At 42.7% G+C, this 71219-nt stretch overlaps 2 protein-coding genes and 2 non-coding genes across 7 annotated transcripts in view; 2 read left to right on the forward strand and 2 right to left on the reverse strand.

Annotated features, from left to right (window-relative positions):
- The first annotated feature begins 6669 nt into the window (after window positions 1–6669).
- On the forward strand, window positions 6670–6743 carry trnat-agu. Its single transcript has one exon. It is a non-coding gene; the product is annotated as a tRNA-Thr (tRNA).
- Window positions 6744–7615: 872 nt separating this feature from the next.
- Window positions 7616–7697, reverse strand: trnas-uga. Its single transcript has one exon. It is a non-coding gene; the product is annotated as a tRNA-Ser (tRNA).
- Window positions 7698–18450: 10753 nt separating this feature from the next.
- On the forward strand, window positions 18451–59344 carry LOC101162078 (zonadhesin). 3 transcript variants are annotated; one of them, XM_023966188.1, is made up of 89 exons: window positions 18451–18543; window positions 21445–21470; window positions 21663–21809; window positions 21918–22183; window positions 22307–22391; window positions 22467–22619; window positions 22814–22978; window positions 23057–23154; window positions 23450–23528; window positions 23627–23725; window positions 23819–24012; window positions 24117–24258; window positions 24379–24623; window positions 24749–24897; window positions 25099–25227; window positions 25389–25521; window positions 25616–25757; window positions 26078–26274; window positions 26475–26613; window positions 26885–27001; window positions 27478–27602; window positions 27851–27996; window positions 28083–28226; window positions 28323–28430; window positions 28552–28721; window positions 28862–29064; window positions 29503–29647; window positions 29746–30330; window positions 30408–30601; window positions 30706–30847; window positions 30971–31215; window positions 31333–31481; window positions 31683–31811; window positions 31972–32104; window positions 32199–32340; window positions 33298–33494; window positions 33696–33834; window positions 34624–34740; window positions 35772–35896; window positions 36193–36338; window positions 36427–36570; window positions 36667–36774; window positions 36896–37065; window positions 37183–37385; window positions 38474–38618; window positions 38936–39028; window positions 39105–39298; window positions 39401–39542; window positions 39667–39911; window positions 40030–40178; window positions 40377–40505; window positions 40667–40799; window positions 40894–41035; window positions 41353–41549; window positions 41750–41888; window positions 43724–43840; window positions 44036–44160; window positions 44455–44600; window positions 44689–44832; window positions 44929–45036; window positions 45158–45327; window positions 45445–45647; window positions 46057–46201; window positions 46291–46538; window positions 46698–46875; window positions 46984–47092; window positions 47329–47423; window positions 47533–47709; window positions 49107–49315; window positions 49395–49539; window positions 49616–49713; window positions 49854–50000; window positions 50079–50243; window positions 50337–50464; window positions 51719–51990; window positions 52065–52273; window positions 52927–53071; window positions 53174–53421; window positions 53500–53629; window positions 53701–53902; window positions 54017–54178; window positions 54254–54384; window positions 54473–54675; window positions 54760–54895; window positions 56727–56858; window positions 56949–57086; window positions 58517–58610; window positions 58688–58740; window positions 58817–59344. In XM_023966188.1, the coding sequence occupies exons 1-89, from the start codon at window positions 18473–18475 to the stop codon at window positions 58930–58932; spliced, it is 13821 nt and encodes a 4606-aa protein (XP_023821956.1). In that variant the 5' UTR covers window positions 18451–18472; the 3' UTR covers window positions 58933–59344. The 3 variants fall into 3 exon arrangements, with proteins under 3 accessions (XP_023821956.1, XP_023821957.1, XP_023821958.1); XM_023966189.1 differs by lacking the exons at window positions 30971–31215; window positions 31333–31481; window positions 31683–31811; ... (13 more) ...; window positions 39105–39298; window positions 39401–39542; XM_023966190.1 differs by lacking the exons at window positions 26475–26613; window positions 26885–27001; window positions 27478–27602; ... (13 more) ...; window positions 32199–32340; window positions 33298–33494.
- A 5521-nt stretch (window positions 59345–64865) lies between these two features.
- The window catches only part of LOC101162323 (galactose-3-O-sulfotransferase 2), a 21152-nt gene continuing 14798 nt past the window's right edge, over window positions 64866–71219 (reverse strand). The window contains exons 4-5 of one of the 2 annotated variants that reach the window (XR_002875275.1): window positions 66938–71219; window positions 64866–66904 (exon numbers count right to left, since the gene is read on the reverse strand). The exon at window positions 66938–71219 is cut by the window's right edge and continues 157 nt beyond it. Coding sequence is in view for 1 of the 2 variants with exons in the window: in XM_011487726.3 (XP_011486028.1) it covers window positions 70294–71219 (926 nt within the window). In the remaining variant the exon portion in view is untranslated. The other variant, XM_011487726.3, reaches the window with a different exon arrangement.

Below are 71219 nucleotides of genomic sequence, written 5' to 3' on the forward strand. Positions count from 1 at the left end.
GTGCGAGCAAAAGTGAAATTCCACTTTTATAGACGCTGTTAAAAATCTTCCATTCATAAAGCCAGCAGCCCAGTAGCCTTTCAACAATTCTTAAGTAGTTAGGAGGCAATTGAAATCCCCTTGGAGGAGTTTAAATTTATAGCTGAGACTAAAAGTAATTCTTTTGGAAAATTCAAGACGGCAGCCTCTTTCTGAGGTCGAAGGTCAGTGAAACTTTGGCTGAGGACTTAAGCTGGTGGCGTGTGTGAAACTTTGTGAAAGTCGTTCGAACAAGTTTTCTTTTCCTACGGCATCAAGCCGTAGGTCTTGATGCCCTCTCAAAATGATTTTAAAGCTTCCTTTGGATATCCTGACACGTATGGTTCTAGAAAATGATTAAAAGATATTTAACGGAAACCTACTACAACTCATACTCACTATTTTGAAGAATAGTTTTTTGAAATGTTGTGCAAGTTCTTGTAGTTGTGCGTTTTTCCTCATGAAGTTCCAGCAAAACACAGTTTTGCGACTTCTTCTAAGACACTTCCAACACCCTCCTAAATTTTCTTTACAGTTGCAGCAAAGTAAAACCCATAAAAAAGTTTAAAGAAGCATTGCAATTTACCTGAACATCTGCAACCCTCATTTTTAATTCTCCTTTATATTTGCTGCCCGGTTTGGTTGGGATCAGTGTTTTGTGGTCTGATGAAAATTGAAAGTAACTGGAGCCAGATCAGTTCACCAAATATCTGAATTTGCCTCACAGAATGTGGTCGTTTGACAGAATATGGTCGTTTGACTGACTGGTTCTGGACCGCCATCGCTGAGTGTGTTCCAGAAACTGTCAGGCTTGTTTCTTCAGGTTTCTGTGATTTCATTGCCCATTGAAGCAATGATGACCACATAGCTAACAAAAACAACACCCAACACAAAGCTGAGGGCGTTCGCTCATTGATCCAGCTTCAGCTAAAATGTGGCTGTTAGACAGACGGCCTCACATCCAGTTACATAATTTCTTCAGACAGATGAGTTCATCATCGGCTGAAAGACCATAAGATATCCAAGTGGTTGTGTTTGCACAAATGCTCATATCACTACATCTCCACTACAGTGTTTGACAATAAAAGATGTTTTGTGTTTGTTCTTTTGTGCAGCATAATCAAATAATCCCACTTTAACCATTTTTTTTTCATGCACACGCCTTGCGGTTTGTCCAGATGTGCAGACCCGAGTCATGACCTCATTTTGTTTTTATGGAAAGACGAGACGAGTTTTCCAAACATATCAAAGCTGTTTAGTCTTTTTGATATTTGACTTGTTGAGTAAGATTTTTCTCAGAATTGTATAATTTATAATACATGTCAAGTCTGGCCTTGGACTTGAGTCATTTGTTTTAAAGATGACTTCTGATGTGAGCTTTTGTGTTGTGATGAAAGTGAATTCAAAGCTAACTTGCTTCCAAAAGTTTGTTATTTCCCAACAATAACACAAAGAGGCTTGGGCTTCCATCTGTTTGTGTTCAAATGTCTCGTATCCATGGAAAACAGAATTTCATGTGTTAAAAACACGACTGCCGGGAGCACTACACGATCACCGCAGCTTTGCTGTTTTGGTGAGGCTTCTTTATTACTGTAACACAGTGTGCAGCAGCTCTAAGCATCAGCGTATCTGTTATAGCCCTTCTGTGGATTCGTTTTGGGTGCAAAACAGCCAAATTTGGCTGCAGATTACATCATTCCTCTGATGTGGGCCAGAGAGAATGGGTTGATTACCTAATTTTCTGTCTGTTTTTAAATGGGCTTCCCAAAGCTGCAAGAAGGTCCCATGAGGCTAGACCAGGGACCTTGTTTTCAGATCAGCAGAGTTTCGATATGATCTCAAGGCCTGTTGAGACAGACACCACAGGACCGACAGCAGGAACACAATGTGCCGCAAACACTGATGCACAGAGTTACCGCTCACTGTGACAGACATGGCAAACATGTATAGAGAAGTAGAAACGGAACCCATTCCCGTAGTGGACGCAGCTGACTCAACAGAAAAAAAACAAGATAGAGAAGACAAGACTCAACCTGAGGATGAATAAATCCTGGTTCTAACCACAGACCATACTCCAAGAACTTGCTCAATAACGATTTACCAAAAATCTCAGTTTTTTTCAGAGGTTGTGTCTTTAAAACGATAAACCAAAGCATCTCTGATCAACAGGAAAAGCATTTGAATTTCCAGACAGTTTTACTGAACAGATCAATTAAATCCCTTTTGGAGAGCAAAAACTGTTCATCCGTCCTAGAAGGTGTTTTTGTCATAAATGAATTACATGTTCAGGCAATAACAGCAATAGCCGTAAAAGCAGTAATGACCTTTCGTGAACTTCCTTTTACAGTTCACCTGTAAGTGACTTCCCCCAAAAGATGCTGTGGTAATCCTTTTTATACAAGATAGAATTGAATAAGTATATTAATGACTAAATTACCGTTCAAAAAATCAAATGAGGTTAAAATTTAGTTATACTTAGTTGGCCAAACATTAAGGGCTACAGTGTTGGAATGGATTGAGTTTTAAAATCTGAGAATTATGCGATGGTTCCGTGTGAAAGCCGTGCGGTAAAAAAATGAAGGCCCATTCAAAAAACATCGATCGTACAATTGCTTTGGTGCAGATACTTGAATGTACGACTTTTATTTATATAGCACATCATCAATGTACCAAAGTACTTTACACTAAAAAGGAGAGATAAAAAGAGAAAATTTAAAATTTCAATGGTGTAATTTGCCCCCTCTTCCTGGTCCATGTCAAAAAGTCTGCAGTAAAATTCTACAAAAACTTGTAGTTTATGGTGTGTATTTTAACACCCTGGATTTGGGTGTTAAAAAATAAAATCTGGATTTAACCCTACTTAACCATTCTTTTCATATTAGATATACCTATTTCTGAGACTTCTATGTCAAGGCATGATCCAAACTTTCTTTAAAACCCATTGTATGTAACTTGGTCCCATGTTGTTGTGCCCTGTAGTTCATCATCATTCCACAAGGGGCACTAGAGGGGCTTTTCCTCCTCATTTCAAAATGGCTGCTTCCATGAAATCTCAAAATAACTTTTGGCGGGAAATGTTTAAGTTGAGTATGACTCTTCTACTGTTATTCTTTTTTTTATTACTACTGGATGTATTGAAAGAATGCAACTATTTATGATACAGTTAAAAATGTTGAATCGAATCTGAGACGGTTAAACACTCATGTCAATATTTTTGCATCTTAAACAACATTCTTGTGAGCAAAACTTACCACATCACCCAATGGATTTTTAAATGAATATGGTAATATTATTTTGTGGATATCATCAAAGGGTTTAAAAAATTTAATTTACTTCTATTTTTGTCAATTCTTTGATGAAGTGGGCTTCACAGGGTTAAGAAAAGTCATTTTAAATCATGTCTGCCCTGGAGAGAAAGGCCCTGACTCAGACAACATGTTTTTCATTAACGGAGCCTGGAACGGGTATTTTGGTTATGCTACGTGACTTGTACTTACTCACACAGAGAAAACGCTCTCTTGAGAACAGACATTTTATGAGAGCAGGCTGAACCATGGCATCCTGAAGTTACTGTCAAATTCCTAAAATATCAAAGGCTGTCAGGAAACTGCTTTTTTCTTAACCTTAAATGGTGATCAAGTTGGATTCAGCTGATAAGAGCTCAGTTTTGTCCCTGTTATTCTTGTCTGTGTGACCTGGTTGTTTGTTTAAAGCCCCCTCACAAAAGAAGATGACTTAACATTGGTATTTACATCCCCAAGCATGTGACAAGTTTCCAAAGAAGGCAGTAAAGAGAAACATTTGGTAGCCCACTCCCTTTATCATCCACAGACACAATGTTTGCTTTTCCTCGTGACACACAGGAGCCTGGAAACGGCCCTTACTGCAGGGCTTCTGTTAGCGCCTCATCAATAGCTGACTGTGGACATTGACAAAGACAGACCAAAGGGGGGGTCACATGACACACTCATTTCCACTGGTCTAATTGAAGCCTGTTTTTATTTGTTTCAGAACAAACCAAATCCTGGCCTCTGTAAAAATGTTCAAATAGACAAATCAAACAAGTCTGGATTGTTGGACAGTGAAGTAAGTGGAGACTGGTGAAGTCCTTGATGGGTTACATAAGACATTGCATTTGGCTCCAGTTAATTCCAATTTTCAAGAGCCTCAATCAGGAAACCAAAGTTCTGACGCTAGTCAAAGACATCAAGTCTGAGAGCATTTACGACAGGACACAACAGAATCTGTTGGTCTTTACTGTCTGTTGGTTTCTCTTGTACACAGCTTTGATTTGGGACTTACCCGCTTATCTGTGCAAACATCTATAAATATCATTAAAATAAGACAGTGATAGACAATAGGTGTGTCAGAACAGATGTCCTGTCAGTTTCTGTTGTCCATTTCCTAAATCCGTTAAATCCTTTTCTGGCCCACATGGATGTTGGAGCCTATCCTAGTCACTATTGGACAGAGGCGTTGTTCACCCTAGACGGTCTACAGTCAATTCACATTTTAAAAATAACTTATAGTTGTTGAGTTTTTATGTAATGAAGGTATGTTGTGGTTTTGTTGGTGGTCGAGGGGAGCTAGTCCAAAAGCAATTTTTAAAATTCTATCACTACAATAAAAATTACAACAATGTTTAGCAAGGTAAAGTTTTTGCGTCACGTCCGGTATTAAGGCTATTCCCTTCCCGTTAGCAGGTGCTCGCTTTCATTAATTTTTTCTCCATCTTCTGCCGTCGTGTTTTGCACTGGCTGCTTAACGGAAAGGGAATTCCCGACATGAACATGAGCATTCTTCACCTCCTCCATGTCTGTTTGCTAATACAGTACCATTACGCCATGTATAGTGATCTCAGTCATACTGATTTAGTTATGTTCTTGTGAAAGTGTTACACAAGTCATTTTACTTTATACATCAAAATGTCTGTCATTCCAGCCACTGTTACATGAAAAGAATCATTCTCAGAGTTGTGATCAGAATCAGAATTCATTTATTGTCATATGCACAGCTTTTACACCAACATACAGAAATTACTTCCAGTACAACCTATACAAGATCAGACATACAACAGATACACATATACAGTTCAGAGTTGACTGAGGCTGCAGCAATAAATGCGCTACCTTACTAGGATGGGTGTAGATGGGTTACCAATGGGGAGGGTCTGGGTCATTGGTGACAAAAAAAAGTCGTATCTCAACACTGTTTGTCACGATGTGTAGATACAAGAAAAAAAAAAACTACACCGTTTAAACACAGAAGCACATATTCACACGACACACAGTACACGAGGGAGGTAGTGAGGGGGGGCCCTCTGCGATACACTCCGAGCGCAGCCATGGAGCGGTCGGGGGGGGGGGGGGGGGGGGGGGGCCTGAGAAGCAGCATCAACCTTCAACACAACAGCTGTTTTCACACTCTGGAAGCGAATATCTTGTTTTGTTGGAGCCAAGGACAGGAGTCCTCAGCTCAGAGGTGGGGGTGGGGATCAGAGTGGATCGCAGCTTTAAAAACATATTGATTTTAACTATAAGTACCAAAGGAAACTGTGTGATGGGATAAGCAGGAGTACCATCTTGGGCTTGGTGCAAATCACTTTCCATTTCAACCCAACAGTACAAAACGGGAACATAGCATTCATACCAAACAGTGACAAAGAGTGAATGTTGTTTGAGAGAGGAGCAGGCAGGAAGACTGCTATTTGGGATAAGTAACAGGAAGTTACTCATGGAAAAAGGGTCGAATATCCTCTATTTTGGGAGGAATGATCAATGGTGGAAAGTTTCTAAAACTTGAAGTGAATGAAAGTGACAGTGCGGCGCCAGGAGATCTAACTGTAACCACAGAACCTGGAAAATATGGGAAAACACTTTCACACTGATCATATGAGGAAACATCAGTGAGTCACAGTTAAAATAACAGCACGTACAGTTTTAAAACCTTCTAGACAAATAAACTAATACCGTCTGATAAAAGACGCTGGTAACGTTACACTGAGATAGAACGGTTTGGTTTTAGAATTACGGCTGAAATTTTGCTTTTGACTTCCACTCAGAACCTTTCCCAATCTACTCATCACAAAATTAAAAGCCTGATGTTTTGAGATGTACTGTAGCATGTAACCCAATGCAATGTTAGTTAACAGGCTAAATGTAACACGGTCATGTGTGTACTTTAAACAAAGATCTTGTTCCTTTTGTTACATTATTAAGATCACTCCAGAATGTGTAATTATAGATACCTTAAAAATATGTCTGTATGATCCCGAATGAATTCATATTTGCAGGATTCTTCTCTAGTGCCATAACTATCAGGAGCTAACTTGTCACTGGATGGGGACGTCTCATGGTAGATGATTTGGAGACAAAGCAGATTGAGGTGGTTTGGACGTGTTGAGAGGAGGAACACTGATGATTGGGGAAAAGGTGTTTAGGTAGGTACTGGGAAAGATGGCTTCAGGGAGACTTAAGAGAAGGGCCATGGATGTAGTGCAGGAGGACATGAGGGTAATTGGTGTGAGTGAAGAGAACCCAGTATAGGATTAGATGGAGTGGGAATCCTCTTTCCTATAAATCCCTTAGAAAGAATCATATAGTGGTGCTGTAAGTGATATATTATGTAATATTGACCATTATCTTCCCACATGGCGCCGTGGCTTAGTTGGTTAAAGCGCCTGTCTAGTAAACAGGAGATCCTGGGTTCGAATCCCAGCGGTGCCTTTTCTGTCTAGCCGTGATTTCATCTGAACTGTCCGATGTCTTATTTTTTGTCCAGAAAAAAACATTTGGAAATTCACTTTAACTAGAAAAAGGATTATTTAATTTATCACTTTAGATTAAACTGGCCCTTCTGTGTTGTTCGTACGTATAATTGACTAATCTAGTCATTTTACATATTCAGCAAAAAAAAAAAAAAACATGCCTCTGTGACTTGCATTACAAGAAATTACAGTGATGAATAAAAATATATTACAAAAAAGTTATGTCAGGTTTAATTTTTTTTTTACAGTTAAAAAACGAAAACATGGTGACATGCCAGAAGACTAGGAAACTATTATTTTCAGTGTAATAGCAGTTTTCCTCTGTCACTAATATAAAAAAACATTATTAGTTATTTAGTTATATTACATTATTTACTTATTAAGGTTGAAAGCAATCTTTAAAAAAGAAGAAAATTCCGTTATAAATACAAGGCAAGTCTTTTATGGCAGATGACGTGACTCTTTCAATTAGACCAAAAGTTCAGTAGCTTCAACCATTTCTTCACTCGTAGATAGTTGAATTCCCTTACAATCCGAGACATGCATGCATGTAGTGCATGTAGAAATCGTTGTTCAGGCTTTTTAACAGCATAACAGCATACAGTACAGAGCGACACCCGCTGTTCCTGCATCGTAACTGCATTACCAAGAGCCTTTATTTTGAAGGCTAAACACTGAGCATACCGGATATGAACAAAGCCGTTGTTTGTTTTTTTTGAAGGGGGGTCGAGAGTTCGCCTACTCATACAAAAACATTACGTAGATATAAGATAACAGAATGGAAAAATGCAAATATCAACGATTATTCTTAAAAAGATCACTAAAGACATACGCTGCGAGCAGGGTTCGAACCTGCGCGGGAAGATCCCATTGGATTTCAAGTCCAACGCCTTAACCACTCGGCCATCGCAGCACACACTTATAGACTGAGGCATTAATATTGTTATCCAAACACAACTGGACAGCACGGGTTCTGATAGGTGGAAGTCGAAAACGTTTTAAGAGTACACTTATACTTCTATGCTGAAACATCTGTGATTTTATCTTTAAATAATTTGAACTAAAGTATTTAAGAAATGCAGTTCTTTTCGGTATTAATGTGGAATATTTAGTTAAACGTTGCTTTACCAAAAGACACAAACAAAAGACATAACTCAAATTCACGACCGCGGTCAAGTGAGCCGACATCTGCGGAAGCGCGGTCACGCCAGCCGTCACTGACTTTTAGCATGCGCGTTTACATCATAGTTTACGGTACACACACCCAGCGAGCTGGAAAGACGGCATAAAGCGCTGATATCACCCATGTCACTGTTATACCCATTATAGAAATTACATGTACACACACCCAGCGAGCTGGAAAGACGGCATAAAGCGCTGATATCACCCATGTCACTGTTATACCCATTATAGAAATTACATGTACTGTACTCTGAAATAAATGAGAGTTATTGCATGCCCTGTATCGTTATTTGATGTACAAATGTATTCATTTGGATTGCATGTCTGTTCATTCCATAATAAACTACCAGAAATAACGTGTTTTGTCTGAAATATAATAATCAGACAGATTCTAAAAGTGAGATTCAACACTGACAAGAGTGTTTTGTGGGTTGTTGAGCATGACATGGAATGGAATCAAGCAGAAATGAAGAAACTCCAAGTAAAATCACATCTGGTCCTGTCAACTCTTTCTAAAGTTGCTTCATTTAAGGTGACACAAAACTTTCACTGGATTATTGTTGGTAATGATGTTCATGATCAGCACAGCAAGTTTGAAGAAGAATGACTGCAGAATATTAGAGATATTAAAGTTATAGTTCTCCTAAGCATCCTGCCTTTATAGTTAAATTAAAACATTTGAACCATCCAAAATACTCCTTCATCAAAAGGTGACGCAAAATTTTCACTGGAATATTGTTGGTATTGATGTTCATGACCATCACAGCAAGTTTGAAGAAATTTGGTTGTAGAAAAATACAGATATTGACATTGTATACCAATTCTGGCCTCCTCATTCATAGTCGGAGTATAACATGTTTATAAACCTCCATATTAGGTAAATACAGGCTGTCCGTTGGTCTGGACAAATTACGACACTACCATAGAAGAAGATATTATGCGGTCCGTTGTAAACAAACAGAGCTGCGACATAGAGCGAGATCATCTTCTAAACGTGCTTTGATTATTGTTATGATTATTATTAAGTGCATTTGCGGCCGAACGGACTGCAGTCCGAACCACGCACTGTAACAAAGCACCTTCCCTGTCTGCCAAGACGAAGCAGCGAGACTGCAGCTGCTCTGCTCAGAGACACGGTTCACTCGTGCGGAGCAGCAGGTTCATTCTAACAGCCACAGATCTTTTTACAAAGTGGGTTGTCGCAAAATCTAAATGAACACTACAAAGAACAATGTCAGACACAATGTATGAAAGAAGAGAACTTGACTGTGGTTGCAGCCTACAGGCCGAACAGCAGTTTGTAGTACCTGACCTTATTGGTGTCTGTCGAAGGGGTACTGGAAAGTCCCCCGTTTGGGGGACTTCATTGTCCCACAAGCAGCTGATGAGTACTGACAGTGTATGCAGGCTGCGGCTTGGGCTTTTGTGGAGGAAAAAACTCGGCCTTGGGAGGAGTTTGGGAAGCCCATGGAGTAGGACTATCAGATAGCCTTGAAGAGATTCTGGCAAGCCATCTGGAGCCTCATGAAGGGAAAGCAGTCTTCTTACTGTTTTCAGTTCAGGTGGGAAGCTGTTGACTTCCACTGGGGACTTGGGCAGCCAAATGAGGGAATCCGGTCATTTGTTGCATTTTCGGTCACTGTTGATGAAAGCACTGACTGCATTGAGGTGTTGAACTGACCGTCACAGCGGACACAGCAACAGCTGATGACATAGTCAGCTCTCTAGTTTCTGTGCCAGACAATGTTGAAGTGAAGTGGTCGCGTGATGTCAGTCTGGTCACCGATGGCGTCGCATCAAAGGTCAGGAAGAAGGCAGGTGTTGCCACAAAATTCAGGCAGAAACCAGGAAAAGATTCTTGGACATTTCATAGTGTTTTTCACACTATGAAAGGCAGGTGTAGGCAGGTGTTTCATGTTTTTCGGTAGCCCCTCTTGAGTTTATCATCGGGATTGCTTCAGTGACAGATGTAAAATATTCAGTCAGTATAAAATTGAATAGACCTTTTTTTAAGTGAAATTAATTTGATTTAATATCCATTGGCCTCTGTGAATGGATGTGTAAATAATAAATGTAAACCAATGTTGGTTGAGGCATGTTTTCCAAATGAGTAAAAAAACAAGAGCAAAGCTGTCATTTTGCCTTTATGTTACTGGTCCGCCCACTTGAATGTGGCCCCCGAATCAAAATGAGTTTGACACCCCTGCTGTAGAGACTACGTCTCTCGGCTGGCCTGTAAACGCCTCAGGTCCACCAGAGGAGATGGAGGAAGTGGCCAGGGAGAGGTAAGTCTGGACATCTTTGCTTAGACAGCTGCCCCACGACCCAGTCCTAGATGAGTGGAAGAAGATGGATGGATAACTTCATTGTTAGAAATATACCATCATACCAGAAGTGTCACTTTGATTAAAATATTGTACTCAAGTTTTTTTATGTTTGTGGACAGCTAAGGAAAAATATAACATTTATTGCCACATTTTAACACTAATTTAAAATGGATTTACTTTGTAACTAATTACTTTTAAGATGCAGTAACTGAGTCACTAACTCAAATACTTTTTGGGCAATGTAACAAGTAAATGTAAGCTTTAAATTCAACTTGATATTAAATTCTTAGTTCATTTTTTGGTGTGAATTGCTCTTAGTCTGGCCCATCAGTTTGCATTAGGAGACCAAGAAAGGGGCCATTAGTGTGGAATTTCTTTTGGGCATGGTCTTGCACGATACCAGCCCGGGCAGAACGAGTCTCACCAAAGTTATGCTTGGGGAAAACCAGAGCTGTGGGATGTTATGGTGCTGAAGTATTCAAGGCTACATCTACAGCATCAGCAGCAGCTACTGCAGGGCTGGGAGCAACTGGGACAGCAAACACAAAAATTATAATAGATCCCCTTCCTCAGACCAACACACAGCCCCCCACCCCTTTCCCACCTCCCACCCCCTAACTGATGGAGATAGACAATGGGAAATAGGGAAATAGGCTAAGCACGAAAACAAAATGTTGGTTGTTGGAAACGCTAATATTTGGGACCTCCTTCTCTGTGAAAAGCTGCATAACCGGCCAAATGCAGCATTACAGGCGGGGACCAGCCTCACCACAGCGAAGTGGCGAACAGCAGCCGACACGGATGGAGAGGAAGCACCGGAAATAAAAATGAGAATCAAAGAGTAAACATGCCAATAAAAGCAATAAATAAAGAATAAAACATTGAAATAAGGAATAATGAAATAAATGGTTAATAAACCTACAGTTTAAATTCATATTACAAGATAAAATTGATAAATAAATACTGAACGAAATTTAAAATAAAACAATAATGTCAAAAGTAGTAAAATGAGCTAAAAGCCCAGTTAAAAAGATGGGTCTTGAGCCTTTTCTTAAAAGCAACTATGCTCTCTGCGGCTCTCAGACAGTTAAGAGAAGTCAAGTCAGACAATGGATTATACTAAAACCAGAATTAGGAAGCTAACGGGGAGCTATCAAAAACTAAATAGGGACTCCTAACCTAAGAAAACACCAAGAAAGGCATTGACACCCAACACGGGTATTATGATGGGCCTGTTTTCATCTGCATCATGGACATGATGGTGTCACAGAGAAGTTGTGGGTACTGGTGGTTTGCAGAGAGAAGATGTTCAGCTCCTTCTTCAGATGAAAGTGATAAACTCTGAGCTCCTGCTGTACACACCTCAAGCACTTCTGCATAGTTTAATTAAAAATCTAAATTAGTGTGCGAGTCATTGATGAGCACATTTTATGTGGAATACAGCAGACATTTGCCATTAAACCCAACCACACCTTCGAAAGCTTCCAGAAATGAGAGGATGCATCATGAAGGTCAGTACAAAGGTCCACACTCTGGAGAAACTCCTTCAGTATCTTTATAAGGGGAGGACACGCCCAGTAACACATAACAAACTCATGTTGATGATGGGATCTTTTATGATACAAAGCTGCTCAACACGTCAGGTCAACTGAGTTTAATGCTTATCTGTTATCTTCGTTTAACAAGATGCTTCAGAGGGGAAAAAAGGAACACTTTGTTTCGTACAGCAATTGCCCTATTCTTGACCAAAATAAGTGCTGACTTCACTGAAATGCCTTAGAGAGGACTTTTTCCAGCCCCATGCAGCCTGTCCCATTTAATTCCCAAATGCTCTGAAGGTCTTCATGACGAAGAGGTTCTCCGCCCAGCAGTACCTCCAGCTGTTTTCTCAAGACAAACCCTTTTGGCACTTTTATGAGCTATCAAAACCTCTAAGAGCCCGTAAATCCAGAAAGGCTGAGCCCAAAGTTTCCTTAATGAGGTGCATGATGACTGAAGGTCACTCTTTTTACTTGCATTGACTGTGCGTTCTGATCAAGGCCGTGACAGCCCACTATCCACCCCGGAGCTGTCATTGTTTTCCTGCCCAGCACAGCTGATTTACCTTATGGAAGAGAGATAAAGAAGGCTGTCGACTTGCCCTGTGTTGATGACCCCTTTATTCTTTTTTTATGCACTTTAAATAACTGTCTCCTACAGTTAATGCACAAAACAGGGGTTGGAAACATAAGTGTTGAATCGGTTGTGATGTTTTAAACAACACATATTTGGTGTGTGACAGCTGTTTTTGCTGCTGTGGTCTCGATAGTTTTACCAAATAAAACAACCAAAGTCAAAACTGAAAAACTTTAGCCACTTGGTCATCCTCCATTACATTGAAGGATAAAGTATCCAACTTTCTTGCCAGAAAGACTTAGTTACTGTATGGGAAAACCTTTATTATGAGCACAGATGGTTGTTGTGGTTGAGGAGCAGGTTTCTGCACACATCAGGAGGAATTTTGGTTCAACCTTGCGATGCAGGACAGAGCGCTTTAAGAACCTATTTGTCCCTTCAGCTATCAGGCTGTTTAACGAATCTGCCTAATATGAACTGCTATTTTATTTTGTGAACTTTTATTTTATTGTTATTTATTGTGTGTTTGGCTGCTGGACACCTGAATTTCTCCCTTGGCAGATTAATAAAGTTTTCATCCATCTATCTATCTATCTATCTATCTATCTATCTATCTATCTATCTATCTATCTATCTATCTATCTATCTATCTATCTATCTATCTATCTATCTATCTATCTATCTATCTATCTATCTATCTATCTATCTATCTATCTATCAATCTATCTATCTATCTGTCTGTCTGTCTGTCTGTCTGTCTGTCTGTCTGTCTGTCTGTCTGTCTGTCTGTCTGTCTGTCTGTCTGTCTGTCTGTCTGTCTGTCTGTCTGTCTGTCTATCTACTATCTATCTATCTATCTTCTTTACAAATGACTTCTTTACAAATCATTCAGATTTGGTGGCTGCGGCTTGGCATCTGTGAGCCTCGGCTCTCTCCATAGGTTTTCTACAGGATTGAGGTCCAGAGACTGGCTGGACCCCTCCATGACCTTTATCTGCTTTTCCTTCAGCCATTACTTGGTTGTCTTGGCTGAACGTTTGGGATCAATATCCTGTTGGAAGACTCCTCCATGGCCCGTTTTACATGTAAGCCTCCTGGTGGAGGAAAAGAGGTTCTCACTCGGGATCTCCACAGTGAAGAAGCCCTGTGCAGAGGAACACCCACAAAGCCTAATGTTGATCATGTAGCTCAAAAGGTGAAAGTGCAGACCTGATCTAATGACTCAGCTTTCACATGTAAGTAACGCTATGCGTGTTGCAGTGAAAGTGTGTGCATAGAATGGGGCAATCATAGAGATGTTGATGTTTTCCAGGTTACCATGGAGACCTGCTGTCATTTTAGGTTGTAAAGAAAATACCTGAAACCATTTTTTTCCTGAAGATTGTCATATGTCCACCACCACCAGTCCATGAAATACAGAGTTTAGAAGTACAGAGAAAGTATAATAGGTTTACTATGTTTTTGTACAAACTAAACAGTGAGTGGCCTAAAGAGAATGGTTTACTGTTGGTGATTCTTTTAGTTTGATGAAAACTAAGCAATAAAAACAGTTTCAGGTCATTGTATGTGACAAAATCTTAGTTTCTGGTGAATTATTCCCAGCCATGTGGTAAACCTTTGCTTATTTCTGCCAGTAAAGTTACTGTGAACTTGGTAGCTTCCTTCCCCACCTCTCTGCGCTGTGCACTGTATGTGACTCAGAAGAGGAACTGCTGAGATAAAGCTAAAGCTAGGGACACATAATAATTTGTCACCAGCTATATTTCCATTCCTTCAAAGAACACTGCAGGTCCAAAATAGAAAATAAGGATTGATGGGTACTGCAGTTGTTCTTTGCTGGTTCGCTCACCCACTGATTGAGATCTGTAGAAGTCAAAGTGACCATTGGAGGTGATGGTCAGTGACATGTGCTGAGAGTGAGTAGAAACCAATAAGCTACAGTTGCTCCATTCACCAACCTGATAGACCCAACAGAACTGTTTGCCTGTCTCACTGATAAAGTTGGGTGGGTTGGACCCTGTTCCTGTGCAGGTTTCATAAATGGACCAAGCCCTCACAGAAAGCAAAATTGCCCTGCGTGCAACTGCATGGATCATTTAAACCCCCAATAAAGCAATCAAAAAAGATGGCCCACCACTAAAACAATTAATACAAAATCACAAAAACAATGAAACACTTCTGGCCTGTTGGGAAATGAATTCCCACAATAGCATATTTGTTTATCAAAAAAAATAACAAAAAAGTAGAAAAAAAAGTTAATGAATGTTTGAAATAGCTCCAACAGTGAAACAGTACCAACTATCAAAAACTGTTGATTAGAAGTTGCCTTCTCTGCATCCTTTTCACTCACAACAACCGCTCTCAGCCCCTCTTCTCTACATCCATGCTGCCGCTGACCTTCATTTCTTTTCAGAGCAAACCTCGAACCTCTCTAGACGTTCCTCCAATTTCTCCCAGCTCTCACTACAGGTCACAATGGCATCTGCAAACATCAGATTCCTATCTGACATCACCTGTCAGTCTGTCCATCACCAAAACAAACAAGATGGGGCTGAAAGCTGATGCTTGGTGCAGTCCCTCCTCCACCTTGAGCTCCTAAATCCCACCAACAGGTAGGGATGTAACTATTCATTGTAACCCTTGTACTATCCTAGGCACTTTAACATTGGGAGTTGGGTCATCTAGACCCACTAGACAGTGATCTGAACCTTTTTTCTTTAATGATTTGTGATCTTCACTGGTGTCCATGGATTAAACGAAATCCTCTTCACCTTTATCCACCTACGTCATGGTAGGGAGAACACGTCAATGGAAGGGTGGGGTCATAGGATAGGACAAGGGTTGACAACTATTCTATTCATATCATAATTTGTGGTTGCTGATAAGAGTCATAGTTTATATTGGTTCATTTTGAACGGTCTGACTCGATCTGATTCACTGACTTAAATTTAATCCAGGACATCTTTAGCCAAAACTTCAACCAGTGGGACTCAGGGAGAAATTCCTGGTACTGAACATTGAAGTTTTCCAGATTCCGTGGATTTATTCAAGATAATCAAGTGTAAATGAAATATATGTACACACAAGAAAGAATTGATGGTAAAAACATTCACAATTCAGTTTCCTAAAGTTCAGCCCACTGTTTTCCACATCCAAAGAATCCAAAAGGACATTATTAGAACATTCTAGCACACTGGATGGTCAGACGTCTTTGCTAAATTTAAAGTGTTTTGTACACTTTGGAATAGAATGACGGACTGATCAGTTTATGCAGTCATCACGTATGTTTTGTCCACTGGGATGCTCATTTTTACGTTATAGTAAAATACATTTACATTACCCAAATACAGATATTTCCAATATTGATACAATCTTTTATTTTTTTTTACACAATTTTACAATGATATAGGTCGATTCTATCAACAACTTGCCATCAGCTTTATTCCTCTGTAGTTTCTACAACTATCTTCGGCTCAATGCATTCTTCCACAAAATTGAACCACAACATCCCTCCACTCTCTAAGATTTTGTTGAACAGCCCAGTCAGAAACCTTTCTGTCACCTCTCCTAAACTCTTCCATACCTGCACAGGTGTGTTGTTAGGACTTCCCATCTTCCCACTCTTCATGCTCTTCAACGTCTTCATCTTCACTGATCTTTGCCACTTCTTGTTCCTCAACAGTCACCTCTTCTCTGAGCTCTCATCATTCATCAATTCTCCCTTTCATTAGTTCTCCTTTGATCTTTTCCTACTTGTGGAACATGTCGAATCATTTCCATCCCTTCTTGTTCGCCATAACCTGAAGTTCATCCCTCCATTCTTGTCTAACTACACAGATACAGCCTATTGTTGATAAGATATTGTCATCATAATCCACGTAAGAGAAACTCAAATTTACGCAAAGCAAAACTTTTTTTATAACCTTTTTTTTAAATGTACATAAAGGTGCTAATATAAATACAAGTGAGTAAATGTAATTTTTATTACTTACTCAAGTACTTGCTCAATATTCTTAAAGTCCCATTCTGATCATATTTCGGTCTATTGTAAAAGTGTTCCCAGTGGACATAGTTTCTGCAGAGCGGCAGGACTTCATTAGAAACTTGCAATCATTTCCCATCATCCCTTTGTTTATGCTCTCTCCCGCCAGCTTACAGCCCCTCACAACCCTAACCTAACATTACCGGTGCAACAAAAATTGCGAGCAATATTGGAGCTATTGAGCCATACAGTTTTGAGTCAGATTTCAGCTCAGAGGAGACAATCAGAATGGAGCGGAGCAAGGAGTTTGTGGCCTGTCGAATGTAGCTTTGACGTCACTGCTACAAGCTTTTTCAAACAGCACTTTTTATGTTCCTGATTGACAACCATTTGAAAAAGATATACTCAGAAATGAAATTTTGTTCTTAATTTTCTTTATATCTGTCCTCCATCATCAGGAAAATGCTACAAGAACATGTTAAAAACACCAAAAACACAATATCCATCAGAGTGGTTCTTTAAGATGAAGAGCAAGAACTATAATGAATGATTTTGACCTATCATTTTTATTTTTTAACCTACACAGCAGTGTTTATGTCACAGTAACAGTGAGAAACAGGCTGAGTAGAAACTGACACGGAAATAATTCCTGCAGGTTAGTCAATAGTTCTGTCACATTCAAAGTGATTACAGTACAGTAACAACACCGTCCTTGCAGTTCATATACAGATAACACATCCTGACACTTCAACCGCACTCACGGAAAAAAGCACACACCTACAAGCAAAGGTTAGTCTTTGGGTTACCAAGGTAACCACCAAAACATTTCAGGGAGGCATATATGTTAAAACTAAAAAAAAAAAAAGTGTTTTTTCCCCCCTGAGTTTTCTTGAGATAACTACAGTAGAGAAGTGGGGCAGCAGAGAAGTGGGGGTCCATAAAAGCTGCTTTAATTCAATTTTCCTTTTTTAAACCCCTTGAGGGGTTTTTTGGAGGGTCAAAGTGCAGGAGAGCGGAACCAGGTTTTTCAAATGAAACAAGACAACAACAAGACTGACCAAAAGGTGATGAGGTAGACTACTGATGGCAAAACAAAAGTGACACGAGGATCTGATAAAGAGACAAACTTCATATGGTTATATATGGAGGAGGAGGACGAGGAAGATGGAGTCAACCTTCTTCAACACAAGACGTGTTGTAAACTTGTTGTTAACTGATAACCCCTTAAGGTAGCATGATCACTTTAAACATGAAATGAAACACAAGAGCCATGGATCAGGGGGAAAGCGGACAAACATTTGAACTGATGCTGATAAAACAAAAACAAATCAACCCTGGTTGATTGTTCACATTTTGGCATAACCCATCAGGGTTCTCCACAGCAAATCAGATTTATATTTGATTTGCACAGGTGGTTTGGCAGAGATTTCTATGCCGGATACCCTTCCTGACACAACCCCTGTCTTTTATCCGTGGTACGGACCGCCACGGGGGGACCAGGCTTGGGCCCCTTTGTGGCAACATAACACTGGGACAAGTTAAAAAGACAAAGATCCCTAAATAACGTACAGCTGGTAGACCGCCATCATTCAGAGAGATGGTAAAAGCATATAGAAGGGATCAAAGGGAGAAATTTGACGGTTTTCCTGATGGAATGGGCTGATGGTCTAACAGGGGGAGGACACGGAGGGCAGTGGGTTGATGCAGCGATGAAGCAGTGATGCTGACTCCCCTTTGCAGAGAGGCTTGTTTGGTGGCAGAAAATCCCCGAGGCGACAGGCAGGTGTGTCCAGGTGATCAAAGTGTTCTGTTTATTACACAGCAAGCTTATGACAGTCCAAGTTCTTGGTTTTAACGTGGGGCATGATGGGGGTCCACACCCTCACTGCGGCACACACCCTGTCCATATCGTTCACTGTTACTCATTAACACATTTTGCAGCATTGCGTAACCGAGCCTAAACACCACCCAGGGAACAGGTCTTGTGTGGAAGAAGGTTGAATCCATCTTCTTCCTCCTCCTCCTCCTCCTCCATATATAACCTCTGCAGATGAGACTCTCTGTCTTCCTCTGCTGCCTGTCATGGACAGACTGCCGTTTATCTTTCTGCTCCTATGGATGTGCAGCTGCAGTGCCAATGAGGTCCCTCAAAGGTGGGTAACCTCACCAAGACATTCCTATAATAATCAGAAACTGATCAAACCCATTAATGATCTTTCTGTTTGTTCAATTTTTTGTTACATGTTCATAATTTCTTGATAAATTTTAGCTTTTTATGTTTGAAAGTCTAACAATTTAAACAACAACAAGCAAACAAAAAGCCTTTATATGTCATATTTAAAATCACAATTGATCATAAGATGATCTAAGAACGTTTTATTTATTATCTTTATTTAATTTTGGTTCTTGATAAATCGTCTGCATTTAATCTGACATGAACCAGATTATGACAGCAATGCCGTTTAAGAAAGAAACCAAACTCTATTTGACGTTTTATTGATAATCCTTATATTTAATTAATCTAAAGTGAATTACTGCAAGAAAATCTATTTATATTTATTAGTTATTATGCTGTCAAGAAGATAACATCATTTTCTGACATATTATTTTGAATTTTCCTTATTTTATAATTACTTTATATCGGAAATAGGTTTGCTGTATCTGTGTTTTGTAATTTTCTTATTATAGTATTAAATTATTTTTAACACTTGAAATTAATAAATAATCATAAGTACATATTAATTAAGAATAAATAAAATGCATAGATTTTTTTTTACAATTATTTTAACCAATTTTTATAATTATTTTTCCAATTGAGCAGCTTTAAAAAAATACGTTGTGAAGATTTTTTTTGTTGGTTTAATACAGTTTTGACAGAGGTTTAGAGTTTACACAAAAACAACTGGAAGTAAACTACAAACCCCAAACCCTTAATGACTCTGAATAAGAATGAGAATTTACAAGTGAAAAAACTGAAAAGGGTTTTAAAGTTTGGCAGTGACTCAAACAAAACCCTGTTTTTCTTTTCATGAAGCTGAAAATGGATTGTTTTGTGTTGGAAAGATCTGCGCTTTACCGTTTAGACGAGACTGACACAGTTCTTTATAATTACAAATATAAAGAAAGATTAATAAATGAACAGCTCTAATTTTACATTTCTGAGGTTTTATTTTATCTTACTTTTTTGTACTAACAGTTTCATTATGCACTTTTTTTTAGCATATTTTATATGAAAACTCTGTTATTTTAGTCTGTGAATTCACCTTTTAATGGGTTTTGGCCTGGTAGTGAATATATGCATACTGTATAAAAAGAAAGGTTCTCTGGGTTAAAAGTCTCATATTATTTAATATTGCTTGATGACATCAGGTTTTGTCATTTGGAGGAAGAGATTAGACATAATATGAGACAAGGTTTCCACCCAGGAAATGATCAATTTGAACTTCTGCCCTCAGGGAGAACTTATTAAACTCTGGAAACGAGAAGAAACAGACTGAACATTTTATTTGTCTTCTTAAATTGCATTGAAACAGTAAATACTTTAATCAAAAAAAAAAAAATACTAATGTAAATTGTCAATGTGTGCGTGGATGTGTATTTTGTCTTCAAACTTTTATAATTTTATTGTATCTTTTTTATGGCTTTATAGTTCATCGCTACTCCTTATTTAATTACCAGTATTTGTTTTCATTGCTCCTTTTTATCAATGCAGTGCACACGTGCAACTGCAGATTGGATTAATCTGATTTGAGGCTCCGTGTTTTGCTATTCTGAGTAATAAATGCCGCGACAATTCAATTTATGCCTCGGAAGTGTTTAAAAGGGTAGCAGAATGATTCCTAAAAAGAAAAAACCAAAGACGTTCATGGATCTATCAGGTGGATGCATCAGAATTGAGCAGAGCAGGGAGCTTGAGGCCCATCCAGTGTGTTTTCTACCGAACAAATAGGATCTTTATTATACAGCGTTTCTCCTTCTACTCCTGATTCACAACGTTTTGAATAAAGAAATATTTAGAAATGCAATTTTGGGTATAAATATGTCCTCCATCATCCCAAAAATATCACAAAAACATTGTAAAACACCAAAAACACAATTTTGGTGGGAATTTAAATAAAATTTGCCCACATTGAACTAAAATCGTCCAGGAAGCTTTTGTACTCTAATTTAATCCGTATATGCTGACGTCCATGTTAAGTTTGGTAGACGCAGTTACTAAAGGGAATTTACTAAGTCATGAAAGCTGTCATTCTGTACAATGTTTAAAGGCCTCCAAGCAATACTTCTTATCAGTTATCTTATCATCTTGAGGTTGGATAGCATGTAACAGAAAAAAAGATGCGACAGCAATCTGCTTTATCTAACATTAGCTGGAACGTCAGAACGTTCAGGTGTTTCCTCTGTCCATTATCTGAGATTTTTTCACATTTATTTGTTTTATTTTTAGGTAATCTCCCCTATGTGCGATCAATACAGTTTTATTCTATTCTAGATTACTTCACCATTACCTCCAAATTCACTGGAATAGACGCATCAGTGTAGGTCGTGGACTTGTTACAAACTTTACAAAAATCTCTAGTGTTTGTGGTTACAGATAAAACTTGGGTAGAGTAGTCGATAAAAATAAAATGTTTGACCAGATCAAGATGAAGACACCTAAAATTGTTAGAAAAGAAAGCAGCAGAGCATCTCTGCTTCTCGTAGTACTGAAAATCCTGCCTTATTTGCTGCTGATTACCTGGAACAGATGTGTTTAGCTAATAAGGAGCTTTAATGGCAGATTGGCTGGAAAACATGTTTTCGCACCGGCCCGAAAGGCCTGGAATCTGACACTCCTTTAAGGGACCACGACTCACGAGAAGTTGGCTCATGGTTCAATCCTGTCTACTGCAGGACATAAATCTACACTCTTCTATCCTCCATTCCTGCATGAGGTCCACTAAAAGGGAATGAATAAGGCAAAATGTTATCAATAACCACTATAAGTCTTCTACCCGATAATGTCTTCTGCTTGTCCACCACTGGCTGATCCTCTGTTTTTGCATCTTTTGCAGACGGCAGATAAACCAGAGAGAAGAAGGTTTGTATCTTTTTTGTTCTAATAGCACACATATTGCATAGCAGAGTTTCAACACCTCATGTGCTCTGGACTGATGTGGACTTTAGCTTTATAATTTAACTGTCAACCATGACAGGCAACGAAAGGTCAAGATTTAGCCTTTCAAGAACAACACCAACAGACAGTCACTCACCTCTCTTGTTTGTCCAACAGTGGTTCTGACCTCCTGTGACTTCAACCAGGACAGTTCCCCGTTCTGCAGTTTCAGGCAGGACAACACAGACAACAGTGACTGGATCAGACATACGGGGGGAACTCCAACACCTAATACTGGGCCCAGCGGAGATTACCCGGATGGAGGTCCGCAGCCTTTATATCTTTTCTAGAAAAGCAGAACCAGCAAATGATGAATTATTCTGAGGTCCACCTAAGACAACTGCCTGCACTAACTTTCTTCTGTTCTTGCAGAGGGTTACTACATCTACCATGAAGGTGACAACGTGTCCAACGGACAGAAAGCTCGTCTGTTGAGCCCGGCCTTTTCCACGGCCGCCTCTCAGATTTGTGTCCAGTTTGTGTACTACATGTACGGCACTGATTATACCAATGTGCTGAGGGTTCTAAAAAAAACAGACAGTGCTGAGGAGGAGATCTGGAAAAGGACCGGTTCAATTAGCCCGTCGTGGCTGAATGGTGCTGTTACCGTGTCCAAACCCAGCAGTCAAAGCGTCACTGTGAGTCCTACATTCAACTACATCCTTAGACGGCTGGAGAGCAGCCAGTGTGCAACAACCCATGAATGGTTTACTCTGAAGATACAAGTATGTCTGAAAGAAAGGCCATCTGTGTGTCTGCAGGTTGTGTTTGAGGCTCAGAGAGGCCTTTCTTCATCATGTGATTCAGCTCTGGACAACATTGTCATCACAGAAGGAGCATGTCTCAGTGAGTTCTCACAGACCTTCCACAAAAGCACCTGTACTTTCTCATGGCGCTGATGTCCAAATGTTTGGTCCGCAGCTTGTCTCTCCGGCTGTGATTTCGACAAAAGTGGTGACCTGTGTGGATGGGAGACTCATGTAGACAATCCTGATGTGTACGGCTTCATTCAGTGGTCTGGACAGACAGACACTCCAGGCACAGGACCTGACGATGACTTCTCCACACCTGGAGGTCAGTCAAGATTTTCTCTTTCTTTTTGCAAATTCAACATTACATAGCATTGCCTGCAAAAGCTATGTCCCCCCACAAATTGATCTAATGGTAAAGGTTAAAAAGTAAATAATTAAAAATTGTCCATTAACTGGTTTACTTTTATGTAAATTGACAAAAGGAGCAGTTGTTCAAAACAAGTCTTCCACATGTAGGCGGACAGTACATGTTGATGGATTCCTATGATACCATGCCTGGAGAGAGTGCTCAACTCAGAAGTCCTGTAATAACCAACAGTGACGGATGTTTGGAGCTCACCTTCTATTACTACCTTTATGGCACCAGCACCACCATGAAGATCAGCGTTCACACCATCACAGGTAGTAGATGATGTGCATGTGTCAAAATTGGATCTAAAGTTACATTCCAATGTTTTAATATCCTTTTTTTCTCCCCAGATGTAAACCCTGGACCCGCACTCTTTGAGGTCACGGGGAACCAAGGTCAAGGCTGGAAGCTTGCCACCGTCCAGTATAAGGGAACTTCTGCCCCGAGGGTTTGTACATGAAGACCACAGTGGCCACTCTGTTGGATGACTGTTAACAAAATGAAATTAAACATGTCCAGGAACACAAATTCATTAAAGAAAAATTGTTTTAGTTTGTTTTGCTTTATCTCAGAAATCTGAATTGAAAATTTGCAATTGCAAACTTGTGTTCAGGAGTAGATATGCAATCTAAGAAGATATAGAAAGAAATCAAAGAGGCTCAAAATGTGTGTTTTTATTCATCAGTGTGTGTGTGGATGCATGTGAATCCACTGAATTTGTTTACCACACATATTTTTTCTAGTTTGTAATTATGGGAACCTATGGAGAAACCCCTGAGACAGACATTGCTATTGATGCTGTGTGCATTACAACCTGCAAAGGTGAGAATCCAGTTGCTGTTACACTGGGATTAAAACATGTGGATCAGTAATGGCACCTTGAAAGTTAATCTTTTCTTTCTTTTTCTTCTTTTCCAAAGCCCAACCGCCAACTTCAGAACCCTCTACACCTAAACCACCAACTCCAGAACCATCCACACCAAAGCCACCAACTCCTGAAGTGACAACCAAACCTCCAAGTATGTTATATCCTCATACACAGTTTTAGCATGTAAATAATTAATCATTACATTTTCTCATTTCTTTTGACTATTTTTCCTCTGTGTGTACAGAACCCTGCCCTCCTAACGCTGAGTACATAGAGTGTGGTCCAGCTTGTATCCCGACCTGTCAAGAACCATCCACCAACTGTTCTGGTTCCTGTATCAGCGGATGTTTCTGTAAACCGGGCTTCGTCTTTAAGGGACCTCGCTGTGTACCAATAGAGAAATGTGGCTGTCTGGATGAGGATGGTAACTACTATGAGGTCAGAGGTCAAAGTTACTATTTCACCTTTAAGAGAAGAAAAAACATGACAATAAATCATTTAGGTATAAATCTGATCTGTTGACTAATTGATCCTCTTTTCAGCCTGGCGAGGTTGTACTTGGAGACGGTTGTTCAAAACTCTGCCGCTGTGTTGGGAACTACACTCTGGAATGCACGGATAACTCCTGCGACCCTTCTGAGGAATGTCGAGAGGTGAACGGTGTTCCAGGCTGTTATCCTAAAGGTAAGAATGTCACATAGCTGCTAAAAATCCCTGTTCTGTGAAAAGAAGAAAAGTTAAAAGCTGCAAAATTCTTCCACAAGAAATTCCTGCAATTTATTCTTCTGGTTTTCTGTGTTTTAGACACATCCACCTGCATAGCATCAGGAGATCCTCACTACACCACCTTTGACAAGCACAGATACGATTTCATGGGAAACTGCAGCTATTTGATGTCAGGAATCTGCAACGCCACAAGTCTACCCTTCTTTGAGGTCCATGCGGACAATGAAAACCGATACAACAGTCCCACCATCTCCTACCTGAAGGCAGTGCACGTGTATGTGCACATGGTGAAGATCTCCATACTCAAAGGAGGCGTTGTGCAGGTAAGAAATGAGGGAGAGATTGTAAATGTCAATGCGTTAAAGGTTTCTATCATTGTGTATTGGTATTCCAACACTGTCTGTCGTTAGTAATCTGTAATTCTTTTTACTTGCCTGCTTGTGTGCAGGTGAATGGGACCAATGTCAACCTACCGTTGAACCCTGCCCCCGAAGTGTCTGTGTTCCAGTCAGGGAAGCATTACACCGTTTCCATGACCTTTGGTGTCACTGTTCGCTACGATGGAAACCACTTCATGGACATCAAAGTCATCAAAGAGTAAGTAAAGACCGCACAGTGTCCGCTCATAGCATCTTCACATCTGCTCTTGAAACCTTCAGATTTGGCAAAGTGACACGATAAGATAGAAACTAGTAATTTGTTAGTAATGAGAAAACACCAGCCATTATGGTTGTTGACAGTTTTCTTCATCTCTGATCCGTTTGTTGTTGTCTACCTTACTGACTTTGTGCTCTTTAGCTACCAGGACAAGTTATGTGGACTGTGTGGGGACTACAATGGAAATTCCAAAGATGACTTCCAAAAACCAGATGGAACCATGACCAATGACGCCAACGAGTTTGGACACAGCTGGAACACTGATCCAGAGTGAGTCTTTGTGGATATAACTTTCCCTGCATGAGGTTCAATCTAAAAAACAACTTAAAGGAGTTTCTTTCAGAGTTGAACCCTTGCATAGTTCCGTTTTTGTTTAGTATGGAGAAAGGCTTAAATATTAACAATTTTTAACTTCCTATTTATGATATAAGGTGTAATAAGCAACCCAACGCCACCATCCCTGGATGTGAACCAGGAGAACAGGAACTGTATGAGGGTTACTGTGGAATCCTGCTGGACAAAAATGGTCCCTTCGCAGTGTGCCACGGCAAAGTCAACCCCAACGTATGTCCACATATTGTTGAAGGTTTATCTTAAAAGTTTTGTTATGTTTTGAGTTTAAGAACATGTGAATTACAAGCCATGCTTTTCTCTCCAGAACTACTTCCAGGATTGTTTGTTTGACTTGTGTGAGCTGGAGGGAGCCAAACCCATTCTGTGTGAAGCCATTGAAGCCTACGTCAACGAGTGTCAAGACCGTGGAGTTGACATTGGACCCTGGAGGAACGAAACCTTCTGCCGTAAGTCTGAGTCAATAAATAGCTGAAGAAGAGCAGAGTAGAAGAAATAGACCCTCCTCTAAAAGTGGATTTACTCCCCCATCAATGTTGTTTGAGGATGGACACCAGCAGGTAGACACTTGTCAATAGACTCAATGAGCATTGATCTGCTTTACGCTAAATCGTCACTTTTAATATTCCAGACTGTTTTAGCCCAAGAAAAATTGAAAGGTTTTGAAGACAGACGTTTAAATTGATTAACACCCATAAAAATGGCTCAATTGAGGCAGAGACAGATGAGTTTTAAAGAGAATAACAACTGTTTGTTGTCTTCCCCACAGCTCTGAAGTGTCCCCCCAACAGCCACTATGAGCCCTGTGCTGACCCCTGTCAGGACACCTGCTCTGGAAAGCCCTCCTCATGTGGGGGGGCCTGCTCTGAGGGATGTGTGTGTGATCCTGGCTACGTCCTGAGTGCTGGCAAATGTGTAAAGAGGGAGTCGTGCGGCTGCAAACACACCAACGGCCAGTATTATGAGGTACAGTGAACCTCTGTCTGTTGACAGACCCTACCATTCAGCAGGTGAAGGGGGGTAGGCAGGTCTTTGGATGCTCCCGTCCCACATTTCTCAGCTCTTTTTGTTAAATGTAGATGTTTGCTCAAATCAGCAGATGTGTCATCTATTAGAAAGTCTAACCAGTAAGTAGAACTAAACCATTTGTGTTGTTTGTCTGTCAGCCCGGAGAGGAGTTTTATGTGGAGGACTGTAAGCTCAAGTGCAGGTGTGATTCCCCCTTTGTCACCTGTGTGGCCTCTGACTGTCCCCCAATGCATGAGTGCAAAATGCAGGATGGAAAGTTGGGCTGCTACCCATCAAGTAAGTCTACAGCCACCGCAACTCAATCCGTAAATACTATATTCATTACCAAAGGGAGATGAAAATACAGTGGTATGAACCACATGTTTGGTTGGAAATGGTATCCACAAGTCAGTTTTCATTTTAACTTTCTCCTCAAATACCTTTTGTAGTAGATAATTAATAGACAGAACAATATGACTTGTTAATGCTACTGGAAGAAAAGAGATGGGTCACAAATATATGGCATATTTTCTGTTAGGTGTTCAGATTCTTTGTTTTTCTCCTGTAGGCTTTCAGGACTGCATTGTCTCTGGAGATCCTCACTACAACACATTTGACAAGAATTACTACACCTTCATGGGAACCTGCACCTACACATTAGCAAGAACATGCAGGAATGACTCCGGTAGGCGCAACTGGGCATTTCAGTTTACAAATATATATTCCAAAAGGCGTGTAAGCTAACTGAATTTGTCATTTGCACATTTTGAGTTCAGCATGAAACTCAGCAATTTCTGTCAGTCAAGCCAAGATGCAGAAAAAATTCTCAGCTCAGGGATCAAGAAAAAGTGTGCTTCAGGGTTTGAAACAGATTGGCAAAAGGTTATGGTAATATAAATGAAGAATAGAAATGTAGAGGTAGTATCTATGACTGTTCATTTCTTTTTAGCCAGATGTTACCAAACAAGTCTTTTCTATGACCCTGATCTTGAGAGATCTCATACTGGAAAGCTTTTGACCTATGATGATGCGTGTTCAGAGTGAAATGTTTTAAATCAAATAAATCAAGGCTCATTATTGACAATGAAGCAATTCATTGAGCCTAACGTCCAGTCTGCCTTTGACTGATGTCTCTTGTGATTGGTGGATGCTCCTGTGCAGATCCCTGGTTCTCTGTGGAGGGGAAGAATGAAGAGCGAGGGGTGTCAGGAGTGTCCTACCTGAAGAAACTCTATGTCACCGTCAACAACATCACAGTGACCCTGATGAAGTCCAGGACAACTCTGGTCAGTTTAAACCACAAGTCATAAACTTCAGGCTTTGAGGGCCTACATGTTTTCCAACTGGCCTGCCATTGAAACTTCCTGGATTTACTCTCTGCTCTTTTGTTTTTTCACTCATCCTCTTCTGCTTTAGTTCAGCTACATCTGAACTCTTTTTTTTCTTTGCTTGTTCTCAAATGTAAACTGGATATCATTCATCTTTGCTGTTTTAATCCCATTTCTGATACAGTCTTTGTGTTCACGTGTTGCAGGTGAACGGCAAGCGTGTGGCCTTCCCTCACAACCCCTCCCCACTCATGTCCCTCAGTCTTTCCGGTCAGTACGTCATCCTGCAGACCACCTTTGGCCTGAGGGTGCGCTGGGATGGAAATCATCACGCCCAGATCTCCGTCCCCAGGTTGGTTTGGTTCTCACGATGGAACATCTTAGTTTTGTTAGCGCTGAAGCTCAGAAGCACTAAGCCCTTCATCTGCTTTCCTTCAGCTCCTACCACGACCAGATGTGCGGCCTCTGTGGTGACTATGACGGGAACGCAGGCAACGACTTCACCAAACCGGACGGAACTCCAGCAGGAAATGTCAACGATTTTGGGAACAGCTGGCAGACAGAGGAGGACGAGGATGAATGGTGAGTGAAGAGTCTTGACTGAGCTGAGGTCTGACAGTTTCCGGATTTGTCCTGGAAGAATGGGACTGAGGATGTGTGAACATGTGTGGTGTCCAGGTGTAGCCCAGGAACAACGCCTGACCTAGACTGTGACCCTGAACTGGAGGCTGAGGTGACCAAACCAGACAAGTGTGGAAAAATAGAAGATCCTTCTGGACCCTTCAGGTGAGAAGTCAGCTCCTGAGGAGAACCAGAACCAAACATGTGTTGAGATTTAGAACCATCAGTAATTCTGATGCCCTGCAGGTTGAAAAATGGTTGATGTCTGTCCTGTTGTGCTGTGCAGAGAGTGTATTGGTGTGGTGGACCCTGAACCGTTCTTCCAGAGTTGTGTGTACGACATGTGTCAGTTCAACGGGGAGCTGCATGTTCTGTGTGACCAGCTCCAAGCCTACACTGACGCCTGCCAAAGCGCCGGAGTCACCGTCCACCACTGGAGGGCTCCAGACTTCTGCCGTAAGTCCTCCAGATGAACACAGCTCCCTCCTCTTGAAGAGTTCCTGCCAAAGTTCTACATCTTCAATTCTCACAGTGTCTTCCATCTGAATTCAGAAGATTTTAATGACCCGGGTTCCTCTCTCTGCTCCTGATTGCAGCCCTGGACTGTCCTGCTAACAGCTCGTACTCTCTGTGCGTGAGCTCGTGTCCTGAGACCTGCCTGGGCGTGGTCGGCTCCCCCGGCTGTGAGGACGTGTGTGTGGAGGGCTGTGAGTGTGACCCAGGATTCATCCTCAGTGATGACAAATGTGTGCCCCTGAAGGACTGTGGCTGCGTGGACACCAGTGGAACCTACCACCCTGTAAGTGACCAACACCCCTTTAGCCTCATGTTCAGAACTGCAAACATCTGGTTCCATCTGACAGCTGCTCCAACTTGATCAAGAGGATTCCTGTTCATAACACTTTTTTTGTCAGGGCAGAATTTAAATAATGTGTTTATTTAAAATAGGTTCTTATAGCTTTCGTGGCTGGTTATTGACGTCACCAGTCAATCTTACAAACAAAAGAACTCTACAGAGCAACTTAATCACCATTTGAAACATTTGGAAAAGTTAAAGTAAGATATCATTTCAAATTTCATCTGTGTATAAACTGTATCATAGAAAAAAAAAGGACAAAATTTGTTATGAATGACTTATTTTTACTTATAAATGCTCGCACATATGCAAAAAACAACAACAAAAGAATTATAATAAATGTATCTTTCAGACGTATTTCTAATCTGTACTTTGTTCCAGGTGGACGATGAGTGGCTGTTGGAGGGCTGTGAGCAGAACTGTGAATGTCTCAGTGGAGGACAGATCCTGTGCTACGACGTCAGCTGTAATCCATTGACTGACGTATGCCAGCTGGAAGACGGACTGTATGAATGTCGCCCTCTGCGTATGTTCTTATTAATTCTAAGAAATCACAAAAACCTTGGAAAAATACAAAATTACAAATCCCTAACATATATTTTTTTATCTGGGTGTCTGCTTTAGCAACTGAAAGGCCAAGTACTCCCAACCCCCCAACTATTGATCCATCTACCCCCAAACCACCAACTCCTGGCCCATCCACGCCAAAACCACCAACTCCTGGCCCATCCACGCCAAAACCACCAACTCCTGGCCCATCCACGCCAAAACCACCAACTCCTGGCCCATCCACACCAAAACCACCAACTCCTGGCCCATCCACGCCAAAACCACCAACTCCTGGCCCATCCACACCAAAACCACCAACTCCTGGCCCATCCACACCAAAACCACCAACTCCTGGCCCATCCACGCCAAAACCACCAACTCCTGGCCCATCCACACCAAAACCACCAACTCCTGGCCCATCCACGCCAAAACCACCAACTCCTGGCCCATCCACACCGAAACCACCAACTCCTGGCCCATCCACGCCAAAACCACCAACTCCTGGCCCATCCACGCCAAAACCACCAACTCCTGGCCCATCCACGCCAAAACCACCAACTCCTGGCCCATCCACGCCAAAACCACCAACTCCTGGCCCATCCACACCAAAACCACCAACTCCTGGCCCATCTACACCTGAAGTCACAACCAAACCACCAAGTATGTTCCATCGTCATTTATAGTTTTAGAGTGTTCATATTTATAGTTTTTTGACTATTTTTCCTCTGTGTGTACAGACCCCTGTCCTCCTAACGCTGAGTACATAGAGTGTGGTCCAGCTTGTATCCCGACCTGTCAAGAACCATCCACCAACTGTTCTGGTTCCTGTATCAGCGGATGTTTCTGTAAACCGGGCTTCGTCTTTAAGGGACCTCGCTGTGTGCCAATAGAGAAATGTGGGTGTCTGGATGAGGATGGTAACTACTATGAGGTCAGAGGTCAAAGTTACTATTTCACCTTTAAGAGAAGAAAAAACATGACAATAAATCATTTAGGTATAAATCTGATCTGATGACGCCTTGATCCTCTTTTCAGCCTGGCGAGGTTGTACTTGGAGACGGTTGTTCAAAACTCTGCCGCTGTGCTGGAAACTACACTCTGGAATGCACAGATAACTCCTGCGACCCTTCTGAGGAATGCCGAGAGGTGAACGGTATTCCAGGCTGTTATCCTAAAGGTAAGAATGTCACATAGCTGCTCAAAAAGGACGGATCTGAGGAAAGTAGGAAAGTTAACAGATGCAAAATCTTCCCACAAAATAGATTCCAGCAATATATTCTTCTGGTTTTCTGTGTTTTAGACACATCCACCTGCATAGCATCAGGAGATCCTCACTACACCACCTTTGACAAGCGCAAATACAACTTCATGGGAAACTGCAGCTATGTGATGTCAGGAATCTGCAACGCCACAAGTCTGCCCTTCTTTGAGGTCCATGCTGACAATGAAAACCGATACAACAGTCCCACCATCTCCTATCTGAAGGCTGTGCACGTGTATGTGCACATGGTGAAGATCTCCATACTCAAAGGAGGCGTTGTGCAGGTAAGAAATGAGGGAGAGATTGTAAATGTCAATGCGTTAAAGGTTTCTATCATTTTGTATTGGTATTCCAACACTGTCTGTCATTAGTAATCTGTAATTCTTTTTACCCGCCTGCAGGTGAATGGGACCAATGTCAACCTACCGGTGAACCCCACCCCCGAAGTGTCTGTGTTCCAGTCAGGGAAACATTACACCGTTTCCATGACCTTTGGTGTCACTGTCCGCTACGATGGAAACCACTTCATGGACATCAAAGTCATCAAAGAGTAAGTAAAGACCGTACAGTGTCCGCTCATAGCATCTTCACATCTGCTCTTGAAACCTTCAGATTTGGCAAAGTGACACGATAAGATAGAAACTAGTAATTTGTTAGTAATGAGAAAACACCAGCCATAATGGTTGTTGACAGTTTTCTTCATCTCTGATCCGTTTGTTGTTGTCTACCTTACTGACTTTGTGCTCTTTAGCTACCAGGACAAGTTATGTGGACTGTGTGGGGACTACAATGGAAATTCCAAAGATGACTTCCAAAAACCAGATGGAACCATGACCAATGACGCCAACGAGTTTGGACACAGCTGGAACACTGATCCAGAGTGAGTCTTTGTGGATATAACTTTCCCTGCATGAGGTTCAATCTGAAAAACAACTTGAAGGAGTTTCTTTCAGAGTTGAACCCTTGCATAGTTCAGTTTTTGTTTATTATGGAGAAAGCCTTAAATATTAAAAATTTTAACTTCTTATTTATGATATAAGGTGTAATAAGCAACCCAACGCCACCATCCCTGGATGTGAACCAGGAGAACAGGAACTGTATGAGGGTTACTGTGGAATCCTGCTGGACAAAAACAGTCCCTTTGCAGTGTGCCACGGCAAAGTCAACCCCAACGTATGTCCACATACTGTTGAAGGTTTATGTTAAGAGTTTTGTTATGTTTTGTGTTTAAGATTTTGTGAATTACAAGCCATGCTTTTCTCTCCAGAACTACTTCCAGGATTGTTTGTTTGACTTGTGTGAGCTAGAGGGAGCCAAACCCATTCTGTGTGAAGCCATTGAAGCCTACGTCAACGAGTGTCAAGACCGTGGAGTTGACATTGGACCCTGGAGGAACGAAACCTTCTGCCGTAAGTCTGAGTCAATAAATAGCTGAGGAAGAGCAGAGTAGAAGAAATAGACCCTCCTCTAAAAATGGATATACTCCCCCATCAATGTTGTTTGAACACCAGCAGGTAGACCCTTGTCACTAGACCAGTGTTTTTCAACAGGTGTGCCGTGAGAGATGGTCAGGTGTGCCGTGGGAAATTACCCATTCACTGATCTAAAAACATTTACCATCTCCAGGATATCAACTCTGTGTTCATCCAAACAGGCCCAGATAAAACACTTAGTAGTTAGGAAAATGAAAGATCATAAAATAATTTTCTTTGTGTTTATTTCATTCTATGAAAGACATTATGATAAGAATGACGGTACCGCGATTCAGCCAAAGCTTCAGCTTTGTTTTTGAAAAAGTCTAAATCACTATTTAGGAAAAATATATATATATATATTTTGTGAGGTTACATAGATTGCATGTTATTAAACTGGAGGAAAAAGCAACAGGGTAAAATTTCGAATAATTTAGTTAAAAATTATTTCTGAAAATGGACTCAACTTTTATCACATCATTTTATTACAATGCATGTGAGATTGCGGAGGGACTGTATATCAATACAGAGTTTCTCCTTTTTTTAATTTTTGGATGCTGTTGTGCTGCGGCACTTTTGTTAAGGATAAAGTGTGCCTTGGCTCAAAAAAGGTTGAAAAACACTGCACTAGACTATATGAACATTTAGCTGGTTCAAGCTAAATCATAACTTTAAAATTCCAGATTGTCTTAACCAATAAGAGGTCCGACAAACGTTTGTTCATCAACTGTTGGTGAAGTACAGAGAAGCTTGTTCATTAAAAACTGAACAGGTTTTGATGACAGGAGTTTAAATTGATTAAGACTCATAATAACTGCTCCATTGAAGTAGAGACAGATGAGTTTTGAGAAGAATAAGACCCTTCACCATTTTTATCTGTTTTCTTCCCCACAGCACTGAAGTGTCCCTCCAACAGCCACTATGAGCCCTGTGCTGACCCCTGTCAGGACACCTGCTCTGGAAAGCCCTCCTCCTGTGGGGGGGCCTGCTCTGAGGGATGTGTGTGTGATCCTGGCTACGTCCTGAGTGCTGGCAAATGTGTTAAGAGTGACTCGTGTGGCTGCAAACACACCAACGGCCAGTATTATGAGGTACAGTGAACCTCTGTCTGTTGACAGACCCTACCATTCAGCAGGTGAAGGGGGGGTCAGTAGATCTTTGGATGCTCCTGTCCCACATTTCTCAGCTTTTCTTGTTAAATATAGATGTTTTCTCAAATCAGCAGATGTGTCATCTATTATAAAGTGTAACCAGTAAGTAGAACTAAACCATTTGTGTTGTTTGTCTGTCAGCCTGGAGAGGAGTTTTATGTGGAGGACTGTAAGCTCAAGTGCAGGTGTGATTCCCCCTTTGTCACCTGTGTGGCCTCTGACTGTCCCCCAATGCATGAGTGCAAACTGCAGGATGGAGAGTTGGGCTGCTACCCATCAAGTAAGTCTACAGCCACAGCAACTCAATCCTGAATCCTATATTCACACCGCCCTCAGCAACACGCATTCAAGCAACCACATCCAGAGAACGTTTACGTTAATGAGAGTACAAATGCGTTTCGGGCCCCTGTTGTTAAAAGTTTTAGTGTTTATGTGTTGCTACGCACATTTTAGGACGGTTTTTGGGCTCTACGTACAAAATGCTCGATCATTAAACATGTGTAACAAGTTCAGCCAGGTCGTTTTGACCAATTAGGAACTCAAATTTGGTAGTGACGTTTAGATGGCGTCCCTTTTAATTCACGAAGTGCCAACCGTCTGAAAGTTGGTCATGGAGGAGATATTAATAATTGTGGCTCGTGAATCTGTCCAGCTAGTTAACAACAGTAAATCAAGCCAATCCCTCAAATGTCCTTGGTTTCTCAGCAATAAATGTAGGACTATCCTCTATGAATGTGAAGCGCTCGTGCTGTCACTGACACAAAAAAATATATATTCTGGGTTGTTAATAATCATGACAGGTTTTCCTAAGCAGGTCAGCAGATTTACAGTTGTGAAGGCAATGCCGCATTGGCCCCTTTGGCCTGCTTATCAACGCCCATGTTAGACCAGCGTCACGTGTCCAGAAGTTTCTATCAGAAAAAGCACGTCAAAATAAAATTCGTTTCTGTAGAGGAGGTTCAAGTATTGCACAGCCACATGTCATGCTCAGAAATGTAGTGAGCTTTGACATTATGGCTTTGTGTGAATTCATAAACAGCAACAAAAATGTTTTTTTTCTTCTCTGTAGGCATTCAGGACTGCATTGTCTCTGGAGATCCTCACTACAACACGTTTGACAAAAAGTTCTACAGCTTCATGGGAACCTGCACCTACACTTTGGCCAGAACATGCAGGAATGACTCAAGTAGGTGCAACTGTGTCCACTTGTTTTTAAATGTTTTATTATTTTTTACATCCACCTACATTTCATTGGTAAATAATGTTTTTGTTTATCACTCTTCAGCTGACACAAAAAAGGCGCGCCTTTGTAGTTCAAAAAAAGATTTTTGAGCAAATTACATTTTAAATGTAAAAGAAATTCCCACTGGCCCAACGGATTCCTTAACCAATCTCTTTAAACTAGGGATGGGCGATGCTACACTGATTATTTTTGTGCATTAATATTCAATACCAACTACAGATTACTGCTAATATCTTATTGGTGGGGTTTTTTCTGAAGCATATTAATTGTCATCAGAAAAAAAAATACCAACTAAAACTGTCCAGGTAACTCACTTCAATGTGCAAGTTAAAAATACAAAACCGTTCTTTTTAAAATCACCTGTTCATGCCATGCTGTGTTGTTGCTAAGGGTAACATGGACAACTTACGCCTCCTGTAGTCACATGACTGATGGAGCAGTTCAATACACAGTCGGCTGGGCGCTGTTCCATTACCAAATGCCGGTGTAACTCACATAATATCCAACAATATCCAGAAATGACACATTCACTATTATTTTATCATTTATCAATTAGTCATACGCTTAAATATCGTAGTCGGCACCAAAATTGGTAATGTGCTGGTATCTATATTTTGATATGTCGATACTCTCATCACTATTTTAAACGGCATGTAGTAAACTATAATGTCTTCCACAAAGGCTGTTTAGGAAAATATGATATTAACTTGTTGATACATGTAGAATCAGAATCCCGACTCTCATGCACTTTACACGGAGTAAAACGTCTATCTTCCTGTTGCTGATGGATCTGAAGTAAAAACATGAAACCTAAGGATTGCAGAACAGATCTGCTAATTCTGGGTTATTAAAAAAAATGCAGGATTTTTCATCTGAGCTTCAGAAGGCTTTCCAAAACTAAAAATTTAGACCTATGTTGTCTCCAGTCTGCCTTTGACTGATGTCTCTTGTGATTGGTGGATGCTCCTGTGCAGATCCCTGGTTCTCTGTGGAGGGGAAGAATGAAGAGCGAGGAGCGTCAGGAGTGTCCTACCTGAAGAAACTCTATGTCACCGTCAACGACATCACAGTGACCCTGATGAAGTCCAAGAGGACTCTGGTCAGTCTAAACCATGTCTGCTCCAAAATTCATTGTGTTCAGTTCAAATGGAGATAAACAGATGGACAGAACATGGTTCTACTCTACAGTCTCCTCTTTATCTGAATAAAACTGAATCTTTGCCTCTTTTCTGGATCTACTCTCTGCTTTATTGTTTTTTCACTCATCCTCTTCTACTTTAGTTCAGCTGCATCTATATTCTTTTTTTCTTTGCTCACTCCCACATGTGAACTGAATCTTCATCTTTGCTCTTTTAATCCCATTTCTGATACAGTTTTTGTGTTCATGTGTTGCAGGTGAACGGCAAGCGCGTGGCCTTCCCTCACAACCCCTCCCCACTCATGTCCCTCAGTCTTTCCGGTCAGTACGTCATCTTGCAGACCACCTTTGGCCTGAGGGTGCGCTGGGATGGAAATCATCACGCCCAGATCTCCGTCCCCAGGTTGGTTTGGTTCTCATGATGGAACATCTTAGTTTTGTTGAGACGCTGAGGCTCAGAAGCACTAAGCCCTTCATCTGCTTTCCTTCAGCTCCTACCACGACCAGATGTGCGGCCTCTGTGGTGACTATGACGGGAACGCAGGCAACGACTTCACCAAACCGGACGGAACTCCAGCGGGAAATGTCAACGACTTTGGGAACAGCTGGCAGACAGAGGAAGACGAGGATGAATGGTGAGTGAAGAGTCTTGACTGAGCTGAGGTCTGACAGTTTCCGGATTTGTCCTGGAAGACTGGGACTGAGGATGTGTGAACATGTGTGGTGTCCAGGTGTAGCCCAGGTACAACGCCTGACCTAGACTGTGACCCTGAACTGGAGGCTGAGGTGATCAAACCAGACAAGTGTGGAAAAATAGAAGATCCTTCTGGACCCTTCAGGTGAGAAATCAGCTCCTGAGCAGAACCAGAACCAAACATGTGTTGAGATTTAGAACCATCAGTAATTCTGATGCCCTGCGGGTGGAAAAATGGTTGATGTCTGTCCTGTTGTGCTGTGCAGAGAGTGTATTGGTGTGGTGGACCCTGAACCGTTCTTCCAGAGTTGTGTGTACGACATGTGTCAGTTCAACGGGGAGCTGCATGTTCTGTGTGACCAGCTCCAAGCCTACACTGACGCCTGCCAAAGCGCCGGAGCCACCGTCCACCACTGGAGGGCTCCAGACTTCTGCCGTAAGTTCTGCAGATGAACACAGCTCCCTCCTCTAGAGGAGTTCCTGCCAAAGTGTCTTCTATATGAATTCAGAAGATTGTAATGACCCGGGTTCCTCTCTCTGCTCCTGATTGCAGCCCTGGACTGTCCTGCTAACAGCTCGTACTCTCTGTGCGTGAGCTCGTGTCCTGAGACCTGCCTGGGCGTGATCGGCTCCCCCGGCTGTGAGGACGTGTGTGTGGAGGGCTGTGAGTGTGACCCAGGATTCATCCTCAGTGATGACAAATGTGTGCCCCTGAAGGACTGTGGCTGCGTGGACACCAGTGGAACCTACCACCCTGTAAGTGACCAACACCCCTTTAGCCAGAAGAAAGTTTCATTCTGACTTTTGACTGTTTCACACACACAGATGATAAAGATGCAGACTTAATGGATTCGGGTTTTATTATAATATTTAGAAAATACCAGTATCACAACGGTTGTTCTATTTTATATTGCTTTATTTATCCATAATCAAATTTGGATGCAGCTAAAGTTGAAGATTCAATCAGAGAAAGTTTCTGAGTTGTGGGAACTTATAAAAGGGACGTTTAAGAATTTTTCTCGAAAGGTTGAATTAGGAAAGGAACTGTTTAGAGACTTTAGCACAGAAAATGTTCCAGTGTTAAAAAAATACACAGTAAATCAGAACTTATGTAAAAACAAAATATGATTACCGTAATCTTTTTGCCCTGAAATATGTGAGCCTGAATTCTCAGCGTTATAATGGTATTTTATGAATGGAAGAATGGAAGAAACAACTTCTATAAATCAATAACTGTTTCAATTAATATTTATCATCTGTTAAACACAATTGTTTTCAGATTTCTTTTTAACTGAATTTCTTGCTGCTGCAATTTTAGTTGAAGAATAGGTTTTTCAGAAACCGGAAGCATAAAATGTATTCAACGTTAACTTTAATCCTGTTGAGACCGGTCTATGAAATTATTGTCTGAGATTAAAGCGGTCCAGGGCCTGAAAAAGGTTGGGGACCACTGATATAGAGGATTCCTGTTCATAAATGCTTAAAATAATTTAAATGGAGAAGAAGACATTGACCTAGTGAATTCTTTTTCACACTTTTCCCATAAAGACAAGTAACAAAAAGCAGTCTATTTAAGAGTGCTACAAGAATTCTCATTCTGAATAATATATATATAATATACATACATATATATTCAGTTTATGCTTCCTACACTGCATGTAAATGGTTTCTAGTAAACTTACTGTAGTCGAGAATATTTGAAAAAAAGTAAGCTTCAGGTGTACAATTCCTTGCTAAGAGGAGAAGAGTGGCACACAGCATTTTCAATAATATTGCACACATGCGAAGGACAAATTAAAGCAGTATATCTTTCAGATGTGTTTCTAATCTGTACTTTGTTCCAGGTGGACGATGAGTGGCTGTTGGAGGGCTGTGAGCAGAGCTGTGAGTGTCTCAGTGGAGGACAGATCCAGTGCCACAACACCAGCTGTAATCCAGTGACTGAGGTCTGCCAGCTGCAGGACGGACTCTATGAATGTCGCCCTCTGGGTATGTTGAACCCCCCCTGCAACCCCCACATATGAAGAATCATAAACTGTTTTATAACGATGAGAAGCATTTGAACAAAAGAATCGCTCTCTCTTCCAAGAGTCTATGAATTGGTGTTCAGGTGGTCTGCTGTCTTGAAGACCGTTAAAAGAGCTCAGATTATTATTACGTCAAATGAAAATCAGTCTAGTCTTTGATACTTTAAAAGTGTTTGGAGGCTGTTAGTTGCACAAAATGGCACAGGTCATTGGCCATGCCTGCATATAAAATTGACCAGTTCTTCTCCTGTGTTTTTCCTCTTTTGCTTTATAATAAAGCAACTCAAAAACCATCTACACCAAAACCACCAACTCCGGAACCATCTACACCTAAAGTAACAACTGCTGCTCCAGTCACAACCAAACCACCAAGTATGTTTCCGTTTTAGCATGTTTAGAGTTTGTTTTTTCCTTATTCCTTTTGACTAATTTTCCTCTGTGTGTACAGAACCCTGCCCTCCTAACGCTGAGTACATAGAGTGTGGTCCGGCTTGTATCCCGACCTGTCAAGAACCATCCACCAACTGTTCTGGTTCCTGTATCAGCGGATGTTTCTGTAAACCAGGGTTCGTCTTTAAGGGACCTCGCTGTGTACCAATAGAGAAATGTGGGTGTCTGGATGAGGATGGTAACTACTATGAGGTCAGAGGTCAAAGTTACTATTTCACCTTTAAGAGAAGAAAAAACAACAATAAATCATTTAGGTATAAATCTGACCTGATGACTAATTGATCCTCTGTTCAGCCTGGCGAGGTTGTACTTGGAGACGGTTGTTCAAAACTCTGCCGCTGTGCTGGGAACTACACTCTGGAATGCACGGATAACTCCTGCGACCCTTCTGAGGAATGCCGAGAGGTGAACGGTATTCCAAGCTGTTATCCTAAAGGTAAGAATGTCACATAGCTGCTCAAAATGGACAGATCTGAGGAAAGTAGGAAAGTTAAGAAGATCCAAAATCTTCTCACAAAATAGATTCCAGCAATATATTCATCTGGTTTTCTGTGTTTTAGACACATCCACCTGCATAGCATCAGGAGATCCTCACTACACCACCTTTGACAAGCACAGATACGATTTCATGGGAAACTGCAGCTATGTGATGTCAGGAATCTGCAACACCACAAGTCTACCCTTCTTTGAGGTCCATGCGGACAATGAAAACCGATACAACAGTCCCACCATCTCCTACCTGAAGGCTGTGCACGTGTATGTGCACATGGTGAAGATCTCCATACTCAAAGGAGGCGTTGTGCAGGTAAGAAATGAAGGGAGAGATTGTAAATGTCAATGCGTTAAAGGTTTCTGTCATTGTGTATTGGTATTCCAACACTGTCTGTCATTAGTAATCTGTAATTCTTTTTACCCGCCTGCAGGTGAATGGGACCAATGTCAACCTACCGTTGAACCCTGCCCCCGAAGTGTCTGTGTTCCAGTCAGGGAAGCATTACACCGTTTCCATGACCTTTGGTGTCACTGTTCGCTACGATGGAAACCACTTCATGGACATCAAAGTCATCAAAGAGTAAGTAAAGACCGCACCATGTCCGCTCATAGCATCTTCACATCTGCTCCAAAAACCTTCAGATTTATGAGTCATGATAAACTGGAAACTAGTTATTTTGTTAGTAATGAGAAAACACCAGCCATAATGGTTGTTGACAGTTTTCTTCATCTCTGATCCGTTTGTTGTTGTCTACCTTACTGACTTTGTGCTCTTTAGCTACCAGGACAAGTTATGTGGACTGTGTGGGGACTACAATGGAAATTCCAAAGATGACTTCCAAAAACCAGATGGAACCATGACCAATGACGCCAACGAGTTTGGACACAGCTGGAACACTGATCCAGAGTGAGTCTTTGTGGATATAACTTTCCCTGCATGAGGTTCAATCTGAAAAACAACTTAAAGGAGTTTCTGTCAGAGTTGAACCCCTACATAGTTCCGTTTTTGTTTAGTATGGAGAAAGGCTTAAATATTAACAATTTTTAACTTCCTATTTGTGATATCAGGTGTAATAAGCAACCCAATGCCACCATCCCTGGATGTGAACCAGGAGAACAGGAACTGTATGAGGGTTACTGTGGAATCCTGTTGGATAAGAACGGTCCCTTCGCAGTGTGCCATGGCAAAGTCAACCCCAACGTATGTCCACATACTGTTGAAGGTTTATCTTAAAAGTTTTGTTATGTTTTGAGTTTAAGAATATGTGAATTACAAGCCATGCTTTTCTCTCCAGAACTACTTCCAGGATTGTTTGTTTGACTTGTGTGAGCTGGAGGGAGCCAAACCCATTCTGTGTGAAGCCATTGAAGCCTACGTCAACGAGTGTCAAGACCGTGGAGTTGACATTGGACCCTGGAGGAACGAAACCTTCTGCCGTAAGTCTGAGTCAATAAATAGCTGAAGAAGAGTAGAGTATATGATATAGACCCTCCTCTAAAAGTGGAATTACTCCCCCATCAATGTTGTTTGAGGATGGACACCAGCAGGTAGACACTTGTCAATAGACTCAATGAGCATTGATCTGCTTTACGCTAAATCGTCACTTTTAATATTCCAGACTGTTTTAGCCCATGAAAAATTGAAAGGTTTTGAAGACAGACGTTTAAATTGATTAACACCCATAAAAATGGCTCAATTGAGGCAGAGACAGAGGAGTTTTAAAGAGAATAACTGTTTGTTGTCTTCCCCACAGCTCTGAAGTGTCCTCCCAACAGCCACTATGAGCCCTGTGCTGACCCCTGTCAGGACACCTGCTCTGGAAAGCCCTCCTCCTGTGGGGGGGCCTGCTCTGAGGGATGTGTGTGTGATCCTGGCTACGTCCTGAGTGCTGGCAAATGTGTAAAGAGGGAGTCGTGCGGCTGCAAACACACCAACGGCCAGTATTATGAGGTACAGTGAACCTCTGTCTGCTGACAGACCCTACCATTCAGCAGGTGAAGGGGGGTAGGGAGGTCTTTGGATGCTCCTGTCCCACATTTCTCAGCTCTTATTGTTAAATGTAGATGTTTGCTCAAATCAGCAGATGTGTCATCTATTATAAAGTGTAACCAGTAAGTAGAAATAAACCATTTGTGTTGTTTGTCTGTCAGCCTGGAGAGGAGTTTTATGTGGAGGACTGTAAGCTCAAGTGCAGGTGTGATTCCCCCTTTGTCACCTGTGTGGCCTCTGACTGTCCCCCAATGCATGAGTGCAAACTGCAGGATGGAGAGTTGGGCTGCTACCCATCAAGTAAGTCTACAGCCACAGCAACTTAAACCACACTTTATTCATCACTGGAAGGAGATTAGTTCCTTCACGTGATTGTTGATCTAATGGGTTTGGTAGTTGTGAAAGCTCACCTGAACTTTTCTGCAGACCAAAATACTCAACGAAGAGTAAGTGATGCAACACAAAGGGACTTTAAAAAGCTGCCTACAGAACCACAGAGAGAATGTGGTAAAGTGAGGAGCTGCAGACACTCATTAATCATGATAGGCAGGGGGGATAGTTAGACAAAATGGATTGATAATTACCTTTTTTTTCAACCTGTGGTCAGAACTGGTTTTGGGAAATACTCCCCTCGAATGGCCAACCTTTGCAACTGCATGATTTTTATTAGTAATTTGCGCAACTTAAGTATTTTCTTTTCTCCTGAGAAAAAACTACAAAAACTACATTACCTTCATGCAAGTGATAGAAAAAGGATTGTTTATCCAATGTAAAATAATTATTACATTTTTACTGATTAAATAAAATGCTCTTGAGACATTTTTTTCTGTTTTCAGTGCCTCTACTGCTTACTAAGACCTGTAATGAGCAATCTAAAAGGGAAGATTTCTCAGTGGTGCAGCATAATGTCTGGCCAAATCCCAAAATGCATCAGCTACATTTATGCCTTAAGTTTACAGCCACTTTGACTTTAACGCCAGTTATGTCTGCCCATTATCATTACAATAATATCGTATCTTTGGAGACATGCTGTGTTGTATTGGGACAATATGGTTTCCAGCCGTCGTCACCACAGGGTCAACTGTTTAACAGTGTGGGCGTACATTTATGGAGTGAAATATAAGTACTAAAAAATGGGAGAGCCACTTCCACATGCACATTTGCAGCATGAGTGTTTTCTAGATCGTGCCCAGTTAAAATCTGATAAGACGTGTACAGTTCTGGACAGTTTAGTTCAAGGTTGAAGATGTAGTCATGTGGTATCTCCATTATTATTTACAACCTTGATAAAGATGACAGAGTCAGCATAGTGAGCAACGTTCACTTTGAGTTGTGGTACAATAAAACACCAGTCAAGTAGGGATGGGCGATACTGGGAATTTGGGTATCGATCCAATACCAATATAAAAAAATTACAGGGTTAGTATCACCGATATCAATACTTATCCTTTTTTTATTGCAATGTTATATTGTAGAATAATTTTAGAAATATGCTATTTTTTGGTAATTAAAAAAGTCAGGATTATCAAGAAAGTGTTAAAAAAAGAGTTTCAGAGCAAGAATAATTATTCTGACGAATAAATCATAGTAGTAGGTCTGAGGAATAACGTTGCTCAGTAATAGATTTTTATTTCTATAAAGGTCAATGAGATTTTGGCTTCTAACAACCAGCAGGTGCTTCCTGTTTGGAACGCCAAGAGGGAGGGGTCACTCAGTTCAGTTTTCATAGACAGTCAATGATTTTGACACAGTAATAGCTCCAATTGCTTTCTCTGTAAAACAGCAAAGATAAAATATTATTTGTTTTTTATTTCTTCAATTAACTTTTGTGATTCTAGAAACTCATTCCTTTTGCAGATAAATTTGTGAGGAATTTGTGAAAAAACACATTTTTTTAAATAAAGGTCACACCAACATTTCAGCAATTTATTTTATAGCGGATCCTCATTTTGTTTTTAATCAGTCTAATCACCGGTTCAGACTGATCCAGCGACAGATCTTTGGCTCATAAAGTCTGCAGGCAGACACCGTTGTGATCTGCTTTGCGCTAAGAGCAAAAACAAGCGTGAGCCACAGACGTGAGGTGGTTCTCCTGCCGGCATGATGATGTTGAAGCTTCCTGATCTTCTCTGTAGGCTCTCAGGACTGCATTGTCTCTGGAGATCCGCACTACAACACATTTGACAAGAAGTACTACAGCTTCATGGGAACCTGCACCTACACTTTGGCCAGAACATGCAGGAATGACTCAGGTAGATGAAAATAAAATGCATTTACATACTTGCATGATCCCAACCAGTCCCAGGGCTATGGGATGTATTAATGGGATGTATGTCTTACTGTGTTTTTAATCACAATTAACACACAGCAAATCACCAAGTGTTGTAGCTTACACTCAGTCTGCCTTTGACTGATGTCTCTTGTGATTGGTGGATGCTCCTGTGCAGATCCCTGGTTCTCTGTGGAGGGGAAGAATGAAGAGCGAGGAGCGTCAGGAGTGTCCTACCTGAAGAAACTCTATGTCACCGTCAACGACATCACAGTGACCCTGATGAAGTCCAAGAGGACTCTGGTCAGTGTAAACCATGTCTGCTCCAAAATTCATTGTGTTCAGTTCAAATGGAGATAAACAGATGGACAGAACATGGTTCTACTCTACAGTCTCCTCTTTATCTGAATAAAACTGAATCTTTGCCTCTTTCCTGGATCTACTCTCTGCTTTATTGTTTTTTCACTCATCCTCTTCTGCTTTAGTTCAGCTGCATCTAAACTCTTTTTTGCTTGTTCTCACATGTGAACTGGATGATCTTCATCTTTGCTCTTTTAATCCCATTTCTGATACAGTTTTTGTGTTCATGTGTTGCAGGTGAACGGCAAGCGCGTGGCCTTCCCTCACAACCCCTCCCCACTCATGTCCCTCAGTCTTTCCGGTCAGTACGTCATCTTGCAGACCACCTTTGGCCTGAGGGTGCGCTGGGATGGAAATCATCACGCCCAGATCTCCGTCCCCAGGTTGGTTTGGTTCTCATGATGGAACATCTTAGTTTTGTTGAGACGCTGAGGCTCAGAAGCACTAAGCCCTTCATCTGCTTTCCTTCAGCTCCTACCACGACCAGATGTGCGGCCTCTGTGGTGACTATGACGGGAACGCAGGCAACGACTTCACCAAACCGGACGGAACTCCAGCGGGAAATGTCAACGACTTTGGGAACAGCTGGCAGACAGAGGAAGACGAGGATGAATGGTGAGTGAAGAGTCTTGACTGAGCTGAGGTCTGACAGTTTCCGGGTTTGTCCTGGAAGAATGGGACTGAGGATGTGTGAACATGTGTGGTGTTCAGGTGTAGCCCAGGAACAACACCTGACCTAGACTGTGACCCTGAACTGGAGGCTGAGGTGACCAAACCAGACAAGTGTGGAAAAATAGAAGATCTTTCTGGACCCTTCAGGTGAGAAGTCAGCTCCTGAGCAGAACCAGAACCAAACATGTGTTGAGATTTAGAACCATGAGTAATTCTGATGCCCTGCAGGTTGGAAAATGGTTGATGTCTGTCCTGTTTTGCTGTGCAGAGAGTGTATTGGTGTGGTGGACCCTGAACCGTTCTTCCAGAGTTGTGTGTACGACATGTGTCAGTTCAACGGGGAGCTGCATGTTCTGTGTGACCAGCTCCAAGCCTACACTGACGCCTGCCAAAGCGCCGGAGCCACCGTCCACCACTGGAGGGCTCCAGACTTCTGCCGTAAGTTCTGCAGATGAACACAGCTCCCTCCTCTAGAAGAGTTCCTGCCAAAGTGTCTTCTATATGAATTCAGAAGATTGTAATGACCCGGGTTCCTCTCTCTGCTCCTGATTGCAGCCCTGGACTGTCCTGCTAACAGCTCGTACTCTCTGTGCGTGAGCTCGTGTCCTGAGACCTGCCTGGGCGTGGTCGGCTCCCCCGGCTGTGAGGACGTGTGTGTGGAGGGCTGTGAGTGTGACCCAGGATTCATCCTCAGTGATGACAAATGTGTGTCCCTGAAGGACTGTGGCTGCGTGGACACCAGTGGAACCTACCACCCTGTAAGTGACTAACACCCCTTTAGCCTCATGTTCAGAACTGCAAACATCTGGTTCCATCTGACAGCTGCTCCAACTTGATCAAGAGGATTCCTGTTCATAACACTTCTTATTGTCTTGGCAGAATTTAAGAAATGTGTTCCCATAGTCCTTTATCCTTAATATTCAGCAAACCATTTTAGGTCACTTTCAGTAAATGTTTAGCTGATCATCATCAGCATAAAGGTAAACAAAGCAAAACATCTGAAGGAAACATTAAAGTCATGTTAATGCAGAAAAACTGAAGGATCTGTCGTGGATTTTTGGAACACTTAATTTTCTCCTGCAATCTCAGAAACATGCGGAAATCAAATGAACTGAAGGAAAAGCAGTACATCTTTCAGACGTGTTTCTAATCTGTACTTTGTTCCAGGTGGACGATGAGTGGCTGTTGGAGGGCTGTGAGCAGAGCTGTGAGTGTCTCAGTGGAGGACAGATCCAGTGCCACAACACCAGCTGTAATCCAGTGACTGAGGTCTGCCAGCTGCAGGACGGACTGTATGAATGTAGCCCTCTGGGTATGTTGAACCCCTGCTCCCCCCCAGGTGTGCATGTCCTGTCTGCACTGCTTCATCTTACCAGCTCATGTCTGCTTGTCTTTCCTCAGAAAATGGCATTTGCTCTGTTTCTGGTGACCCTCACTACACCACGTTTGACAAACGCACCCACCACTACATGGGAGCCTGCTCCTACACCCTGACCAAACTCTGCAACAGCTCCTCCGACCTGCCACACTTCACTGTGGACACTCAGAATGAGCACAGAGGCAGCAATACCAAAGTCTCCTACGTCAGAGCCGTGGTGATCAACGTGTACGGCATGACTGTCGTCTTCGGCAAGGGCCGCTCTGTCCAGGTACATCACCTGACCACCACCGTTTCTGTGCCATTGTTGTTATTGAGGATTGGCAGAACACCTGAGGGCTGTGCAGCAAATGTTTTCAACTACTGTCAGCTGTCTTGAATCTGTATGATCCGCCATATTACCGGTCTCTCCTCTGGTTCTGCTCTTCAGGTCAACGGGACAGTGGTGGTCCCACCTGTCAGCTCCATCAGCGGAGTGAAGATATACTTCAGTGGAAAGTTTGTGGTGTTGGAGGCCTCTTTTGGCCTGAGAGTGCGATTTGATGGAAACCACCATGCAGACGTCACTTTGCCTTCCTCCTACAGCGGCCTCCTCTGCGGCATGTGTGGTAAGGACTGACCAGATCCAAAAACCAGTAGAAAGAATTTGTGTCAAAACAAAAACTTTTTTTGAACCCTAAAGTCAGATGTTGACTCAGAGGCTGATTCTTTTGCAGGAAACTTTAACGACAACCCAACCGATGACAACCTGAAACCGGACAACACTCCGGCAGCAAACTCCAACGAGCTGGGAGACAGCTGGGCGGTGCCTGACCCGCGACCAGAGTGAGTCCCGTCTCAGAAGGTGGCAGCCCCATCTTTGCTACACCCTAAATGTGCAACGATGAGTGTTTTGTGAACAGAGCCGTGTCCGTGTGGAACACAGTCCAAAGACAAGTTCGATTTGCCGTAGATGTTAGGACAGGTCTCCAGATACGCAGCCATAGGGATCTCACCAGAAAGCTTTGATGCTCTGGAGAAGTGTTTTCCATATAACGACACCAACCCTTCTCCACCTACAGCTGCACAAATGGAGGAGGACAGGAGGAGTGTGATGAGAAGGTGGAGGAGGAAGCCCAGAAGCCCACCAGCTGTGGAATGATCACTGATCCCAATGGTAACTCACACTCTCTGAGTCTGTAGTGTAGATCTGAAAATAATCCAGACAGAGATGAATAACAGATTATAACGTCACTCCAATTCTTTCATATGATCTGTTCTTTCAGGTATCTTTAAGCCCTGCCATGCCGTGGTTCCACCTGAGCCCTACTTTGAAAACTGCGTGTACGACATGTGTGCCACCGGGGGTCAGACAGTGGCTCTGTGCCAGGCTCTCGAGAGCTACGCCGACATATGTGCTGCTGCAGGCGTCAACATCCCGTGGAGAAACAGCACCTTCTGCCGTAAGTCTTCCTCATGACTGCAGACAATAGCAATGATGGCCCTCGCTGTTGACAAAGCTGTACATGTGTGATCGGAAGCCTCCCAATTGGAAAATAATGGTTGTGTTATGGAACTAAGCCCAGTGCAGGTCTGGTTTCTGTGGTCGTATTCCTGCGCCTCTCCTTCACTTTTCATAAAGTTTCCACAAATGTTAGCTGAATATTTGAAGTTTAGTAAATTGTCAAAAAAGATTCTACAAGCTCAAGCAGTTTGTTCGTCATAGTGGCACACATTAATCCTGCCATCATCTCATATAAAGCAAATAAACACAATGCATTTAAACTATTTCCTTTAATATCTTAGAAAAAATGCGTACGTTAAGCCAAACATTGTTAGTTTTGCTATTTTTACAATAAATAATCTTATAAATACCCCAAATAAATATTGCCAGACAACCCCAAATATTTAAACTTCTGGATGGAAGAACAGAAGATGTCCGAGACCCTGGAGGGTCAGAACAGAACCCATCTGTCTTCCAAACTCACTCAATCCCTTTTGAGGTCACACGGTTGCTGGAGCCTATCCCAGCCACTGTTGGGCAAAGGCAGGTACGTCCTGAGCAGGTTGCCACTCTGTCGCAGCTCCACACACATACATTCAAACCAATTAAGAGTTTTCAATCCACCTGTGAAGCATGCTTTTGGATTGCTGGAGGAATCTGGAGTTCCCGGAGAAAACCCACGCAAGCATGAGGAGAACATACAAACTCTACGCAGAAAGGAGCAAGCTGGGTTTTGAACCAGGGCCTTCCTGCAGTGAGGTGAAAGTGCTAACCACTACACCATCATGCAGCCTCAAAACGGAGCCCAAATACATAATTAAACTGAACACCAAAAGTAGAGTTAGTTCTGTATATCAGTGCAGTTGAAAATCTTCTAATGGAATAAATACTTGGATCAATCAGACAATGTTTGAGTCCACAGAGGCTAAAACATTCCAGAATCCTCAGACGTTGAACATTTTTTCTGACACTGATCACATTTTGCATAGACATCGTATTTCTTGTTTTGAAAACTCATCATGCAGCTTTGAATTTGCACAAACTTTCTGACAGAAGTCAGAAACCGAACGTCCTCTCTGATACAAGACAAACTGCTCTATAATCTGACGAAACGTTTCAAGGCAGACGATTTCCAGTCCAGTTGCTATGAATCAACTTCAAGACGTCAACTGATGAATGGGAACAACTTTATCTTCTGATGCTGTTTTAGTTTGTGGTCAAATATTCACTGTTAAGTAAAAAAAATCAAAAGGATCTCAAACGGACAAATGAAGCTTTCTTTTAAAAATAGTTTTTGGCATTGATAATAAACATACATCTCTGTAAACAGCTTGCATCCTCTTCCCCCCGTTCTAGCTCTAAAATGCCCCACGGGCAGTCATTACACTCCATGCGGCCCTGCCTGCCCCCAGCCCAGTTGCCAGGAGCCCGAGAGCTCCGGAGACTCCTGCGACCTGCCCTGCGTGGAGGGCTGTGTCTGCAACGACGGTCTGATCCTCAGCGGGGACAAGTGCGTCCCGCTGAGTGAGTGTGGCTGCACGGACGAGGATGGACAGTACAGACCCGTAAGTGATCAGGAAGGGGGAGCCAGCTCTGTTGTCACAGATGAACCCCCTCATCAGAAATGCACTCTTTCCCGTTCAGGTTGGAGACAGCTGGTTTACGGAGACTGACTGCTCGGAGCGTTGCAAGTGCAACGGCAACCACAACATCAGCTGCGAGCCGTGGCAGTGCAGCCCTGCGCAGGAGTGCAAGGTGGTGGAGGGCGTGCTGGATTGCCACTCCACAGGTAAGCTGACCAGCAGGGAGAGGGACTCCAACTTTGTGATCCCATCTTTCTGACCTTTCACTTGTTCGTCCCGCAGGTAAAGGAGTTTGCCATGTGGCTGGAGATCCGCACTACTACACTTTTGATGGCATAATGCACACATTCATGGGAACTTGCACGTACACACTGGTGGAGGTAGGAGATCACTTTCTTTTTCTGTATTATGTGCACCGTGAGGTCATCTTCCACTTTAAACCCCTGCGTGTTCTTGTGTAGAAGCATCTCGTGCAGCCCTTTTTGTGAAGCCCCTTCATGTCTGCACTCAAACCTTGCAGGTGTGCAACAAAACTCAGGTCACAGACTTCCGAGTGGTGGCTAAGAACGAGGAGCGAGGTCAACCGGAGGCGTCCTACGTCCGCTCAGTCAAAGTCTTCCTGCCTCACGACACTGAGGTGGAGCTGCAGAAAGGCCGCAGAGTCCTGGTAGGTGGTCCGATTGAAGGTGGTCCACGTAAACCTGCTGCCGCAGTAAAAGCTGACAGATGCATCTTACGTGTTTAGCTGAACGGGCGCCGAGTGCGGACACCCTTGACCATTGACACGATTGGAGCCAAAGTGATAACCAGTGGATCCTACAGCTTGCTGGATACCAACTTTGGCCTGCAGGTGAAGTTTGATGGAGTCCACCACTTGGAGATCACGGTTCCTGGAGAGTATTTCAACAAGGTAGAACACACTCTGCATGGTCTTTCTCCACGTCGGCTTCATTGGGTGTTTCATGGCTAAATGGGTAGAAACGCCACTGATCTGTGTCTCCAGTTGTGTGGCATGTGTGGGAACTACAACCACGACTCCACTGATGACAACCTCAAGCCAGACAAGCAGCCAGCCAAAGATGTGATTGAACTGGGCAACAGCTGGAAATCTGAAGGAGACAGCGATCCGGGGTCAGTGACCTGCAGCTTCACACATGTTTTGAACAGATCATCTGAGCCTCAATATCACAGGGTTTGCTAAAAAACAAGCTTCAACCATTGAATATAAGCTTACATGAGAACTGGACGGAACGAGTGTCACATCACTCATAAGCTGTAGTGTATGCTCATACCGCCCTCTACAACCCACGTTTAAGAGGCCGTGTTCAATGAAAAGTCTATATAAACGCACGTTTAGGTTTCTGTTTCCAAAACTCACGCAAGTCGTTACGCAAGTTTTTACAACTGTTCTCAGGCTCCACATCAAAACATGCATGGCCATTGAATGCATGTTTAACCAGATCAAAACTTTGATCAATCAGAGACTCGTATGGATGGCGTCCCCTTAATTTCACAGAAGTGCCAACGTTTTGAAAATTGATTAAGGAGGAGAAATTATTAGTCGCGGTTTGTGGCTGGCTGAAATTATTTGACACCAAGTCTTTGATATATAAAAACAGAACACACCTGGAGCAATACTTACAAGATTTTTCCACCGCTTCAACATTTCCCACCAAGCCTCTTCCAACAACATGGGCTAAGCACACATTCAAGAACCTGTTTAGCGAGTTTTTGAGCGTGTCAAGTGAGTCTGTAGCTCTAAAAATTGACTTATGTGTGACTCCAGCAGAATGAAGTCAATTTAGTCAGCATTTATTCGCTCTATGTTGGAGCCAGATGACGTCAGTAAGCAGTGATTGGTCTGAGTCGGTCTCAGTCATCGTTTCTATGGCAACCGCTCTTGCCAATCAGCCGTGTTGGAAGGCCACAGCCCCGCTACTTGAAAGCGGGCTGCATGAAATTTTTTTATCATGCGATTCGATCGCTGGATGTGGGGGCAGAAAAAATATCATGAAAAAAATGAGGATTGTAAATAACATGTTAAAATGGGCATTAGAGCAAGAGTGGTTATTCTGACTATGAGCTGTTTATTTCTCTATTGAAGTCTGTGGGATTTTAGCTTCTTGGAGCCAGGAGATACTTCCTGTTTGGAAGTACCAGGGGTCAGGGGTCACTCATTCCAGTTCTCATATACACCCAACGGCTTCAACCAGTTAACAATTAGCACAGCCATCAATCTGTATATGGATTTGTTTGGATGTGATGTATCTGTCAGTTATGGAGGATTGAAGTTATGAGTTTACTCAGATGAATCAAAGCATCTAAATACCAGACGTAGCTTTTCAGCTTCCATTACTTGTTGACTGAAGTGGTTTTGCTCTGCAGCTGTCAGCCGGACAACCGTCCGGACGTACATCCCAACTGCACTGCAGAGGAAGAGGAGCAGTTCAAGGCCCAGTGTGAGCAGGTCATCCTCTCCTCCAGCTTCAGACCCTGCCACTCCGTGGTGTCCCCGGACGCTTTCTTGGGTAACTGCATCTACGACATGTGCGAGTACAACGGCATGCAGGCGACCCTGTGTGACAACGTGGAGGCGTACGCTCAGGCCTGCCAGAGCGCCGGGGTCACCATCACATGGAGGAACAGCACCTTCTGCCGTGAGTTTCAGCTCCTCTCAGTCACGCTCCGCGCAGTTTGAAGTCCTGACCCGAGACACTGCTCCTCCCTACAGCCCTGCCTTGCCCTCCTAATAGCCACTACTCCGACTGCACCGCCCCCTGTCCGCCGACCTGCTCTGACCTCTTCCCCATATTCTGTCACCTGCCTCCAACCGCCTGCGTGGAGGGATGCGAGTGCAACGCCGGCTACGTCCTCAGTGACGGCAAGTGCGTTTCTCTGGATAAATGTGGCTGCGTGGGCTCAGATGGAGAGTATCATGACGTAAGTTCAACCGCAACCAGTTCAACATACTGTGTGTGTGAGGTTTTAATCGTGGTGTCATATGATGTCCACTCTTCTGTTTAACTATCAAACTTCAATTCACAACCACACTTTAACTCACAAGGAAATTCCAGATATACTTTCGTTTTGAGTTAAAGTGTTGTATTGTGAGTTATTGTGTTGTGAGTCATTAGGTTGTGTTGTGAGTTATTGTTTCGTGTTGTGAGTTAATGTCTTTTTTGTTGTGATGAATTGTAATGTGTTATTTTGTGTTGTGTTGCAACATCAAAAGTGCTGTGTTGTGACCCTTCTGGGCCACCGTAGATTCCAGCTCAGACGAGGAAAACAAAGCTGTTCATGGATCTATTTGTCTGACAGTGGATGCATCAGAATGGAGCGGAGCAGAGAGCTTGTGGCCCCGCCCAGTATTTTTTTTTGTCACAAATATTTATCGGTCTTTAAGACATGGCATTTTTTTTATCTGCTTCTGACTCAAAACAATTTGAATAATGAATTTCTCAGAACTGCAATTTTTAGCTTAATTCTTTTATAACTGTCCTCCATCATGAGAAAAATCCCGCAAGAACATGTTAAAAACCCCAAAACCTCTTTCATTGGACCCATTCGTAAACCCTGCCGGTCTGCACACACAGGTGGGGGACTCATGGCTGACTGACAAATGCCAAGAATCCTGTACCTGCAACCTCGGGGGGCAAATCACATGTGAAGACCACAGCTGTGACGACAACTCTGTGTGCGGCCCAGACAAGTTTGGAGACGTCAACTGCCAGCCCACCAGTGAGTCCACTGATAGGAACAGTGCACATCAGAGCACAGACGTCTAGCGTCCTGTCCTGCATCGCCCCCATCGGACCCCATCCCCTTTGTTTTACCCCGCAGAGTTTGATAGATGCACCGTCTCTGGAGACCCTCACTACCGGACGTTCGATGGCTTCACCCACCACTACCAGGGCCCTTACACCTACGTCCTCACTCAGGACCACAACCTGCAGGGCTCCCTGAAACCCCTGATGGTGAGGGGCAAGAACCTCAGACGAGGGGGGAACAAGAGAGTGTCCTTCCTGGATGAGATGTACGTCAACGTCTACGGTGTTGATGTTCGCTTCCTGCAGAAGAAAACTGTCCTGGTCAGTAAAACGTTCTTTTGCTTTTTAAATATATATTTAGTTTAAGGTTTTTAAAACATCACGTTCTTCCTGGTGCAGGTCAACGGGGAGCGGGTCACCCCACCTCTAAGTCCAGTCAGGGGTCTCACCATCACAATGAACTCCAAGCAGATGCAGCTCACCACCGACTTCGGACTCACTGTGCGCTTTGACGGCAAAAGTCGAGGAGGTAAAAGCTCTTCGCTGACCCCCGCCCAACAGCTTCTGTGAGACTTTGCTCATTCTGCGTTTGTGTTCCAGAGGTCATCCTGCCCAGAACCTACAGCAACTCTGTCAGAGGTCTGTGTGGGAACTACGATGGCATCACCAGGAACGAGTACATGAAGCCCGATGGGACCGTGGTCAGGGACCTGAACGAGTTTGGGGACAGCTGGAGGGTCAGCGAACGACAAGCTCCGGAACTGGGGAGCTTCCAGCTTCCTTCTGTCGCTCGCATCCACAGGTAGGACTGGCGGTCTTCAACACAGTTAGACAGCATACCTGAGATACTTAAAGGTGTAGAGGTGGCAGCCATTTGTTGGAACATGTCAGATACATCATGCCACTCTGCCTGCAGGCGAGACACGGAGACAGATCCAGACTCTGGGTTTGAGACCTCCGACTGCTCTCAGTCTGAGCTCGACGACTACACCAGTGTGACAAAATGCGGAGCCCTGTCTGACCCAGAGGGTCCCTTCTCCGCCTGCCACGCCGCCCTGCCGCCCCAGATTTACCAGGAGTGAGTGATCCGCTGTGAGCCTTTGCACATCTATGACGCTGAGCCCTCGCTCATGGTGAGTGTGTGTCGTTTCAGCGATTGTGTGTTTGACCTGTGCGCTGAGGACGGCAGCGAGGAGCTGCGCTGTGCCAGTTACGAGGCATATGCTACCATCTGCCAGGAGGCCGGCGTCAAACTGGGGTCCTGGAGGCAGCAGCTTGGCTGTGGTAAGGGCGCGGGCAGCGTCACACTCTTATGCGCGCACTCTCACACACAAAGGACGCATGCTAAAGCTCTTGCTCTCTCGTGTTGCAGCCCTCCCTTGTCCCGCCAACAGCACTTACACCGCCTGCATGTCGCCCTGCCCGTCATCCTGCGCCGACCTAGCAGCACCGTCCGAGTGTGACGCCACGGCCTGTGTGGAAGGGTGCCAGTGCGCCGCCGGCTTCGTCATGAGCGAGGGAGCCTGTGTGCCGTACCCAGAGTGTGGCTGCACCTTCCTGGACAGATACTACCCAGTGAGAAGCCTTCCCTGACCGTGGTCACTGCAATGCTTTGTTTTCTAAACAGCTCACCTCCTCCTTTGTGTCTCCATCCTGCAGCTGAATGAGAACTTCGTGACTGAAGACTGTTCCCAGTCCTGTGTGAGCACGAGCATCGGAGCTGTGTGCCAACCCAAAACCTGCCAGGCTGGCTACGTCTGCACCATCTATGACTTCAGGCGAGATTGCTACAGAGGTGTGTGTTTGTGTCTGACATTAATGCGATAGAACAACCTGTGTGTCTTGACAAGTAAGACAGAGTTTCCACTCACAGTTCAGAACCCAAAAAGAAAAAATCTGTTTCTGTCAACAAATACGGCCCAAAGGGTTGTACAGTCACACACACACTCAACTGGCGCCAACCTAGAACCAGGAGCAACGTGGGGTTCAGTATCTTGACCAAGGACACTTTGACACACGGGCGGTGGCCAAGGTGGGAACCAAACCCGAGACCTTTTGGTCGTCCACCTTACCTGTGCACCATGGGTCAGAAAACCATTTCAGATTCAGATCTTTTTTTCCCTCTGTCATAGTAAAAATGCACCAAACCCAAAAAGTTGTTGTTTCTCTTACGGCTTTTCCCATCAGGGGTCGCCACAGCGAACGAGTCGCATGGTAAACTTGGCAATGTTTTACACTGGATGCCCTTCCTGACGCAACCCTCTCAAAGCAACCGGGCTTGGGACTGGCACAGAAGTAGAGAAGGGAACAGGGAGCAGCCCGGAGTTGAACCCTGGTTTCACAGACGGAAGGCGCCGCAAACCAGCACGAGCTAAACCGGCCCCAACATCAAACCCAAAAAGGCTTGTGTGAAAAATCAAAGCTTTGCCCAGTTAAAAAACCTATGATGTTTAAATCAGCTGTTTGTCAAAGTCCCACTCCAATCACCTTTTGTTGTCTTTTAATGATGACCATCCAGTTTTAGACAAAATCAAAAAACCTGCCATTTCTGCAGAGCGGCAGTCATTCATTAAAGATTTGCTCCTGACTTGTGGGGCGGGACTGTTGGTGCAGTGCACCCCCCCCCCCTTTCTCTCTCATCACCCACAACTGAGAGGTCTCTGTTTACACACTTTCCTGCTAGCTTACAGCCCCTCACAACCCCCACGTAACAGTAGTAGTGCAACAAAAAATGTTGAACAATAATGAAGCTATCCAGCCAGATGCCAGCTCAGACGAGGAAAACAAAGAGGGCATGGATCTGGTCGTCTACATGCATCAGAATGAAGCGGTGGATCGAGCTTGTGGTCCTCCCAGCGCATTTTTTACATAAAAAACTGCATTTTGAAAAAGAGCTACAATTTTGGGGAAAATTTTCTTTATACATAACTATAATAATAATAATAGATTAGATTTACCTGCGCTTTTCCAGACCCTCAAAGCACTTACAATGTGTCCATTATTCATTCACTCATCATTCATACTAGGTGATGGTAGAGGCGTGGCTGCCAGTTTGTGCCTACGCCCCCTCTGACCATCACCGGGACAGTCATACGCATTCAGACACCAGTGGAGGCACACTGACAACGACAGTTGACTGGGGGGAGAGGGGATCGAACTGCCGACCCTTCGATCATTGGACAACCTGGATCATTGGAGCATTGGACAACCTGTTCAAGCCTATGTCTTCCATCCTCAGAAAAATGCAACAAGAACATGTTAAAAATCATCAACGAGGGTCTTTAACTACAAGTGAAAATGTGTTCTCATACATTTACATGACATACTTTATAAGTTCATATATCCTTGTTGATCCTCCCTTTTTTCTAGGGATCAACAAAAGAAGGGAGGGTTATTTTTGTGGTAGAGAACAAACAGGGGAGATTCTTTAGATTTACAGATATTGTTGGGTTTATGTCTGATCCCATGTAGTCCTTTCTCCTTTTCTTCAATGATTTCTGATAAAAGTATCAGAGGATCATCAGCGGAGAAGTGCATGGAAGTTATCTACCCACTCCATCTGGCTCCCTAATCTCAGAGGTTGTGTTGTATTTGTGTTGGAGTCACGGTGCATTGTTGTGTTGCAGTGAGCCCCTGCCTCAGCTCCCCCTGTCTGAATGGAGGAACGTGCACGGAGGCTGGCAACAACACCTACACCTGTGAGTGCCCAGAGGGCTTCCAGGGCTCCGACTGCGAAGAGGAGATCACTCCTCCTGGAGGTATCTGCCCGCCGGCGTGCGGCGTGAACTACCAAACTGTGACAGACATGGAGGACAGGAGAGAGTGATCGTTGTGTGTTGTTGTTGCAGAGACCCCCTGCCTCAGCAACCCCTGTCTGAACGGAGGAACGTGCACAGAGGGTGGAAACAACACCTACACCTGTGAGTGCCCAGAGGGCTTTGAGGGCACAAACTGTGAGAGGGAGGACATCCGGCCGGGAGGACTGGGTAAGAAAATCTTTTAGAGAAGCTGCACCTGTGGTTCAGGCCACAGCTGCTGACTTTCATACCACTAACAAAATGCTAACAGTGATGTGACAGACGTAAATCTCAAATGCAGACACACGGGGACTAAAGCCTTAGTCACGTGCATCTGAACGGGGGTTGATCTGTACGGGTGCTGCAGATTTTTGGTTTGTCCGGCCCGTGGAGGGTCGTAAAGAGAGGAGTGCAGGTGTCTTTAGCAGTTCCCTTGAAGCTTGTATGGCCACTTCAAGGGCTGTCATGAAAATGGAACGTACCACTGTTGTTCATGTGAAAAGTGTATCGTGATAATGTAAGTTACACCCACTTATGATATACCAGTTACACTGTGATCTAGTCTAATCTAGTCATCAGATTTGCACTGGATTTGCAGGTCATACCCCTTGTGCTATCTTGTGTATTCCCCACTCCGAACACTAGGCACGTTAGCGTAGGGAGTGGGGTCATCTGGACCCCACAAGACAGTGCCTTTATTCTTCAATGATTCATGATCTTCACTGGTGTCCATTGATGACATGAAATCCTCTCCACCTTTATCCACCTTTGTCATGGTAGGGAGAACACGTCAATGTGAGGGTGGGGTCATCTGGACCCCACAAGATACCACAAGGGGTGGGTCTAGATGACCCAACTCCCAATGTTAAAGTGCCTGGGATAGCACAAGGGTTAATTCAGGCGGCATGCATGGAGCGTGCAACAGGCGATGCAGGAGCACATTTATAACCTGAACAGCACCTGCTTCACCCTGTCTTACCCATACGTGTTGTATAAGTGTTTCCCATGACCTGTCCCCCTCAGCATACCTGTAGAAAAAAAGTGCATCAACATTTTGGCTCTACGGGTTCACCGAGCAGTCTAAAATCTTGAAATTTCATGCAGACACACTGCTTGTCACTTAAGCTACATATGCACCAGGCATTTGACGCGCATTCAATAACTCTGGCTGGGCAGAAGTCGCAATTCTTGATTTCTCTTCCATGTTTCAAAAGGTTAGCACTTCCGTGACTTGAAAAGGGATGCCATCCAAATGTCACTACCAAATCCAAGTCAATGAATGGACAAAGTTCAACCTGGTTTTTGGTTGTCATTGTCCATTGATCCCAACGTGACTCTGAGGACATGACCTCACCTCAGTTCAAAGAACAAAAAGCTACGACCAGAGCTGGTGATTGCTATCTTGGTGTGATTTGGTGTCAGAGTTTGTTCATCCGAAACCCAGTGGATGCTGGCCAAGTGGTAGAGCGTTGGCCCAGAGACTGGAAGCCTGTGGATGCAGGTCAAACCAAATCATCTAAAAATGTGACACACGCAGCTTTAATGGAACCTTAGATCTGTAGGGTCTGCGATGCATCAGCTTCCTTCGTCTTTCTGACACGACTGTGCTTTTATTGTAGAAACCAAGTGGATCATCCTGATCGCCGTCCTGGCCTCGGTGGTTGTCGTCGCCGTCATAGTCACCGTTGTGTGCGTTCTAAAAAAGAGATCCAAGTGAGTATCAGCAGTCTGTGGAAGAAACGGCGTGGAATCCCATGAAGACGTCTCATCTGTATTTGTTTGATCCACAGGAAGAAGAAGATGAAGTTGAATGATGGATCCTACAGCATGAAATCATCAAAAGGTAAGACCAACACGTCCTGACACTCAGGTGTCTGAGTGCAGCGGCGCCTTCTCTGACTCCTGCCTCCGTCTTCCAGGTGTTCCATATGAAAACATGGAAGACTCAGTTTCTATCAAAACCACAACTAACAAAACAGACAGCGATGATGAAGACTCACATGAGGAAGAGGATGGTAAAACAACACCGCTGTGATGCACCTGAATCCATCAGTCTTTTCTGCACTTCTATGGTTTTTGTTTCTTAACTTATATTTTGACAACATTGTTTTTGGCTAATGTTAGTGTTTCCTCTGAAAAATGATGTCATAAAAAATGCAGGAACTTTATCGATCAAACGTCAACAAACAAGACAGTTTGTGTGTTTCTTGTGCTGCAAGCATCTATGCATTCTTGATTACCTCTTTGTTTAATTCTAATTTAAAAAACTGTTTATATTAACTTATATATATATATATATATTTAAACAGTAATTCATTGAATTGTTCTCTGGACCGTCCGTTTTCTTCAATAGAAAGTGTTTCAGTGTCTCATGATTCAGTTTTCATATTATTCCATAAAATCAACAGATGATTTATTTTTGAAATAAAACAAAGTTTGCATATAAACTTGTGACTGGACTTGTTTTTCTTGAACACGTGGGACAGTTTTTGGGGCCTTGAATTCAGATTCAGTTTTGATGTTGAAGATAATTTTAGTCTGCAGAGTTATTTTAAAAAAAACTGCCCTTTTATTAAACTTTAAACATATTTGAAATAGAATAACAGAGTATTAGGGCCACCATGAAAACATATTAAAAAATATATATATGATAATAAAGTTGTATAATTATGAGAAAAAAGGTGAGATGTTACAGGAATAAAATTGTGTTTAATAGTCAAAACTTTTTTTTTAGGAGACTAAAGTTATAAAAGAAAAAAATATTTCACAAGAATAAACTTGCAATAATCATTTTAAAAATGTAACATTTTCAAGAATGAAGTTGTACAATTACAGAAGAAAAACTTCATCAATCATGAAAATAAAGTCATAAATTTATTTCTCAAAAATGTATAATTTTACAAAGAAAAATTAATTTTCTCCAGGAAAAAATCTTATATTTAGCCTTCTAAAAGTTTGAACAAAGACAAACGAATATTACTTATTTAATTTTTAGTTGCAGAAAATTCAGAGAAACAGTAAAGATGTCATATTCCTCACTGTTAATCTGCTTTAATCTTTTTAGGAAAAGCACAACTATTTTTTCATAAAATTACTTTTTTTTTTATTTCAAAAAGGCATGAATTTTCCATAAAAATTATGACCTAAATTATAAATTTACCATATTTACCAAAGTTCTCACATTTATACTTCATTCTCATATTTTTATTTATTTTTAGTTTACTCTATCCCTAATACTCCATCGTGAACAGAATTAATAAAAATAAACACGTTTTTTTTCTTTTTTCTAAAGAAATAAATGAAACTCCTCTAGGTAGTAAAGACCTTTTTCTTTAACAAGTCTTGAGCAATTATCTTGTTACGTAAACAAGTCAGAGCTTTAACTGAGGATCAGAGAGCATGTTTCTGTTAGGAGGTGCTTGTAGTTTTAGGTAAAAATGAGAAATGTTTACATAAAGGAAGGTCAAAGAAGCTGAAACTCTTCAGGATTCCTCAGCAAGGAGCTGTGATCCTTCAAAGTTTGTTCGTTTATTTAATATAAAACGGAGGCCAAACTCAGATGTTGAGGTAAACAGTGAGGACATATCATCCGAGGTCTTTAACCCTTAAATGCTCCAGACCTGCAGAAACAGGCTCCTCTAATGCTGCTACTTCCTGATTGGTTTTGTGAATCATTTTTTGTGAAACAAAATGTATATTTTCCTTAATCAGGAAGAAAAGATGTCTCCTTCTGGTTGCGCTACCCTAAATTATCCATCTTGGCCTGCAGCCCCTGAGGCTACATCATCAACTCATGAAGAACGCCGTCCTTCTCTGGAAAAGCTGGGATTTCATAAAAGCATCCGTTACCTTTAAGCCATCAAGTCCTGAAACTGCAAAACAAACCATCACATTCACACCACCGTGTCTAACTTTTGCACGGCAGTTCTTTTGCTTTGATGTGCCACTTTCCAGGAAGTTCCTCCTCTGGGTCAGTGAACGATTTTACCGTGAGGTGAATTCTTAAGCTTGTTTTGGTCAGCGGGGTCTTTCTTACGCTGATGGAGTCCAAATTTCTGACAGTTGAATCCTGAAATACAATACGTGAGGAAGCGTGGAAGCAGGTCAGTTTTTGGATGACACTGGCTCTCAATTATAAACTGAAATTGAAAGCTGCTGGATCAACAGTTCTGTCAACGTCGGTATTGAAAGATGACTGGGAGTTTCAGAATTGTTTGACTATAAGAACCAAATCTCATTAAGTTTTAAGTCAAGTCTCAAGTCTCTACCTTTCATTTTAAGTAAAATTTCGGGTTTTTAGCTGTCATATGAAGTCAAGTCTCAGGTCTTTTGCTGTCATTTTAAGTCAAGTCTCAGGTCTTTAGCAGTCATTTCAAGTCAGGTCTCAAGTCTTTAGCAGTCATTTCAAGTCAAGTCTCAGGTCTTTAGCAGTCATTTCAAGTCAGGTCTCAGGTCTTTATCTGTCATTTCAAGTCAAGTCTCAAGTCTTTAGCAGTCATTTCAAGTCAAGTCTCAGGTCTTTAGCAGTCATTTCAAGTCAAGTCTCAGGTCTTTAGCAGTCATTTCAAGTCAAGTCTCAGGTCTTTAGCAGTCATTTCAAGTCAAGTCTCAGGTCTTTGGCTGACATTTCAAGTCAACTCTTGAGTTTTTACACACAGGTGAAATAAAGGAATGACATTGTGGATGACTTGGCTAAAAATAGCTTTACTAAAGAGGAGCAAGGATTGACTTTGGTCTTGGGTAGGACGGAAAAAAGCGCCATCAACAAAGAGATTTGACGGAGATTGGCTCGACAGGGAGACACTTTTATTCGGTTTCTGTCCAAATGTGCAGTGACTCACCATTATAGTCAACACAACGTTAAAATCACAAGACTTGGGTTGGGCCATTGTGGTCTGACCAGAGGGCTGTTTTTAATGGGCAAACGTGGAGGGGTGTTGTGGTTTGTGTGGCGTTTTAAAATCTGTGTCACACATTATTTTTGCACTGTATGCCGTCCAAAGAAGGATCTTGCTCTTTTTAGTGTCTGATGTGGGGTTGAGGAGATTTTCTATGCCTAAACTGAAGGGATATGGTGAACATACATTCACTTTTTAAGTCTATTGGTTTGTATAAGTTCTTATAATGCTGAGGCTTTGAAGGTGTAGTTACTGTTTGATGGAGACAGGGTAGCATCACACTCCAGTCTACTGGAAACGCAGAAGAATATGAGGAAGAGTTCTGACCTGACCATTATCCAGACGACCCCCTTCATAGTGAGTGTCATGGTCTCCTCCATAGTCCGGGTGAGCCACAAATGTTCCTGAGGAGGCTGGCGGTTCACAGAGTGCAGTGTCAGAGCAGACCAACGGAAATGTAAATGGATGGCCAGAGAAGATGCAGCAGCAGAAGAGACGGCCGTGGGCTTCAGCGGATTGTCAAAGGGTCAAGATTCAAGAACCTCCAGAAAGAGTTTTCACAGAATTCAGACATATTCAGGAGACGGACTAAAACTGCCAAACACTGAGAATGGTGATTGCTCCACAGTATTTTACTTTTTTGTGGGTTTTATGGGCTGGAATCCCAATTTATGTCAAACTAAACAAATACTTGAAATCAATAAAACGGCGGGCCTGGAATCTATTCTAAGAAAGTTTAATTTTTTTGAATGCAGTTATAGAAATGAATTCACTTTTTCTAATCTTTTGAAAACGGGTCTGGATGACTTTAACCGAGTCCAGTGAGACCTGTTCTTTAAACACTTTCTGCTTGTTTTCATGACCGTCATGGAAAACCCCTCCTTTGACTGACTCTCCTCCTCCTCCTCCTGTTCTTGGAATAATTTCAGATTGATTTCATGCTGATTTCATGCTTTCTCCACCCCAACTTGGGTTCTTTTTCCATGTATCTTATCTGTTTTCCTTTGACAGACAGCCCCTGGTAAACTCTGACCTCATCCTCAAACATTGGAGTTGCTTTCAGGCTGGAGACCAAACAGATTTCATGTTTAGTGATCAGATTTGTGTGAAATTAAGATTTATCTAATAACAAAGTAGAAATTGGGGGGAAACTTTTTTTTCCCTGCACCGATGTTTACTTGAACTCCCCGTTTCATGTGGGCATGCTGCTCTTGGGTACAAGGAGACACAGCGAAGGTCTTCATAGTTTGGACGAAGGGCAGATGTCTTCATCCCCTTCATCTGAAGGCTCTAAATCGTCTCATCAGGATCAGTTTCTGCTTGAAGAACTGTCTTTTTAAACGAAGGCTTAAATATTTAGGTTGATTTATTTTTGTATTATAGGTTACGGAGAAAAGCTGGTTTGTGTGTCATAACTTTTTGCTCACTTCAGTTTTTGTTTTATGTACTTTACAGGGGCTTTATATGCAACTGACATTTTAGTGAAAGTTCATTTAATTACTGCAGGAGAGTCTCTGATCTTAAGAAGAAAATCACTAGAAAATAGTAAAACGATCTGTCAATGCAGGAAGTCGTTTTTACTTAAGACAACTTGTAAAATATCAAAACCGAGGAACGAGAAGTTCCATTAACCCTTTTCCCCCCCGATCAACCCAATGGGAGAGCCCATTTAAAACCCTATTTTAAATACACTGATTGTATGGAATATTCACCCAAGGCAATAAATAAAGCAAAATCAATTATTTCGTTGATTTTTTTTTTCTTGGTTGGATATTTAAAGGGTTAAAGCAGTTAGAATGTCTAAGTGAATTTTGTATTTTTTAAGTTTGCACGTATCTACTTGTAATTTATTTTGATTACAGTGACAAAACACTAGTGTAATAAGTGGAAATGAATCCTTCTAGAACAAAATGTCAACAAAACGAGAACATGATCTTAGTGCAAGTTGGCCCATCTTGATAAAAACTTTTAAAATCTAAAACTAGCACTTTTTCTAAGAACATAAATCTAAATTTTATTGAACTTTAAAACAAAAACTCTAAAATTGTACCAAAGATTACAGTGCACCTTGAATATTTTTCAGTCTTTTACTGAGTTATTCTATTGTCAAGAGTTTGGAGCAAAAGGATTTTGACTGATTTGATTGAGAATTTCCTTACCTTTAGATCTTCACTCTTAGCGAGACGAAAATGTGAAAAGCTGGGAATGTGGTGGAGCAAAGAGAAGTTAAAACGATTTAAAACCTGATAAAACATCTTGAATGTTTAAAAACAAGGCTTAACATCTTTTGCAAAAATCAAATGGTTTGAAATTCAAGGAAAATAAATGATTATACTAAAATAACAATGCCGTTTCATTTCAGCGTTGTGTTGTAGCTTCAGTGTTTCCTAAATGCCCTTTAACTTTTGAACGCATGAGAGTTTCCCCATTTTCCATTCTTATTTGGAATCGTGCATGTGTGGGTTTTCTCTGGCTTCCTCCCACCATCCAAAAACATGCTTCACAGGTTAATTGGCAACTCTAAATTGGACGGAGGTGTGAGAGTGTATAGATGTGTGATTGTAGACATTCTACCCTGCAACAGACTGGCGACCTGTCCAGGGTGTCCCCTTGCCTTCGCCCATAAGTGGCCGGGATAGACTCCGGCAGATCCGTGACCCCGAAAGGGATAAAACGGAAGAAGATGAATGAATTTGTAATCGTGGTTTTTGATGTCTATTTGGCATTGGAAATGTGTGCAATTTTACCCAAGTTTGTTTGCATTGAAGTGTGTAATTACTTTACCCTCTGAGGCCTCGTGTGCAGAAATTGCACTCGAGGCCATTTTTAATCGTGTTGTATTTTTGATTTCTCATGTTAGAATTATATTAAGATTGTCTGTGAACCTGTCTGCTTTTATCATAAGAGGAAACACAGGTTTATAAAAGAGACTGAGCTTTGCGGTGCAGAGACCCGACAGGAAGCTAAGCATCTTCTGCAGCCACACCGGTGTGAAGGACAGAGAACACAGGAAGTCCTGAGACCGGGATGCCTTCCTGCTGCTCTCCTCTGCATCAAAGACAAACAGGAGTGAAGAAATGCTGCTTTATTAAGGTCAGGAAGAAAACAGATGCATGTTAATCGACAGGCCATAAATACAAATGAGAACATAATGGGGGGGTCAGCAGCTCACAGCTGTGTTCCTGCAGCTCTGCAGGAAACAATAGGAGGAAGTCCAGTTCTCCTCAGGATTCAAAGCTGGGTTTTGTCCAGCAGAACATGATCGCTGGCGCTGCTTCTTATTCACGCCGCTGACGGCAGGAAAGGTCGCACATTCATCACTCCGATGCTTCGCACAGCCATGCGATCCTCTTGAGAGAACTAAAGAAGCACTGAAGTGAGTGACGTGGAGGGAAACGTGAGCTCCCCCTTCCACTACAGGGAAAACAAAAGCCTCAACCCGGCCGGAGGCGAGACTTTATTAAACACAGGCGCAGCAAAAAAACAAAACTGTTTTCTGATGCCTCAGTCAAATGGAGGAAAAGTCACGGAAACAAGAGAGTCTCCCAGCAAAGAGGATGGATTACAGCTGGTTTGTCGACGGTGCTGCCATCCGTACCGATGCTTTCAGCGGACAACCAGATATCTGGGTTTGGCCCGAGTCAACTTTCTTTGACCGCACACCAACAAGCATGTCATTATGATTAATAGAAGGCTTCCAGGATCCCCGTGAGAAGTCTGGCCTCCCTTCACATTTCTATTCCAGCAGCAGGAAGCCCATCAGAGCGCTCAGGGCCTGGACCTCATTCTGGACCTGGTCTTGTACCCACAGAGGATTTCAGCTGCTCTGTATTTATGAGCTTCACAATTCTGATTTTTCATTTTAAATCTGCATTTGAGCCAAGTTTCTGTAAGCTTCGGCCGTTTTCATCTAGAACACCTGTTACATTTAAGCCATATTCAAAGCAGAGATTCCTGTCGACAGTTTGACATATTTAAGAGAAACCCACCACTAGCACTCAATTACTTGAATTCTTTAATTCTGGCCTGTAGGCGTCCTGGACCGTAAGGACCAGATTTATACAATAAAAAAAAAAGTTTCTAAGTATTTGTGGGATGTATGTGTTGATGGAGACAGTGAGGGGGGGGGGGGGGGGGTAACGGATGGGTTGGGTTTTTATTTTAATTTGTCTGTATTGTAAAGCCCTTATAAGCACGTAAAAAAATTTTTTTGATTTGATGTCTTTCTTTGCATTTGAGCAAAAATTTGACCCCACAACATCCTCAAAAACTCTCCCAAAATGTTTTTTTCAGCAGGTGAAAATACATTTTGGGCCTCCTCCAAAAGATGACTCCTAACTCCTCAAGCATCATTGGGAAGCTGCTGAGGAGAAAATGTTGTAGAATTTGAACGGCGTTGGCGTGACAAACTCGCTGGAGTGCCGTTCCCCCTGGCGCTTGGACATTTTTTTTAAGGGAATATTGTAAAGATGTAATACATGAATCCCTGGCTCCAGCTGAACAAAACAACATGTGATATGAATGTATTAGGAATGTGGGTGTAGTTAAAATAAATAAATAAATAAAACCCTCAGTTGCTAAGGAAATCCAAAAGTTTGCTTTTGCCGATTATTCTAAAAATTACAGAAACCTGTTTGTCACCACAAGCTGACCAAAACATGAAATGGTTGCTATGGAGATAAAACCGACAGCAAAAGATGCCATTTGAAAAAAGGTAGAAGAGGGTGAGAGTGGAGGCTCTGAAGCCGCCGCTCAGTTGGTAAGGACGTTAAAAGGGGGGGGGGGGGGGGGGGGGGGGGGGGGTAACGGCAGAGAGCATCTGCGGGCCATTCAACGCCGCCCAAAGCTTTAATTTTATGTCCAACTCTTTTTCTGACCAGGAAATGTGGTTTATATTGCAGATTTATTCTAAGACATTGGTAATTAAAACTTAACTTTTGCATTTTTAGCACTGACGTCCAGATAACACTGGAAAGTTTCAATAAAAGTTCCTTCCAGCCGCAGAAATGACAAGAGTTCAATTTATTATGAATAAAAACGGCAGATTTCACTTCTAATCCTGACTATAACATATCAAGAAAAGTACCCTAATCTGATGAATTACCCTACCTAAAAGTACCCTAATCTGATGAATTACCCTACCTAAAAGTACCCTAATCTGATGAGGATGATCAAACAAGCCTCTTATTCCGGTGTGAGAGTCTAGATAAGATCGGAATATCCATGTTTCCATTGTGTCTTGAATCAAGCACACACACTTTCTGATCATCTCAGGATAAAACACTTGGAATTAGGAATAAAAGTTTGAATCCAAACTCTTCTGGGTAACCTGGACTTGCAAAATGAGAATGAGTTGTTGCAGAAAAGACCATGCTGTGTTTTGACTCTGTCCTGGACAAACTACAAAACTACTACTACAAAGAAGGAACATTCTAGAGTATTACATTATTTAGACGATAGCGTGCTTGCTGTCTGGCTACACACGAACCTGTTTTGCTCCCTTTAAACCGCTGACAGGCTTGTGGTGGCTCTCTGTCGGCGGTGTAGAATGTTCTGTACACGGCAGGAGACCGGTCGTGTCAAACCATCAACACCTCAACATTTGAAAGATGGTGGATTAATCGATCTGTGCGGTTAGCGGCCAAGGCAAGAAAGCAGCAGCTGCCACTGACCTGACCTGAAGCAGAGGGTGTAAATAGGTTTGTGTGGCCTGTGCCCGTCAGGAGAACGTCAATCAGAGGAGCATTCATTATTAAAGCGTGCGGCAGAAGCGGAACCACGAAATGCATTTGTACTTCATTTACAGAGGACACCTCTGCGGAAGTTCAGGAGCGTCTGCCTCTCAGAGCTTCATTTTTCTGGTTGGTGGGAAAAGTCACTGAAGCAGATACTGGAGCAGGTTTCAGGGATTTCCAGGTCTGGGAGAACGCTGGTTGCATTTTTTTAAAACAACACTAAGAGGACTGTTCAACCGGGCAGAGCTGGGAATCAAACCACAACTTGTTGAAATGATTGAAAGCCAAATTCAACTAATTTATTAAAAAGGTTTCCATCTTGATGGGTTGCAATTATATGGAGACACAAAGCTGCAGTAGTGCAACACAAAAGTCTCATGTTCAGTTCACCGAGAGTGTTGGCCTCGTTTTTAGATGCTGCTGTTGCTCCTGCTGATTCCCACAATGCTTAGAGTGCGTGATGTACGCAGCAGAAGAGCATCTGCAGTGAGCTTCTCATAAAGTGTCTGGACTACAGAGGCTTGTCTTACTCGCACAGAAACACGTCTGTGTGATGGAAGACCGTTGCAAAACTTCTGAGACATTCAGGGAACAGATGCCGAATAGCGAGATACGACCCTTAAGCTACGTTCAAGCGAGCACTTCTGATTACAAGTCTGTGAACACGCGTGAATGAGCGTTTCAGGCTTCAGCACTCAAAACTCTCACGTTCACAAGTTTCTACGACTGATTAAGGGCTCTACGTACAAAACCTGCAGCCATGAAAGTTAAACCAGCTGAGCTTTGACCAATCAGGGACTGGAATTTGGTGGGGATGTATGAGAAGCAGAAGCATCCTGTATAATTCACAGAAGATGAAACCGTTTGGAAATTGACTATGGAGGAGGAATAAATATTTGCAGTTTGTGCCTGGACGCAATCATATGACACCAAGTCTTTGATAAATGGGAATAGAGCTGGAAAAGAAGAAGCCTGAAGCGAGATTAGCCGGATTTGAACCACTTTGACTTTTCACATCAAGCCTCTTCCAACTGTAGGTGCATGCGCTGGTATTGGGTAGCGTTGGACTGAACACGTTGTTCCGCACACCTAGCGTCACATGGCGGATGTGTACATAGCGTAACAGAGACCAAATTCTTTTTAAGCAGGACACGTAGGTCCTTCTGATGGCTGCATCGCCCCCTGCTGTCTTCACCAAAGAAGGCACTCATTCTATCCATCCATTCGTTTTCTAAACTTTTTGAACAGTGTGCCATTCTATTGCAGACAACTAAACACTTAAAAACAATTTCAAATTGACCTATGAAGCATGTTTTCGGATGTCTTTGGACTTTGGGAGGTAAGCGGAAAAAAGCCACGCATGCATGAGAACATACATTTCCACACAGAAAGGAGGCTCTGAGACAAGAGTGCTAACCACTACACCACAGTACAGCCCTAAAAGACACTCAAACTGACCTTTATTTAGATATGCAGACTGCCTCCACCCTCTAAACCACTTCTACCAAGAGACAGGAGACCCGTCACGATGCGAGTGTTCTGCTGGGTCTATGATCTAGAAAGAACCGACGCCCAAAGGCTCAAATACTTCCAGCTTAAAGGAGCGCGTCTTTGGTTTGTGTTGACGGGAGAACCCTGAAGAACCGCAGGGTAACACGGCATGGTCTTTGACTTATGTGACCCGTCCACGAGCAGAGTGACCCTAGCTTCAGAGCAATGCACAAGTTCCCAAGAGGACTGCAGTGTTTTTAAAGAACATCTACAGTTGGTTTCATGGAAAGGGAGACCTGGAAATCTACGGGTGGAGAGTCTATGTGTAAATGTGCAGGAACCGTGAGGCCGGCTGGCTTGTCTCAGAAAACCTCGTTTCGGCTTTCAACAATGAGCTAGGGGGAATTTTGTAGGAATTTCTGGAGAGAGAAAAAAATAAAAAGTGCAGCAGGAGGTTGATTCTGTAACATGCAATTGCTATGAGTTAATAAAACATTCACAGCTGACATCAACCGACAGGAACATCAAAGTCAGACAAAGTTCATGCATGAAGACTGGAAGGATGGCGTGTGTCCAAACAGCAACATGAATCAGATGCACCGTCGCCGTTGAACAGAAAGTGGTCTGCAGCTGTAACCTGAGCCTTGAAGAATTTTCTCCTCTGGGGTTCCCCAGAGATCTGCTAGAAGATGTTTGTTCTCTTTGCTCACTGTTCTCTTCATCAAACCTATAAAAAAAACATTTACCCAAGGCTAAAGCTGCCAAAAAAAACCTCATTAGTTGTTACTGTTTACAAGTCAACACCCAGGCGTGTTTCCATCATAATTTCAGACTTTTTTTTAAAGAACTTAACAATTTGGGTTGTTTTAATAAATGCACATCTGGTAAGAAAATCCAAACTTAATTGGAGTTGAGCAGACTTTTTGGCTAAACAACCCAACTGAGAGGGAATGACCCGCTTCCAATGTCTGGATCCGGTTCAGAACACGGCCAGCATTGGAGCAGTGGCTTTATGAATATTCTGTTGAAGTTTCAACCGTTTGAACTCCTAAGACGGCGTCCCCCATTGACCTGCGGTAACATACAACTGCCCTCCACAATCCACATCTGTTAAGGAACTGGACGCTTGGGCTGGAAAAAAACTTCTCAGCGCCAGCAAAAGCTGGGGGTGTTCAGGAAAACAAGCAAACTTGGAAGTGCAAAGGAGAAGCTGGGCGTTTTCTCCGGTGTAAACCGAACCTCCAAAAGTTTCACAATGAGATACAAAACACACTATGGAGACCTTCCTGTCCCTGATCCTCGAATCCCAGTCTGGTTCCTCCGGACTAAACGGCTACCGTCCCAGTCTTTGCCTCCCTCCTCCATAGTCCTCCCCCCGATCTCGAACCCCACAGGTTCCTCTCTGTTTCTAGACTCCGCTCTTAAAAAAGATCCCGCGCCTGCTGCGATCAGTAAGGGGTTCTGGGGGGCTTGGATGGGGGGGACCTGTGGAAACTGTTTAGAATCTAGCAGGTCTTTGTATTGGATCTCGGGCCTGATCATCCTCAGGCAGGACATTCTGGTGGCGTTGTCCAGCCCGGGCTGGAGTTCATATCCCAGAATTCTCACAAAACCGCTTTGGAAGGGCCTAATGTTCTTATCCCGGATACGGTGAGCCTCAACAGGCTTCCCGCCATCTCTGAGACAAACCCGGGCGAGATGTTCCCTCCTCATCCTGAGAAGGCTCACTTCTTGCTCCATGTGCTTACGGCCAAATTTATCCACTTCCTCCCAGAAGGTGCGGTTGAAGGCTTTGTACAGGTACCAATCTAAGGCATTCCACTGCCGCAGCTTCTCCCGCTGATCCCCGGTCAGCGACAGATTGGGCGGGATCCTGGCTTGTGGGCGTCCACCTCCAACGCCAGCTGCTGCCGCCGCTTTGCCCATCCAGATTCCGCTCATTCCTCCAACGCTGGCCTTCTGCTGACGAGCATTAAGGCTGAAGGAGACCACGGCGTCCAGCGGCCAGCAGAGGGCATGTCTCAGAAGAACCATGGACTGGTCAAAGTATTCTGATATTAGGATCAGCTTAAAGGTCCGGCGGATCAGGTCCTCCCCGCGCTGAGCCAGCGCCAAAGAGAAGTTTGCATTGTGGTCCAAGCCAAAGTCGAACCACAGGAGGTTGCGGGCGTACTGGTTGTTGCGGAGGCGGGGGTCGT

Source organism: Oryzias latipes, chromosome 18 (genome assembly GCF_002234675.1).
Source record: "Oryzias latipes chromosome 18, ASM223467v1".
NCBI lineage: Eukaryota > Metazoa > Chordata > Actinopteri > Beloniformes > Adrianichthyidae > Oryzias > Oryzias latipes.

Excerpts from the sequence above, each read along its gene's own strand:
- LOC101162078 (XM_023966188.1), top strand. The coding sequence starts at position 18,473 with ATGGACAGACTGCCGTTTATCTTTCTGCTCCTATGGATGTGCAGCTGC. Across the intron at positions 49,714-49,853 it reads GCACGTACACACTGGTGGAG|GTGTGCAACAAAACTCAGGT; the intron begins GTAGGAGATCAC and ends CAAACCTTGCAG. Across the intron at positions 53,630-53,700 it reads TGACGGCAAAAGTCGAGGAG|AGGTCATCCTGCCCAGAACC; the intron begins GTAAAAGCTCTT and ends TTTGTGTTCCAG.